Genomic DNA, 72,089 nt, shown 5'->3' with positions numbered 1-72,089 from the left:
TGACTCCCATAATGACTTCTGAAAATTAGCAGCAGACCAAGAAAATGGCCTTGAGGTCTCTGAGGCACTTGAGACCCTGGAGGATGGGAGAGGGCAGTGGGAGTGGTGACAAAGATGGCCGCCTCTGCTGACCTTGATGCCACCACAGGAAAAAAAAAAAAACACGCTATCTTATGTAGAAAAGGTCTGTCTTTTTAGGGGACAGGATTGTTGTCTTCAAGGCAGCTATTGTGGGAATGCAATTAGACAAAAGACAGAATGGAGACCAATAGCTAGAAACGGAAGAGATCTAGGTTTTATATGAGAATACAATTCCTGATGATAAGAACGATTTAAGAAATGGGCCACTTTGGTCCATAATGGACCCTCCTTGTAAGAAATCTTCAGGGTGGCCTCAGATACTTCTCAGCTGTGTGACCCTGGGCAAGTCACTTGACCCCCATTGCCTAGCCCTTACCCCTCTTCTGCCGTGGAGCCAATACACAGTATTGACTCCAAGACGGAAGGTAAGGGTTTAAAAAAAGAAAAGAAATCTTCAGGGAAAGGCTTAACGATGCCTTGTCAGGGATATGGTGGAGGGGTAGGTGGACACTGGATCTCTCAGTTTTGCAATTTGGATTGAATGCCCAGCTCCCCCTGTCTCATGTTGGGGCTCAGCAAAGTCTGTCTAGGGGTTGAGAGTTGTTTGATGTGGTCAATAGCATTGAGTTCAATGGTTCTGCCATTAACTTGCTTTGTGACCTTTAGTGAATTCGTTCACTTCTCCCAGACTTAGTTTCCTCTAACGGGTCTCTTTAAAAAGAACTCTAGCTCTAAGACTCTGAGATAAGCAGCCAGAGAAGTCAAAGAAATACTTGAGAGGAAGAGCGACAACAAGCAAGACATTCGTAGGATCTAGAGCTGGAAGGGACTTCAGGGATCGTCAAGCCAACCTCATCATCTCATCAAGGGAGGATTGAGAAAGACCTCAGACTGAGCAGGTGACTTGACTTCAAAGCCACAGCACTGCATTGATGCCATCTTTATTCATCTGTATTAAGTGACTATGGTGTGCCTGGTGCCCTGCTCAATGGGGGATACAATTCCTCAAGTTCTAGACAGACGGTGCCTGCCCTCAAGACGCTTGCGATCTCATTGGTATTGCCTCTCCCTGGTAGACTCCTCAGGGAGAGAAGAGTGGAGGTAGCCCCCCCCCCCCATGGCTTTAAGGGGAAACGGAGGCTTGGGGGCACCAGAAGAGGCAAACAGGGGTCCCCTCCCAGCCCTGCCCCCATCAGCAAACAGAAATGCTGACCATCCTTGTTCTTCTCTTTCTCCGGCTCTCCCTCTCCAGCAGGAATGCACACGTGCTCTGGCCATAAATATATTATTTCGTGTTCCTGCCAGCCCAGACTAATAGGGCCTAATGCTTCCTGAGGAGCGGCCCAAAGCTGCATTAGCAGGAGATGTCTGATTGATTTGGAACAAAGAGCCCGACCACCAAACTGCTCTCTCTGGCTTCTCTTCCTGTCACTCTGCCTGAAGGGTTATCTCTGAAATGCAATTAAGGTGCTTACCAGTACATTTTCAGGAAGATGCAGAATTGATGAGGGGGAGCTGGGCCCAGTGGGAGCCTCTGGACTGGTCAAGCTCCAGGCCAGGGGAGCCAGGATCTGCCTTGGCAGCAGGAGTAAGGGTCCCTTGGTTAAGACCTCGGTCTGCCCTCGTGGGAGATGCCATCTCCCATGTCGGAGTGTTTGGTTTCCAAGGCCAAGTTCTCTTCTGATGGCACATCTGGAAAAGCAGTGACTTGGGCCCATCTCCATTGTCAGCAAGGATGCCTCTTTGTTCTGAACCTCCTGGGCAGGAGGAAAGCAAGGAAGGAAGGGGCTGAGGCTAGAAAAGGCCCCATGGATCTATGAGCTCGACACCCTCCTTTCTGTTAAAACCAAGCCCCACTCCCCAGAGGGCCAGGGAGGAGCCCCTAAATCCTGACAGCCTCTCCCCCAAAGATGGCTGAATTAATCTCCATCAAACTTTCATTTTTCCACTGGGGTGCCTCCCTTTGTTTTCCTGGCTCCTTAGGCTAGGGTGGCCATCTAGTCAGCCAGCATTAAGGAAGATTTTGGTTGAGAATCTTTTCTTTTAAAGTGGACACCATCAGAGAAAATGAGCCTTTAATGTGGGAATTCCAGAGGACAACTGGAATGATGGAGGCCCACCAAACCTAGGGAGAAAAGAGCCTTCAATTTAGAGTCCTGGTTCAAATCCCAGCTTGACTGGTGACAATCCACGTGACCTTGGGTAAGTCACAACTTCTGTCCTTGTGTGTAAAACAGACAACTGGGATGTCTAGGATCCATTCCAGATTTAAAAACTAAGATCCTAGGAAACAAAGCTATTTAGCCACTTAAGAATCTCATCTTGAGGGGGCAGCTCAGTGGATTAAGAGCCAGATCTAGAGATGGGACATCCCAGGTTCAAATCTGGCCTCAGACACTTCCTAGCTGTATGACCCTGGGCAAGCCATTTAACCCCTGTTGCCTAGCCCTTGCCAGTCTTCTGCCTTGGAACTAATACATAGTATTAATTCTAGGGGGAAAGTAAGGGTTTAAAAAAGAATCTCATCTTGCTTCATGGTTTCTCATCAGGCACCCTCAAGTTTCCCTCGGGGTTCAGAAAAAAATCAGAATGAAATGTCCTCTTCCCTTTGAGCTTGCCTTACCAAACAGAATCATGCTTTCAGGGAATTTCAGGATATAAATTTGGAAATAACTGAACCCAATGAGCTTCAATATTCTTTTTTTCTTTGTTTAAGAGGGAGTTCTTGTTTGTTGATGCTTTGCCAAATTCATAACAAAACATTAAAAATTTTAAGATGAAACCTTTAATAGATTTTTGTTCTGGCAACATACTCACCAATCAAAGTCATTGTTAAGGACCTACTATGTGCCTATTTGAGAGGTGGTTGGATGTAGTAGAGAATTGATCTAGAGGTCAGGAAACTCTCTGTCATGATTCATGTTCTGCAGCTTACACATACTAGCTATATGTCCCTGGTCAAGTCACTTCCACTCTGAATGTTCCAAGCAAATTTCCCAAGAAGGTGCCAATCTGCATAGGCGATGGAGGATCCTCACTAGGAACACCCTACAATATTGAGAAAATCATATGTTCAGTTAAAAAACCACAAGCAATCAAACCTTACTCTGTGTTAATCCTGGGGATACAAAGATACAAAAAGTACATCACAAAATAAATTCCCCATATTGACCTACATTGACTGAAAGGAGGACTATATCCTTCAACTCTGACTGTAGATTACTAGTATTAGCCATCATCATTGACCAGATTTTTGTTGCCTGGCCTTGCTGATTTTATTGACATTGTTATAATCACCATAATCTTTGCTTCCTCCATGAAGCATCATTTTATACAAGGAGGCAGCATGGTCCAGTAGGTAGATTACTAACTCTGGAGTCGAGGGACCTGAATTCAAATCCCACCTCTGATATGTACTCTCTGGGCCTCAGTTTCTTCATCTATTAAATGAAGGAGTTAGATTTGAGGCTTCTGAGGTTGTTTCTAGATCTGTGAGTCTATGATCTTTACATATTCCTTCAAATTAATCATGTTCATTGTTCCTTATGGTACAGCAACATTCCATTATAGTGTTCCAAAAGCTTATGGCCAGCTTCCAGCTATTAAATAATGCTTCTGTGAACATGTGTGTATATACAGGTCTTTTCTTGTTGTCAATAACTGCCTTGGGCGTAGGTTCAGTAATGGGATCTCTGGGTCAAAGAACAATTTCTCTAGTAACTCTTCTTGCATAATTCCAAATTCCTTCCCAGAAGTGTTGAAACAATTTTTGGTGCTACTAGCATAGCAGTGAATTAGATTGCCTGTCTTCTCACAACTTTTCCAACCCTGTGAACTCAAATGTGTCCCATTTCCCTTTTCCTCTCAACCATCACCCATTCATTTACCACTCTGACCTTGCTACTCGGTCTTCAGAAAAAAGAATTTCCCAGGAGAACCATGTAATAAGAACCCTGCATCAATGGAAGGGGTTGTAGACATCACTCCCTTGGGTCCCCATTTTGCAGGTGAGGAAACTGAGACCCACAGAGGTTAAATGACTTAATCAAAGTCACACAGAATTAATGGCAGAACTAGGACTAGAACTCACAGTGTCTCTAAAACATATCACACTTATGGACTCCTCCTAAAAACAGGATTTTTTCTCTTGTTCCTTTCTTTCTTCCCCCTGTGTTTCCTTCCTACTCCTCTCCTTTCTATCTATCTTTCTTTTTCTTATTTCTTTCTTTTCCTTCCTTCCTTCCTTCTTTCCTTCCTTCCTTCCTTCCTTCCTTCCTTCCTTCCTTCCTTCCTTCCTTCCTTCCTTCCTTCCTTCCTTCCTTCCTTCCTTCCTTCCTTCCTTCCTTCCTTCCTTCCCTCCCTCCTCCAACTGAGTTGAGCAGCGGGTGCTATGACTCTGGGTCCCAGCCAAGTAACAGTTCAATCTGGAGTCTAATGAATTTTCTGGGCTAATTAATTAACTTCTCACTGCCTCAGTTTCCTCAAATGTTAAAAATGGGGAGAATAATAAACCTTCCTCACAGGGATGTTGTGAGGATCAAGTGAGATGTTTATAACGGGTTAGCACAGTGCCAGGCAGGTAAAAGATTCTTAATAACCCCCCTCCCCTTCTCTAGCTTTGACATAGCCCAGATCTGTTCTTTCCCAGAGTTGACACAAGGGGGTGGCTACCCATGTTGGAAGTTTTAAATACAATTTCTTGTAGCCCAAAGCAATAGAAGGCGGGGTCCCAAACCAATCAGCCTTTAATGTGACAAAGCATTCCAGTTCTCAGAAGCAAATGTTACAGAGTGTTCTAACCACAGGCCAGCATTACAGAGTTGCCAATGGGATCTTGGAAATGAAGTCAGGTTCTTGCAGTTCCATCAGGGCACAAAACACATGGGGAATCTGGAGAGGGGCCATATCTGTTACCATCTGCCTTGGGGGCCTCCATCTTCTCTCTGCCAGATGTAAGAGAGGGCACTAGGAAGAAGCCAACCCAGGATTGTCAAGGGAGGTGCCCTTGAATGAGGGCAGCCTGGAGCCACGAAGCAGAGACAGGACAGCTTGTGGAAGTGTGTGCCACTAGCCAGGGAAACCTGGAACAGTGGAGTCTTTCAGACTGTGGCTATCCTGAGATAGAGGGGAGCCTCGTTTTTCCCAGGCTGTTCCAGGTGCCACAGAGCCACAGTGAGCAGTTTGATGTCAGGCAACAGCATGAAATATTCCATGAAATCACCTGGCCTCTTGCTGTAGAAATAACAGGGAGGAAGTAAGACAAATTCAGTTGAATAGAAGGGTCATGTCTCAAATCCTTGCACTCTTTTGCTGGTGCCTCCCCCCCCCCCATTTTTGGTAGTGTCAGAGAACTGGAAATAAAGTAGGTGCCCAGCAATGAGGGAACGGTGAACCCAATTATGGTACATAAATACAACAAGTCATTACTATGCCCTAAGAAGTGACAAATAAAAAGAATTCAGAAGACCAGGGGAAGACGAGGAACTGAAACAGAATGAAAGAAGCAAGCTAGAAACAGAATATATACACAGACTACAACCATGAAAATGGAAGAAACAGCAACAACCACAAAAACAAAACTGGACACCGTGTGATGATCAAGTTTGGCCTCCAAGAAGAGAGGAGCAAATGCACTTTCTTTGTAGAGGCAGAAGACACTGGATGGGGAACATCACACATACTGTTAGGTTTGGTTGATGTTTATGAATAAATCTGTAAAATGGGAAGGACAATAGCAGCTATCTCAAATGGCTAGTATAAGGATCAAATGAGATTTTAGAATACACACACTCATATAAAGTACTCTGCAAATCTTAAAGTTCTATTTAGATTCTAGTTATCATTATTATTACTGTTTGCTGAATTGATTTTTCCCTCTTATTTATTCTCTTATAAGGGATGAGTCTTTGAGTGGAGGAAAAGAAAGGGATAAATTTGGAAATGAAGGTGTTATAAAAAATCAATAGTTAATATGTTTATAATGATTGCTTTGTGTCAAGCACTGAGCTAAGTGCTTCACAATTATTATCTCATTTGATTAACCAACAAACCAATCAAAATCAATCCATAAACATTTCTGAAGAGCCTACCTACTATGTGCCAGTCTCTGTTGTGAGTGCTGAAGATACAGAGAAGCAAAAGATAGTCCTTTCCCTCTAGGAACTTACAGGAGAGAGAGAGAGAGACAGAGAGACAGAGAGACAGAGAGAGACAGAGACAGAGAGAGAGAGAGAGAACAAAATTCATATAAACAAGCTATTTACAAGATAAATAGGAAATAATGAACAAAGGGGAGGAACTAGACATTAAGAGAGGTTGAGAAAGGTTTCCTATAAAAGATGGAATTTGAATGGAGACATAGGAAAAGATATTGATGAAACACTTTTTGAGTTTCAGAGTCCTGAGTTAAAGCCCTGGTTTCCCCACCCTGGTTATAGCTCTGAACAGAGCCCAGGCTCTTAAAGGTGTGACACGTTGAATGTGTTTTTATTGGAGGACCAGCCTTGACAAGCTTGGAGGGACCATCACCAGATGATTAGCTGTTTGGATGATGATAACCACAGCAACTCACAATGACCATTCTCAGAGGGGGCATCAATGCTTTTGGTTTTCTTGGCAAAGATACTGGAGTGGTTTACCATTTCCTTCTCCAGTGGATTAAGGCAAACAGAGCTTAAGTGAGTTGTCCAGGGTCACACAGCTAGTAAGTGTCTGAGACTGGATTTGAACTCAAGTCTTCTTGATTCCATGCCCAGAGCTCTTTCCAATTAGCCACCTACCTGGTTGCCTCACCTCCTATCATCAGCTGAAAATCAGAAAGATATCTAAGAGTAGCACCTGAATAGTGCTGGGGAAAATTATGACAGGCAACTGGGACTTAACTGAGTCACAGAGTTGAAATCTAGAGGGTTCTGAAGATGGTCAGACTACTGCAGGTAGATACCCCAAAGTTTAGCAGCCCATAAGCAAGAATAGTTAGTCAAGATCTTTTGAGATACGTATGTGGCAACGTGTGAGATAGAAAGGTTCATGTAGGTTGCTTAAATGTATAGATGTGGTTCACAGTGGCATGAACAGATACCTCTGGAATCCAGCCCACCCATCTCTAAAGAGACTGTGGTTTCTGCCTTGAGGGGAATAAGAGAAAGGCTTGGGCTGAATACTCATTTCTTCCCTTGTCTAAGTCCAATGGGGGCATTGGGCCAGATTGCTATCTATATGGCTGCTTCCAGGGTTTCTGGTCTAGGGGTACAAGTCTGATTCAGAAGGAAGGCAACTTTTATGGTCATTTAAAAAAATCCTCCCCTTCTATCTTAGTATCAATTCTTTTTTTTTAACCCTTATTTTCCATCTTAAAAGCAATACTATGTATTGGTTCTAAGGCAGTAGAGGAGCAAGGCTAGACAATGGGGGTTAAGTGACTTGCCCAGGATCACACAGCTAGGAAGTGTCTGAGGCCATATTTGAACCCAAGATGTTCTGGTGCTCTATCTACTAAGCTACCCAGCTGCCCCTTTTATGGTCATTCTCATTCTTAAAGTTTATAGTCTCCATCTGAGCTCCTCTCACTAAATACTCATTGGTCACAAATAGCAAATAAGTCCATTTATTCAAGCAAAGAGCAAACAGAAATCTGAGGAATTTATATACAGATCAGAATATACCAAAGAATAGATGAGTGAATGAGCGCTTTAGCTTGGAGCAAAATAAGTTTCCCAATTCAAACCAGCTAGGTGATGCAGCAGATGGAGTCTGGAATCAGGAAGACTTCAGTACAAACCCAGCCTCGGTTATTAGCTGTGTGCATCTTGGCAAATCAGTCAACCTCTTATCAGCCTCAGTTTTCTCAATTGAAAAATGGGCATGACAGAGGAGAGACTCTAAAAGAAACCCTAATGCAAATATTAACAACATAGCACTGGGTTCGAATCAAGAACACATGTAATACCCAGTGGAATCACGCGTCGGCTACGGGGGGTGGGGGGAGGAAAAGAAAATGATCTTTGTCTTTAATGAATAGTACTTGGAAATGATCAAATAAAGTATTATAAAATTAAAAAAAAAGAAAAATGGGGATAATTATAGTCCTACCCCACCTGTTCTTGTGAGGACCAAATGGGGTAATATTTGTAAAATTCTTGACACAGTTCCTGGTATATAGTCCATGCTTAATATATGCTCATTCCCTTCCCCTCAAACCAAGTTTGGTCATAGTCTCATTTAAGGGGAGATTTTCCAAAGTCTCTAGGAAGGCAAACTGGAAATCAAGGACATCCAGTCTGATCTCCTCATTTTACCAATGGGGAAACTGAGGCCGAGGGATTAAACAAAGTGCCTACGGTCACAAAGCTAGGAAGAACCAGAGGCTAGGTTTGAATTCTAGTCACTGTGCCTCTGATCTATATAATAGGAATATTGAAAACTTGTCCTCCCTTCCTTGTGAGGTTGTTACAATGACTAGGAGTCAAAGGACCTGGATTCAAGCCTTGATCTGTTCTAACTAGCTATGTGATGCTGAGCAAATCTCTCCAGGCCTCAGTCTCTTCATCTGTAAAAGGAAAGGGTTGGACTCTATGGCCTCTGAGGACCCTTCCATTTTGGACTTCACTAGCCTATAATCTCTAAGGCCACTTCTGGTGCCTACAGTCTTCTAATTCCATTCAATCACTTGGTTCAATCATCAGTTGGCTATCCAGGGTCATTAGTGCTATTTTCCCAGGCCTCTTCATCTTCTTGGCTACTGGGCTGACTATGGCAGAGGGATTTCTGCAGGGGGAGGAAACACACTTTTATTTAAACTTTACAATTCTGCCGTCAGAAAAAGTATTTTCTTTGAGCTGTCAGTGTGCTCTGCAGGTAGTCCGCAGAGAAAGGATTCGAAGCCAAGTTCTTTCTATATTCAGGACGTTTGCTCAACCCTGCAGTTGGGTTTCCAGCCACATGATGGATGGGCCCAGATTTGTGGTTGTAACTGTAGCTCTATTTTCAAAGATTATTAGCAAGCATTAAAAAATCTTTATTAATAATTCACACATAGTAGGGATGGAAAAAGGGTATTGCAGCTTACAAGAGCCATTCTTCATGCCAGAATCCCTGTTCTATTTGTCGATTAGGTCAGTAAAAAAGAAAAAATCCTGATTCATCATGGACAGACAGAAAGACAGGGCTGAGAGAAATGATTGCCAGTTAGGTTGAGTGTGACCGGGTCTATAGAGGCACAGAGGGATCCCTGTAAGAATGAGCTCCAGAATTAGGGAATGGTTTGTGCCAATGTTTGCAAATAAGATGGAAGTGCTCAAAACAGAGCTACGGGGATCAGGATGAGTGCCACTTGGATAATTCAAGGTGAGATGCCTTCATTGGCTCACTGCAGCTGGATAAGAGAGACTGCCAGGATAGACACGGCACTGGGCACCTTTGGCAAAGTTTGGAAACAGCTCAGTGCTGGGTTTGCTGGGACATGTAACGTTTGACCAGATTCCAATCTGGGCTGTGCGACTCACTACTGTGTGACCGTGGGCAAGTGGGACCCCTTCACTGGATCCGAGTTTTCTCCTCTATAAAATGAGGGGATTGGATATGGTGACCTCCGAGGTCTCTTCCAGGTCTAAGTCTATGACTTCATCCATTAGACTTGTAAAGCAACTATCTCTCAATCCTGAGAGAAGGATTTCTGGCATTAAAAATATGAACATTGACTGAAAATAGAGGAATATAAAGAAATCTGGAAAGATCTTTGGGAGAGATGAAATGCTACAATGGAAAGAATATTAGTCAGAAGCCCTGGGTTCAAATCCTGCCCCATATACTTGTTAGCTGTGGCCCATTGAGTGATGATGATAACAAAAGTTTATATAGCACTTCAAGGTTTGCAACATGTTTCACATGTTATCTCATTTGAATCTCTCTGAATCTAAGTTACCCTACCTGTAAAATAGGGGGTTGGACTGGATGACCTCAAGGTTCCTCTTCATGATCTATGATTGTGTGATCTATGATCTGCCATTTCCTGCACAATGTAATGCCGAACAAGTCACTACCCCTCTGGGCCTTGATTTTCTCATACATAGGATCATAGATTTAGAGACAGAAGGTACCTCACGGGGCGTCTAGTCCAACCTCTTAATTTTACCCCCTTTACTGGGTCTCCAAGAAGAAGTAACATGTTGAAAGCTTCACAGTGTCAATGACAGCCAGAATCTGAATCCAGGTCTTTTTACTCAAATTTTAATTTCCATGGGAAATTCAGTATATGAAGGGACCTCTTCTAAAAATCTATGGATTTAGGGGGAAGAGCCACACACTTTGTTCATCTAATAATAAATGACATTTTAAGAGAGAGCTGTTTTGCTGGACAGACTCTTACTTCTTTGTTTTCTTTCTCTTGTTTATCTCTTCCTTCCATCCTTCCTTCATTCCTTCCTTCATTTGTTCATTCCTTCCTTCCTTTTTTCCTTCTTTCCTTCCTTTCTTTCCCTCTATCTCTGTCTCTCCATCCTTCTCTTGCCCTCTACTACACTGGTTTCTCTTTTCCAGAGAATTTCTACTGTGACAGAGGCTAGCACTAGAGAAAAAGTGCCAGGCTGAAGAGTATGTGAAATTGATCACCTCAATGGGGGAGGGACCCCAGGAGTGGAATTTGGAGGAGAAGACTCTGGCTGGGAGAGCAGTGGGTCTCTAGGTCTTGAGAAACCAAAGATAGAACTTGGGGAAAAGACTTTCTCCTGAGGGTTACCCATTTTTCCTGCTGGTAACTGGAAATCTTTCCCCACAACACTTCCCAATTGAAGGGACTTCTGAAGAGAAACCTGAGCAGACTTTACCTCAGATCGTGTTGCCTAGAGGTGAGTCAACCTGACTTTCTCTCAGGGGTCTCAGGCTGCCAAGGCCTGATTCCCCCCAAACTCGAGGAGGGAGGGGAAAAGGTTTAGATAGAGACAGGGACCCCCTTTTCCCACATTCCTTTTCCCATTCTTCCCTGCCCATTATTTCCTTTTGTATTACTCGATTGAGTTGACATTAAAAGTTATCTGTTCCCCAAGCTGAGTGTGAGTGAACAGATCAAGGGGAAACCCTTTGGTCTTGAGTAGTGGAGGGGGGACAAGAGGGATGAGAGCAAATTGGGGAGAGCAGCTTTAGCTAAGGAAGGAAGGCAGAAGGGGAAAAATCTTCAAACCCCCTCTCCTCTCTCTGAATCAACTTGTTACATCTTCTGTCTCCCCTGAACCCTGCTTTGAGAAAGGGGTTCTCCTCTCTTTCCCCTTCTCCATACCAAAAGTCCAAACTTCCCTCAGGGTATAAACTTCCCTATTTTATCTATTTTTATACAGTACCTTATAATTGGCACCCCTGAAGTATGGCATCAAGAACTGAACTGAATACTCCAGAAGTGGTTTCATCAGGTACAGAGCAGAAAAACTGGAGAGAATCAAAGAGGAGCTGACAGCCTGAAGAAGAGCAAATATTCCAGTTTTCAAACAAGGAAGAGGATAAGGACTATGAAAGCTCTAGACCTGCAAGTTTGCATTCCTGGAATTCTTTCATTCCTGCCAAAATCTAGCACATGTTATAAATGGTTTCCTATATGTATATATGTATGTACTTATGTGTGTGTACATATACAAATATGTTTGATAACATTCTTTGATGAAGATGGACTGATCCCTTATAGCAGAAGCTAAGAATGATAGGTGCTGAGCACCCCAGATGTTCTATTGGGCTCCTCATAATATGAAGGAATCAAGAGGAAGGTTCCCATACATGGAGGAGTGCATCCTCTAAGGAGGATTTATAGGAGGTCAGAGACCAGAGTCACAATGGGATGGGGCAGGTCTGGGTAGGCTACAATCAATGTCACTGGAGGGAATGTCCACACTGAGAAGATCACAGGCCCATTAGAATATTGGAGCATTAAGAGAACATCTAGGAAGAGAGTAATGACCATTAAGAGGTAGCTAGGTTTTATCAAAAGGAAATCAAGCCATACTCACTGCACTTACTTTTATACTTATTTTCTATCTTAGAATCAACACTAAGTATCAGTTTTAAAGGCAGGAGAAGAGTAAGAACAAAACAATTACAATTAGATGACTTACCTTAGGTCAGAAAAACAGGATATGTCTGAGGCCAGATTTGAACCCAGGACCTCCCATCTCCATATCTGGTTCTCAATCCACGGAGCCACCTAGCCACTTCTGCATTTACTTTTCATGTGAGTCTCTGGACAGGGTAATGGGGTGGATTCTAGGTGCCTTGACTTCAACAAAACATTTGAAAATGTCTCCTGTTATTCTTGTAGACAAGATGGATAGATATGGGCCACACAAGAGTATAGGAGGGAGACTTGAAACTAGTTGATTGCTATAAAGTGCTCATGAATGGGCTTGTATCATCTTGGAGCGACTTCTAGCAGAAGATCAAAGAGATCTATCATTGGTCCTGTGATGCTATATATATAAAATCAACAAAATGGATGGAGGCAGAGGTTCTGTCATTAACAAATTTGAAGATCAATTAATTTGGGAGTAAATCATTACAGTTTGGTGGCACAATGGTTAAGGCCTGAAGTCAGGAAGATCTGAATTCAAATCCAAACTCAGATACCTATTAGTTGTATGAACATGTGACCATGGTCAAGTCACTTACCCTCTGATTGCCTCAGTTTCTTCAACTGTAAAATGAAGATAATAATAATGGCATAATCTCCTAGAGTTGTAGTGTAGACTAAATAGATATTTGTAATGTGCTTAACCAGCCTGCCTGGCACATAGTAGGTATTACATTGACATCATCATCATCACTGAGTGACAGAATAAGGCTCCCATAAGGTCTTGACAAACCAGATCAATGGTCCAAACTTAACAAGATAAAATTTTAAAAGGATAAATAGAAAGACTTAATTTTCAAGTTAAAAAATCATCAAATCCATGAGTGGAAAATAAATAAATTACTGCTTTAAAAAAAAAGATTGGTGGGTTTTAGTGGCCTACAAGCTCAACATATATCAGCAGTGTGATGTGATAGCCAAATAGCCAATGACTCCTTGAGTTACATTAAATGAGGTACAGTGTCCTGGATGAGGGAGGTAATTACCCCACCATCCCTTACCTAGGTAATATCATAAGCAAATTAAGGGGGTAATGAATATTTTACCTGACATATTTATGGATAAGAGAAGACTTTATGACAAAACAAGAGGTAGAGAATATTAGAGGATACAAAATGGATAGTTGATTAAATCATTTTTAAAAGGCTGCACAAACCAAACCAACATGGACAAGATTATAAGGGAAACAGAAAACTGACTGGTGTTTACAGTAAGTTTCTCTGATAAAAGCCTCATTTCTCAAATATATAAAGAATGAAGTCAAATGTATAACAATACAAGTCATTCCCCAAATGATAAATGGTCAAAGTATAAGAACAGGAGGCTTTCAGAAGAAATCAGAGCTATCTATAGTTATATAAAGAATGCCCTAAGTTGCTATTGATTAAAGAAGTGTAAATTAAAATAACCCTGAAGTGCCACCTCACACCTATCAGAAATTACAAATGTTGGAAGGGAAAAGGGAAAAATAGGTATACTAATGAACTACTGGTAGAGTAGTGAACTGGCCAAAGGTCTATAAAACTGTGCATTCCCTTTGACCCAGCAATACCACTACTGGCTCTGTATTCCAAAGAGATCAAAAGAAAAGGAAAAGGACTTATAGGTTCAAAAATATTTGTAGCACCTCTTTTTGTAGTGGCAAAAAATTAGAAGTAGAGGAGGTGTCTATCAATTGGGGAATTGTTGAATAAGTTTCAGTATATATGATTGTGACAGAACAGTATTATTCTACAAGAAATAATGAGCAGAATGCTTTCAGAAGGACCTGAGAAGGAACTCCCAATTGGAGAAAGAAGCCCAGAAATCAAATGAAATGATAAATAAATTGGAGAACACAATTAAACAGCTGGAAGCCATGAAAAGCAGGATAGACCAAGCCAAAAAGGAAAACCAAAAGACTATAGTGGAAAACTAGCCTTTAAAGACCAGAATTGGGCAGTTAGAAGCCAATGATCTTGCAAAACAGCAAGAATTAATAAAGCAAAGTCAAAATACTGACAAAATAGAAGGAAACATGAAATCTCTCACTGAGAAGATGTCTGATCATGAAAACCGGTCCAGAAGAGACAATTTGAGAATCATTGGTCTACCCCAAAACCCCGAAATAAACAGAAATCTTGACATCATACTACAAGAAATTATCCAGAAAACTTCCTTGATATTCTTGGAAAATAGGGCAAAATATACATTGAAAGAGTTCATAGAACACCCTCTACACTAAATCCTCAAAAAGATAACCCCCAGGAACATAATTGCCAAATTCAAGAGCTTCTAGCTAAGGAGAAAATTTTACAAGAAGCCAGAAAGAGACTATTGAGATATCAAGGAGCACCAGTCAGGATTACACAAGATCTGGCAGCTTCCACACTAAAGAACCACAAAGCTTGGAATATGATATTCAGAGGGACCTGGGAAGACTTACATGAATGGATGCAAAGTGAAATCATTAGAACCAGAAGAACATTACACACAGTAGCAACAATATTATACAATAATCAATTGTGAATTACTTAGCTGTCCTTGGCAAGGCAATGATCTGAAGGACTTATGATGAAAAATGCTATCCACCTCCAGAGGAAAAAAACCTGATGGAGTCTGAATGCAGATTGAAGCATCCTTTTAAAAATTTACTATTTACTATCTTGTTTTTAGGTCGGTTTTCATTTGCAACAAGAGTAATATAGAAATGCTTTGTATGCCTGCACATGTATAATCAAGTTGCTTGCTTTCTCAAAAATAGAGACAGAGAAAAGGAGAGAACTCAGAACTCAGAACTCAAAATTTAATAAAACAATGCTAAAATGTTTGTTTACTTGTAATTGAAAAAAAATAATATAAAAATTAAATGCAAAAAAGTATGAAAAGTGCTAAGGAATATAATCCTAAGGGAAAAAATACTGGAGAAGATGATACCTTAAAAAAACACAACAGAATTGACCAAATTCACTGAAGAGAAGAACTTAAAAAGCTTAACAAATAAAATAGGAGGGAAAGTATAGAATCTAACTAAAGAAGAGAATTCCTTAAAAATTAGAATTAGGCAAGTAAAAGCTAGTGACACTATGAGGCATCAAGAAACAATCAAAGTCAAAAGATGAAAAAGAGGAGAAAATGTGGAATATCTCATCAGAAAAACAATTGACCTGGAAAATAGATCAAGGAGAGGGTATTTAAGAATATTTAAGAAAACCATGATCAAAGAAAGAAACGAGACACAATATTTTAAGAAATTATGAAGGTAGAGGCAGCTAGGTGGCTCAGTGGATTGAGAACTAGGCATACAGAGAGGAGGTATATTAGAAATGGAAAAAAATCCATCCATCACTTTCTGCAAGAGATCCCCAAATGAAAACTCAGAGGAACATTATAGCCAAATTCCAGGGCTCCAAGGTCAAAACCAAAATGCTTTAGGCAGCTGGAAAGAAACAATCTAAATATTGTGGAGCCACAGTCAGGATCACCCAAGATTTAGTGACTTACACATTGAAGGAGTGGAGAGCTTGTAATATGATACTTTGAAAGGCAAAGGAGCTAGGATTGCACCCCAAAATAACACACTCAGCAAAACTGAGTATAACCCTTCAGAGCAAAAAAAGGGTATTTAATTAAATAAAGGTCTTTCAAATATTCTTGATGAAAAGATCCAAACTCAATAGAAAATTTGACAAACAAGACTCAAGAGAAGCACAAAATGGCAAACATGAAAGAGCAATGATAAGGGACTCGGTAAAGGTAAACTGTTCACTCCTATGTGGGAAGATGATACATGTAACTCCTAAAAACTTTAACATTATTTGGACAGCTAAAAGGAGTTTTCATAGACAGAGGGCAAGGGTATAAATCAATTATGTTGGAATGATCTAAAAAAATGAAGGGGTGAGAAAAAGATATACTGGGAGAAGGGGAAAGGGAAAGTTAGAATGGGAGAGAGATTTTTTTAAAGAGGTGCACCAAAAGGAGCTTTTACAATGGAGAATAAAATGGAGTGAGGCAATGTTTGAACCTCACTCTCATTGGAATTGGTTCAAATCAAGAAGAATTCATAGACATATTCAGCTGGGTATAGAAATATAATTTATCCAATAGGGAAATGGGATGGAAAGGGGATAAGAAAAAAGGAGATGATGAAAGGGGGGTTTGATTAAGGGAGGCAATGGTTACAAGAAAAACATAATTTTGAGGAGGGTCAGGACAAAAAGAGAAGGACTAGAAGAAAATAGGATGAAGGAAAATCAGACAGGTAGGTGGTACAGTAGACAGAGTGCCAGGATTTTCTGAGTTCAAGTCTGGCTTCAGACATTTACTAGTTATGTGGCTCTGGACAAGTCATTTAACCCTGTTTGCTTCAGTTTCTTCATCTACAAAATGAGCTGGAGAAGTAAATGGCAAATCACACCAGCATCTTTGCCAAGAAAACCCCAAATGGGATTACAAAGAATCAGAAAGATGAAAGTCGACAGAACAACAACAAAATCAAAACCATGAATGTGAATGGGATGAGCTCACCCATAAAACAGAAAGAGATAGAAGAATAGATTAGAAACCAGAATCTAACAATATGTTGTTTATAAGAGACACACTTGAAACAAAAGACACACTGAGAATTAAAATAAAGGACTGGAACAGAATCTAATATGCTTCAGCAGAAGTAAAAGGCAAGGGTAGTAGCAATCATGATCTCAGACAAAGCAAAAGTAAAAACTAAATGTTTATTTAAAAGAGATTTATCTAATTAAAAGTACCATAGAAAATTAAATGAAATGAAGACATTTTACAGCAAGGTTCTGTGATAAAGTTCTCATTTCTCAAATATATGCTGAGTGTAGAACTGAGTCAGATTAATAAAAATAAGAGCCATTTCTCAACTGATAAATGGTCAAAGGATAGGAACAAGCAGTAATCTGAAGAAATCAAAGCTACCTCTAGTCATATAAAAATGCTTTAAATCACTATTCATTAGAGAAATGCAAATTAAAAGAATTCTGGAACCACCTTGCTTTTATTAGAAATGAGAAATACTGAAGGGTATTGGGGGAAATAGGTAACTAATGAACTGCTGGGAGAGTAGTAAAGGGATCCAACCATTCTGGCGAACAATTTGGAACTATGTCCAAAGGGCTATAAAACTATGCATACCCTCTGACACAGCAACACCACTCTATCCAAAGAGATCAAAGAAAAAGGAAAAGGACCTATTTGTACACAACTATTTATAGCAACTCTTTTTGTTGTGGTGAAGAATTGGAAATCTAGGAGAAGATTATCAGTTGAGAGTTGGGTGAACAAATTGTGGATTGAGATGGAATGCTGTTGTGCTATAAGAAATAACTCGGGGCAGCTGGGTAGCTTAGTGGATTGGGAGCCAGCCCTAGAGATGGGAGGTCCTAGGTTCAAATGTGACCTCAGACACGTCCCAGCTGTGTGACCCTGGGCAAGTCACTTGACTCCCATTGTGTAGCCCTTACCACTCTTCTGCCTTGGAGCCAATACACAGTATTGACTCCAATACGGAAGGTAAGGATTTGATAAAAAAAAAGAAAGAAAGAAATAACTAGGTGGGGTGGTTTCAGAACTATGTGAATGGATGCAAAATGCAGTGAGAAGAACCAGGAGATCATTATATATGGTAACATCAATATTGTAATGACAATCACTCACCTGTGAAAGTCTTGGGTACTCTGATCAATCCAATGATCCAAGAAAATTCCAAAGGACTAATGATGAAAAATGTTGTAAATTTCCAGAGAGAGGACTGATAATCTCTGAGTGCAGATTGAAGAATAATTTTCTCCCTTTTTATGTCTTGTTTTTTTTTCTAAAATGGTTAATATGGAAATATGTTTTGCATGCTCCATATGTATAATTAATACCAAATCACCTGCCTTTTCTGGAAGTGGGGAGGGAGTACAAGAGAATTTGGAACTCAAATTTTAAAAAGAAAAGAATGTTAAACAGAAATAACAAAATTTTTTAAAAGAAAAAAGTGAAGGGCTTTAATTTAGAAGAGGGTAAAGAGATTTCCTTAGGCCCTTAAATGGCAGAGCTAGTAGAGGGAGAAAATTTAGCCTGGTTAAGCACAATCTTCCTGGCAATAATAGCTGTCCAAAGGTGGAAAGGGAGCCATTGGAGTTCCCTTCACTGCAAGGCTTCAAGCAAAGGGTGGATGACCACCATCCAGGGATGTGTGAGTTGGACTCGAAGCTTCTGAGGTTCTTTCCATATCTAAAACCTGGGATCCTGGAATCTCTGTACCCAAGATATGCATGACACATGCAATGAAGTGAGCCACGTGCAGGCATTCAGACCCTGACCTCCTGAGTCCCTCCTTACAAAACATGAAATGGACTTGGCCAACTGGGTTGATCAGGAAAACTCCCTGAGAGTCACAGGAGGCTCCTTTTGTGACCAATTAGCTCTGCATGCCACAAATAACCATGTTACAACACAACTTTGCAAATTCGTGGCAAATCTTGGGTGTGGAAGCATAAGGCAATGACTGTATAATCACAGGGTCAGGAGCTGACACATTCTGCCCCTTCCCCCAGCCCCATGAAAGAGGAGACCCTAGAAATTAGATTGTAATTTAGCTTCCAAATATGTGGCGAGTTCAAGTATAATGACTAAGTAATTGGCTGAACCGTGCAATTACACTGTCACATTATACCTCTTCCTTAGCTCTTCCCCCTCCCCAATTCATCCTATTGTTGGGGGGGGGGGGAAGGAGCCAGGAAAGAGATGGGAAATTGCCTCAAAGGGATTCATCTTGTAGGTCTATGTTTTGCATGGATAGGGATGATCATGGTAAGGGCATGCATGCATCAACTGGTGGTGTCTTGGGGTATGGTAGAAAGAGGACTGGATTTGGAGCCAGAAACCTGGGTTCTGTGACTTTTTACTGCAAGTTACTGACCTCTCTGGGCCTTGGTGTTCTTTGTAAAATGAAGGAACTGGACTTAATGGTTTCCCAGGTCTCTTTCTCCTTTTTTTTTTTAAACCCTTGCCTTCTATCTTAGCCTCAGTTCTAGGACAGAAGAGAGGAAAGGGCTAAGCAATTGGGGTTAAGTGACTTGCCCAGGGTCACACAGTTAGAAAGTATCTAAGATCAGATTTGAAACCAGGACCTTCTGACTCCATCATGGAGTTCTATCCACTATGCTACACAGCTTCCAACTCTTCCTACTTTGAACCTATAATCCTAATAAGAATTAATGTTTGTATGTTGGTTTAAGGTTGCAAAACAACTCATGAACATGATTTCAAATGATCTTTACAACATCCTTGTGAAGTAGGGTTTTCTTTTTAAAATCCCTATTTCATTCTTATAGACCCTGAGGCTAGGAGAGTTTGGATGACCCAATCTAGGGATACCCACCTAGTCTTAGATCTTCCTGAGCAGTACTCTATCCATGAGGCCACCTGCCATCTCTAGGACTAGTCTAAGAGGATAGAACTTAAAACTGGATAAGAATGAGAATCTATGGGGGCAGCTGGGTAGCTCAATAGATGGAGAGCCAGGCCTACAGATGGGAGGTCCTGGGTTCGAATATGACCTCAGATACTTCCCAGATATGTGACCCTGGGCAAGTCACTTAACCCCCATTGCCTACCCTTTACCACTATTCTGCCTTAGAACCAATACATAGAATTAATTCTAAGGTGGAAGATAAGGGTTTTTACAAAAAAAAAGAATGAAAATCTGATATATGGGTTCTTAACTTTGTGGTAGGAATGTCACAGTCCCCTTTCATAATCTGGTTATACCTGTAGACCCCCCCCTTCCAAATCATATTTTTAAATACTTGAAGGAAATGTTCAGTTTTAGTTGGAGGTTAGTAACCAACCACCATGAATGGGTGCAGGCAGGCTTAGTACTTTTTTTCTAAATAAATTTTTTTTAGTAACTGTAATTTTTGAATCACCCTAAATTCCTCCTGGATTTCCTCTCTTCTTCCTCCCAGAGAACTATCTTCTTTTTAAAACAAAAATAATATTTTAAAATCCTTCACCCAAAGGAAGAAAGAATAAATTAAAATGATTGATAAATTTAATAAATAATAAAATAGATCAATGCAAAAATCTGAAACTATGCATAATGCACCATATTCATAGACCTCTCTTCTCTGCAAAAGGATTTGTTGGGCATCTTTTCATAATTCTTCTTTTGGGTGATGCTTGTGTTTTGTAATTCTGCAATATTCACTTTTTCTGGCTGTTTTTTCCCATTTGCATTATTATAGTTACTATGAATATTGTTTTCTTGGCTCTGTTGACATCAGTATGCGTGAGTTCTTGTACATCTTTCCATGATTCTCTGTACTGATCATGTTCGCCATTTCCTACAGCACAGTCATCTTCCACTACATTCATGTACCCATGCCTCAGAATTCTAGGAACAGCGGTCATGCCTCAGTGGCCCTTTTCCAATCCAGCCCCCACAGCTACCATTTAGGGAAGCAGCTCTTGGGAAGACAATCTGGCAACTGTCTCTATGCAAACTTTAGCCCCGGCCTCCTCAGCAACCACCAAAGTCCCTGGCACTATCAGATGGCTCAATGGCAAAAACCAAAATGGCCTCATCAATGGAATCGACATTCAGGAAATGCATTAATTCACATTGACTCCACCTCCCAAGGACTGCAGGGGCTTTCATCAGCCCTGTAGCTGAAACCATCTTTATGCCAAATAGTCAACTAGACTGTATTAAGCACCTACTATGTGGCAGGTACTGTGCTAAGTACTGTGTTATCTCTCTCTTCAGAATAGTTGCTCATCGAAGGCAGGAACTGTTTTAATTTTCTGTGTGTATCCCTAGAGCTTTTGAAATTGCTTTACACATAATAAAAATTAAATATCCCTCTTGTTAAGTGTCTTCCCTTTGATCTTACTTTCTATTTGCCATATATATATATGTATATCTCATATGTGCAATTATTTTGATGTCTGCCTATTAGAATATAAGCTCCATGAGGGGAAAGAATATGTTTATACTTTCCTTTGTATCTCCAATAATTAGCAGTTCCCCCTCAGCACATAGTAGGAGCTTAATAAATCTTGTTTACTATGTAAGTAGGTTGTTTTGAATATATTAGTTTATTGTCTTTCCCATTAGATTGCAAGCTCCTTGAGGCCAGACATTATCTTTCACCTCTTTTTTTATCCCCAGTTCTAAGCACAGTTCCTGGACATAGTAGGTACTTAAAAATATTTATAGATTGATTGTTGTTTTGTCATGCTTTTTGACTTTTTTCCCTTCCTTTCTTCACTTACTATTCATTCTTTCATTCACTGACTCATAGGATTTATAGTTGAAAATATTTAGATTATTTAATCTAACCCCTCTTTTTACAGATGAGGAATCTGTTACCCAAAGAGGGAAAGAATTAGAGGATCATGGACTCAGAGCTGGAAGAGGCCTTAGGGGCTCCATATTTTCATTTCACAGAAGAGGAAACTGAGGCTCAGAGAAGGAGAATGGCTTGCCCAATTGTTGCACTATTTAGTGGCCAAAACAGACCTGCCCCCAGACTTCCTGACACTCAGTCTGGTGCTCCTTTCCCTATCTCATAAATGGAAATAAACCCATCAGGGTCTAGTGGTTGGGCTAAATTTTGTTGAGGAGTCACCTTGGTGGAAGATGCTATGGGGATTCTCTTCTCTGCATATTTCATTTTGTCCTAGTGGGAAGGGGGTGGAGTCTACATCATATCACCAAAAAGGCACAGCTGTAAAAGTGGAAAAAAAAACCCCATCAATTCAAGTGATTTAAGAAAAAAAAAGAAATAGACACACAGACAGCAAAATCCTTAGACACTACTCTGTGCAAAGTGGAACCACGGAACCTGCCACTCTGATTTCAGTGGGCAAATTAAATAATGTAATCTGACAGGAGGGAAAGAACCAAGGCCCTCCATCTAATTACTGCCTGAAGAATATTAAATTATTGAGGCCTTCTCTCTCCTGTGTGCAAATGGACATTTAAGTGGCCCCACCACCCTTCCTGTTCCCAGAGACTGCGGATACGTCTTTCTGGTAGGGCAGGATGCCCCACCACAGCCTCCGGGACCTGCTGAGCTGGCATACTGATCTCTGACATTTAGGGAGCACCTGAGGCTCAATGTGTGAGTTAATTTCATAAAGACCCTGAAAGGCAGGTATAATGGGGATTGTCACCCACATTTTAGAGATGAGGAAGCAGGTCCAGAGAATGACTTGCCCAGAGTCATAGAGTTGGTAAGGATTTGAGATAAAATTTTAACTCAGACCTTCCTAATTCCAGGATTCTCTCTACTATTGTATCAGGTTGCCCCTTCCTAGAAGGGAAGCTAGAGATCTTCTTTCCCAATTCTCTCACTTTGTGAATGTGAGGGACCAACAAGGGGAATCACTTCCAATGCTTGGGGCTTTGATGCATGCCTACATCATCTAAGATGGAGGCAACCCCATGGGAAAAGCCAGGGACCTTCTGGAGAAAACTTTCTACATTGCCTGACTGGTGGGAGCAACCTCTCTCCATGGGCTTCAAAGAGGAAACTGGCAGCACTTTAAAATCTGCCTTGATGGAGGCACAGGGATTTGCTCCGATTGTGTCCAGAGCGAGCCCCAGGCACTAAACTGGAAGGGGGACAGACTGTGGGTCTGAGAAATGGGCTTGGGATTTCCGGCTGTTTGGATTGTCTTTTTTCCATTTTAGGTGCAAGTAACAGAGTCCCTGCATGTGGGAGCGAGATCCTTGTGGACCTCAGAGCCTTCCTTGAAGAATTCCAGGCTGCCAGCCCAGCAGGAAAGCCCTTAGAATCCAGGTGCTGGGACTGGAGGCAAGGGGCACTTTGGATTTGGGACTTGGACTATATAGAGATATATAAGAACCCCATTAAACTGTGACCCTAATCTCTCCTTCCCAGAGACTGAAGGGGTTTAAGAAGCGATTATACTCCCCTAGGGGATGTTTATACATTTGCTCTTGCTCTACTTTCAATGTAAATATCCCCTTTGTAAGGGCTAAGTAATCAGCTGAAGCTAGGGTGTTTGGATCCCTAAAATTGGGGGAACATCTTTGGGGGGCTGAAGCCAAAGGCAGAGACTAGATATCCCTCTTTAACCAGAGAACCCTGGGGGAGGGATGAAATGGAACACGATGTAATAGACTTGGTCCTTGTGGAAACTGGGGCCAGGGAGAGTAGCCTCTTGTAATACAGTGACTAGGACAGTAATGTGGTAGGACTCCAAGAGGAGAGGAGAGGGTCTTTGGGATCATTTGTCCACATTGGCCTTATACCCTACTCCTCCTTCACTTAGCTATGTATTTCTGAGCTCTCCATGGTCCTCAGCCTTTGATCCAGATTCCCCCACTATCAGGCTTTCTTTGACATTCATCAGAAGTCATTGGTTTTTCTCTTTCAAAGGGTTTCCATCATGGTGTCCCAGAACACTCTAGTGCTGCTGATTGGTCATTGACACTTACAGCTATTGACTATCCACCCCACACCCCCCATTCTCGAAGTCCTTATGTCTGCCGGGTTTCCTGGGTCTCATGGAAGCTTGCTTAACTCTGTCTCTCATAGCTCCTCCTGGGTCTCTGTCATCAACCTTATAGTTTTAAATAAACCTTATAGTTATAAATTTACCATGGTAAAGTTATGGCATGAAGCCTTCTTTCTCCTCCCTCCAGTAGGTCTCGAGGCTCAGGAGAAGCATCCTCTCCATTATCTCCCAGATTGCATCTCAAAACCTCCTGCTTCACCTGAGCCACTGAATCTCAGAGGCACATCCAGAGCTCCTCTGCCAACCCTGATCACACACATTCCCTCACACAGTGATTCTCTCTGGTTGTGCCCAGAGGTGAGCCCCGTGCACTAAAGCTGGAAAGGGGAAAGACACTGAGGACATTCCCTACATGGATGCCTCTCCAAGTGGGTTCCTTAAGGGTTATCCACTCCTCCCATTGATGGTTTGTTAAGTTGGGGCAGAGGCAGAGTGTACCCCAAGTTGATGAGGGAAATGTTTTATTTCTACTTTACTTACTATGCTATTTCATTAATTAGTTTTGATTTTTAAAAGATGGAGATCACAAAGCAGCCCCTCTCCCCCCACTCCTGCCAGAATCTCCCTCAAGCATGTTCTTACTCAAGAATGATCTGTCCCTGTTACTGATATGCCGACGCTTTTATTTTCCATATTGTTTATTTTTAAATGTTCATTTCTTCTTTTCTCTTGCTTCAAAGATGTCCCTAAATATTCTCGAATGGGCACTAAAACCCTAAGCTCATTAAGGCATGGAGTGATCTGATGGTCGTGAAGGCTTTGCCAATGGAAGATAAGCTCTTGTGGGTCCTGCCATGCTGGAAAGGGTTCCAGTACAGGTCCAGTCAGTCAGACAAAAACATTTACTAAGTGCTTACTGTATGCCGGGTAGTGTGCTAAGTACTGACAATAAGAGGAAAGTTAGAAATACTTCTTGCCTTCAAGGAGTTTACATTCTAATAGGGGAAAGACTACATGAAAATAATTGGACACATACAAGATATGTGTGTGTATACATATATATAGAAATAGGTATATAAACACATCTGTGTATATCTTATGTAAATAGATTATATATCACATGTAAATTACATATGTTTATATATACCCTTAAGATATATGTATATTATGTATATATATATATATGTATACACAAAGTTTATGGAAAATAATTGCGGAGGAAGGTACCATGGGAGGAGGCAGAATCCAGAAAGGCCTCCGGCACAAGGTGGGTTTAGGGCTATATGAAGGAAGCTAAGGAAGCCAGGAGGCAGAGTGAGGAGTGAGAGCATTCCAGGCATGGAAGGAGGCAGCACATAGCCAAGTTGGCCCAAGGAAATTGAAGAGGGTCTATTACCTATGCCAATGGGAGGAATAATTTCACTGATGAAATCAAGGACACTTTACTTGTTGAAGAATTGGAAGCCAGATCCAATGAAACCATGTTGTGAGACTTTCCTGTGGTTTCTCAGTATTTCCTGCCTTCTTCCTTTTCTTTTCTAGAAAGAAGAAAGCATGACATCGCATTTTGAAAACAATTTTTTTAAATGAAACAGATCAAGAGTTGATGATAAGTGAGACTCGTTGAGGAGAAACATGGTGCCCTTGACCAAGCCCAGATTGGCTCTTGGAAGAGCTGGCTTTTAACCCTTCTTAGACCATTGTGTGTGAAACATTTTACTTTGCTGTCCCTCAATTTCCTTGTGTGTACAATGGAGGAGTTGACCTAGATGTCTCTAACAATCTAGAAGTTCAAGAATGTGGGCTCTGGACAGCTCTACCTTGGGGAATGTAGCATGACTTGTCCCTCTCCTCTGCCCAGTATTCCCAGCCAAAGAGATACTGCAGAGGCCATTTGAAAATAGCATTTTTTATTAGGAGTGGCTTTGCTGGGCCTCTGGCTGGGAGCAGCTGGCTCTCTGGTTCTCTGGCTACTGCAGGGCTCCCCATAAAACCCAGGCAGGGACTTCAATGAACTGGGGGGTACTTAAAAACATTCCGTTTGTATACTGGGCATTATGTCTCCTAACAACTGACCACAGCAAAACAGCTGTGACTAAATCTGTGGTTCTAATATAGGAATGTCAGCGTTGGAAGGGATCTTACCTATCATCTCTCTCCTAGATGAAGAACAGAGACCCAGAGAGGGAAAGAGATTTGTCAAAGCCATACAGCAAGTTAAGAACCAAAGGATTAGAACTTAATCTCCTGGCTGGGTTTTATTTTGTTTTTCTTCACATTTCTATTACAAGGCCCAGTGCCTGGCACATAATAGGTGCTAAATAAATGCTCATTGATTACTTTTTTCACTATAACACAGAGCTACTCCAGCTGTACAATAAATGGGTCATGAGAAGATGAGACACAGCAAAGGCTTTTTTTTTTTACCCTCTGAGGAACCGAGTCCGGGAAACCTTTAATATCAGGTTAAGGAGAAATGAGGTCTCAGCTGTCTGCATCCCCCTGGAAAAAACCATCAGGCTGGCAAAGCATTCAGGCAGCTATTTTCCTGGGATGAGACAGAGCTGGAACAAACTCAAAGTCAAATCTGTGATTCAGGAAAATTTACTTTAAAAAAAGCATGTAGTTCTCAGCCAGTCTTCAGGACAGGAACAGATGGCTATACATTGCCTCTTCCTGACTGGTCTAGCCTCACTTCTTGCCCTCACCAAGACAGAGAAGTCACTCTTCACTGAGTCATTTGGTGAGGGTGACAAATGTTGGGAGACAGCCAGATCTTGCCCTAGCCCAAACCTAGCATCCAAGCAATGGGTTTTGCTGTGGAAGAATATATGTTGTAAAGGCACATATCTGGGCTCTTTGGGGAGCATCATGGCTTTTTCATGTGTGACTTATGTTCATTTCTATGGTAAACTAGAGCAAATGGATCTTGGGAATGTCTGATCCTAAGTAGGATAATTGTCTGGAACAAAGGGCTTCCCTCTTGACACAGACAAGGACCCAGGTTACTTGGTGATGAGACTTTGAAGACTCCATTGTTTTCTCCCACTCAAAGTGGCAAACCCTACCAGGCTGACCTCAAGCTTGACGGCTAAACCTTTTGACTAACATGATGTCAGAATGAAGCAACAGAGAATTTGGAGATTATGGGAAGCTACCTACAATCAAAATCCGATGAGAAGAAACTAAGCAAAGCTATGCAAAGTCAACCGGTAATTCCCAGACCTGAAATGGGCAGAACCCAATATACAAAGTGATCTCACAGAGTGCCTCCTTTTCTCTTTGTAATTTTTCCTAATCCCTGAAGAATATCCACAACTGTGCCTTGGTTATCTTTTCTTCAGCTCCCCAATTTGCAGACAGAGAAAGTCTGCAATAACACAAAACTGGGTGGAAACCCTAATACAATGAATGATAGGTCTCCAAAGACCTCAACAGTTGAGAAAATTGAGTTAAATCTAAGAAGAAATTCAGTAGGAAGAAATGTAAAGCCTTTCATTTAGGTTGGAAAAGTCGGCTTTACAAATACAGTTTGACAGTTTGTTTAAAGAAGATTTAGGTGGCTTTTTTTTTAAGTGAACTACATGATTATTGTGGGCCTACAGCGTGGCATGGCAGACAAAGAAATAAATACAACTTTGGATTTTGTTAAGTAAGAATTAGCACCCATAACTAGGGATGGGATCCTCCAAATGATGAAGGAATCCTACCCTGTTCAGACTGCGTCTGGGGTGATGTGTTCAGTTCTGGGTACCACATTTTAGGAAGGCATTGGTAAATTGGAAGATATAGGGGACAGCTATCAGGATAGGAAAAGACCTTATTGTTGTTTTTGTTGTTGTTCAGTCATTTCAGTCATGTCTGACTCTTTGTGATTCTATTTGGGATTTTCATGGCAAAGACACAGGCATTCCTTATGCAACTCATTTTACAAATGAGGAAACTGAGTCAAATAGGATTAAGTGACTATCCCAAGGTCATAAAGCTATGAAGTGTCTGAGGTCAAATTGAACTCAGGTCTTCCTGACTCCAGGCCTTGTGCTTTATCTACTGTGTTCCACCTAGCTGCCCCAGAAGGTCTTGAGAGCGTGCCGACTAAGAATTAGTAAAGGGAACCGAGATGTATAGCCTGAGAAGAAAAATCTAGGATAAATGTGGCAGCTATTTTCAAGTATTTGAAGGAGTGCCATTATAGAAGAATTCAACTTGTGTTTGTTGGCCTCAGTGGACTGAACTACAAGCAAAGGAGGGAAGCTGAAAGGACTCCATCTTGCTCTTTCTAACAAAGAGAGATATCACTGGCTGTCCTAGAAATCTCCAAGCAAAGACTGAATGGCCTTGCCGTAGGGAATGCAGAGTGGCAGGGAGTCCTTTGAAGTACGGTTGGACTAGATGGTTTCTAAGGTTCTTTCCAATGCTGAGATTTTGTGATTCTGTGATGTAAATCAAATGAGACAAACAGGGAGGTGCATACTCACCCAAGGTGTTGGCTCCTGTCATGGAGAATGTCCAGCAGAGTCCAAATTAAAGAGGAATTGCCTATGAATGGTGAGATGCTCCCAAAACACATGTTTGCATACTCCCTGGATCATTGTGGAGCTGCTTAAATGAGATCCATAGTTTCTCAAAAGAGTCTGACTTTAATAATCCATAAGTGGATGAAAAATGTCTATCATGCAGTCATAGATATGAAACAAGCATTTATTAAGCACCTACTGTATGTGAGGCATCTATTAGCACTGAAAACACCAAAAAATACCAATACTATGTATTGGTTCCAAGACAGAAAAGTTTTAAGGGCTAGGCAATGGGGATTAAGTGACTTGCCCAGGGTCACACGGCTAGGAAATGTCTGAGGTTAGATTTGAACCCAAGACCGCCCAACTCTGGGCTTAGCTGACCCATAGTACATCTTTTCAACAACATTCTTCTGGTCAGGTTGCAGGAAAACAAATCATGACAGCTGACAGTCTCCAAAGAACCAAAACAAAGAATCCGCCCCAGGGTCAAAGAATCATTGATTTAGGACTAGAAGGGATCTTAGAGGCCACTGACTCCAAATGTCATCTCTTACTGATAAGGAAGCTCAATATATTGGTGGAATATCTTGTCCAGGGTCACATAACAATAAAAGGTATGAGGCAGGATTCAAATCCTGGTCTTCTGACTCCAAGTTAGGCAGGGTAATAGAAAGCTATATGTTGTATATGCTCAGAGGGCACCACATTACTTATTGGGAATAACCAAAGAGAAGAGGTGTAAAGGACACTATCAGGAGAAGTAGCACAGAGAGGAATAACTATAGACAGTCAAGGTGCTCCATTGGTATCCAGACATCACAAGGATGTAAGGAAGCTTTCCAGATGTGGAAGGAACCTCCAGGGATGAATTTATGGGAAGTCATAGACCAGAGCTGAACTCATTGAACAGGTGTAGATGGGCTGCTATCTGTAGCTTGAGAGAGAGAGTACTAACATCAGTGAGATAATGGCTACAGAAAGATGCAGATCCGTGAAAAGAGAGTGAAAAACATTCAACATGGCCTTCTAAGAAGACCATTGGAGCTATATTTAGAGGGCCTTGATTCAAACCTCAAATCTGCTACTACTTTTTACTACTATTATTGTTCAAGCCATTTAAGCTTGCTGAACCTCAGTTTCTTCATTTGTAAAACAAATGACTTGGAATATAGGATGTCTAAGGCTCTTTGCAACTTTTAATGCCATATCACAATAAGAGAGCCAGACATTGGCTCATCCATCCCCCTGCCTTTAGGAAGGATGCCACCCGAGCCGACCCAGACAGATGAGAGACTTTAGTATTTCTAAGATCTTCCACAAAATATAGCCCACAACCTATTTCTGAAAGACCAGATTGTTTAATTTCTTCATCTCTTGGGCCACACTGGTGTATTTCTCAATCTGTCTGTCTGTCTGTCTGTCTGTCTCTCTCTCTCTCCCTCCCTCTCCCCCCCTCTCCCTCTCACCCCCTCTCTCCCTCTCTCTATCTCCCTCTGTCTCTGTCTCTCTGTCTCTGTCTGTCTGCCTGTCTGTCTCTCTCTCCCTCCCTCTCCTTTCCTCCCTCTCTGTCTCTCTCTCTCTTTCTCTCTCTCTTCCTCTCTCCCTCTTCTTCTCTCTCTCCCTGTCCACATCTCTCCCTCTCTCTGTCTCCCTCTGTCTCTGTCTCTGTGTCTCTGTCTCTGTCTCTCCTTTCCTCCCTCTCTCTCTCTGTCTGTCTCTCCCTCTCCCTCTCTTTCTGTCTCCATCTCTGTCTCTCTCCCTCTCTCTGTCTCTCTCTTTCTCTCTCTCTCTTCCTCTCTCTCTCCCTCTTCTTCTCTCTCTCTTTCTCTGTCTCCTTCTGTCTCTGTCTCTGTGTCTCTGTCTGTCTGTCTGTCTCCTTTCCTCCCTCTCTCTCTGTCTGTCTCTCCCTCTCCCTCTCTCTTTCTGTCTCTCTCTGTCTCTCTCTTTCTCTCTCTCTCTTCCTCTCTCTCTCCCTCTTCTTCTCTCTCTCTTTCTCTGTCTCCTTCTGTCTCTGTCTCTGTGTCTCTGTCTGTCTGTCTGTCTGTCTCTCTCCTTTCCTCCCTCTCTCTCTGTCTGTCTCTCCCTCTCCCTCTCTCTTTCTGTCTCTCTCTGTCTCTCTCTGTCTCTCTCTCCCTCTCTCTCTCTCTGTCTCTGTCTCTGTCTCTCTCCCTCTCCCTCTCTCTGTTTGTCTCTCTCCATCTCTCTTTCCCCTTTCTATAAGCAGGAGGAGGCATATGGTAGAGTGTAAACAAGAAAGCAGGGAGACCTGATCTTGAATAGTGGCCTTTCCTACTTCCTCCTTGTGTAGACTCACACAAGCGATGTCCCTTCTTTTGGCTTCAGTTTTCTCATTGTAAAATGCAGGGTTTAGATTCAGTAACTCATCAGGTCCCTTCTAGCTTAAAATCGGTTATCCTGTGAGCCAGTTGTTGAAGGAGGGAGGGCAGCGATCTCTAGCTGTCAATTCTGAAAACTCACGCCAGAGGGCAGAAGTCACAGAATCCTGGAGGCAGATGCCCGCTAAGCTTGGATGCATGTGTCTGTAAACAATAGGCGCCAAACCAGCAGATTGCACCTGTTGAATGCAGCTTGGGGTGAGTCTGTCTCTCGTTGCCCAAAAGAAGATGTTGGCAGAAAGCTGGGTGTAAACGCCAGTGGTGTTCCTCATGTTGTAGGAGCCTTTCTTTAGTAAAAGACTCTCTAACGCGAGCAATCACCTCTAACCCCAATCGTTCCATGGGCTGAGCTTGTTCTCGCTCGCTGGATTTTTCTTAAAATGGAATGAAAAGTGTCGGCAATTAGAGAGGACAGCAGGCTGGGCCAGGCTCTGCCTGCCATTAGGATAAGGCAGTGGCAATTCCAAAGGGTTATAAATCACTGGGTAAATAGAAAGGGCTCCAGTGTGTCATTACCGAATATTAACAGGACAAGCCTAGTGCCATGCTGTGAGGTTGAGCCGGGAGCCTCGCTCCTGCCTTACCGAGTAACCACATCCAAGAAGCCAGGAGACTAATGATATTCCTAAGAACAGCAGCCCTAATCATCATTAACATAATCAGACTTAATTAGCACCAGGTTGGTCCAGGTTAGGGAGCGGCAGTCTCTGCAGTTGGAGAAGATACCCTCAGACTGCCTAAATGGAACAAGGGGCGCTGAGCTCCCGGGGGTGGGCAGCCCTGCCTCAGCCTGGCTGGGGTTGGTCAGAAAGGATGACCAAGTGCTCTCTGGAAGCTGCTGTTCTGACATAGTGGAGGAGCCTGGGCAAGGGCAGCGTTGCCTTTGGGGTGACTTTGGGCACATGAGTGCCTATGGGCCTCAGTTTCCTCATCTGTTAAATGAAGGGGCTGGACTATGGGACAGACCATTAGTGTCTCTTCAGGCTCTAAATTGAGGATACTGGAAGGAGGGTTTGGGCTGTGCTTCTATCCCGAATGGGAGATTGGAGCCTTCACCTTGGACAGGGATCCTGTTGTGTCTGAATGAGAGCATCACCACGCCCCATCTCTAAGGCGCACAGCCTAGCCGTCATCCGGGACCTTCCTGCCTCCCCAGCTCGGACCCCTCATTTCCAGGCTGTTGCCAAGGTCGATTGATTTTACTCTTGCAACATTTCCCAAATGTGCCCCCTTCTCTCCTCTGACACTGGCATCCCTCTAGTGCAGCCCCTTATTACCTCATGCCTGGACTATTGCAATAACCTCCTGGTGGGTTTGCCTGCCTGATGGGGTCTCTCCTGATTCCAGGACATTTTCTTTTTCTTTCTTTCTTTCTTTCTTTCTTTCTTTCTTTCTTTCTTTCTTTCTTTCTTTCTTTCTTTCTTTCTTTCTTTCTTTCTTTCTTTCTTTCTTTCTTTCTTTCTTTCTTTCTTTCTTTCTTTCTTTCTTTCTTTCTTTCTTTCTTTCTTTCTTTCTTTTCCTTCTTTTCCTTCTTTTCCTTCTTTTCCTTCTTTTCCTTCTTTTCCTTCTTTTCCTTCTTTTCCTTCTTTTCCTTCTTTTCCTTCTTTTCCTTCTTTTCCTTCTTTTCCTTCTTTTCTTTCTTTTCTTACCTTCCCCCTTAGAATCAATACTATGTATTGGTCCCAAGGTCTAATCAATGGGGGTGAAGTGACCTACCCAGGGTCACACAGCTAGGAAGTATCTGAGGCCAGATCTGAGCCTAGGGTCTCCCGTCTCAATCCACTGGGCTACCCAGCTGCCCCTTTCAGGCCATATTCCATTCAGTCACCAAAGGGAATTTCCTAAAGAGCAGGTCACCTCCCCTATGCAATAACCTTTAGAGGCTCCCTATTGCCTTGGAGAACAAATGCAATTTGTTCTGTTTGTCATTCAAAGCCCTTCATAACCTAGCCCCCTCCTACCTTTCCAGCCTTTTTATACCTTATTCCTTGAAACCTACTCTTCAATCCTGTGACATTGACCCAAACTAGACACCCCATCTCTCAGCTCAGCATTTTTTTCTGACTTTTCTGAGTGCCTGGAACTCAGTTCTTTCCTCCTCCACTATTTTAATCATTACACTCTTGTCCTCTCTGACTTCCTATAAAATAAATCAAATAAAATCCCCCCTTCTACAGGAAGCTTTTCCTAGTCCCTCTGTTAACTGTTTCTTACTGATCCTGTAGATAGTGTGTTTGTTTGCATGTTGTCTTTCCATGAGGCATCTCCCTACTGGATTGGGAGCTCTTTGAGAGGAGGGTCTGTTTTTAGCCTCCTTTGTCTCCTCAGCATTTAGCACAGTCCCTGGCACACAGTAGGCATTAAATAAATGTATACTGAGTGAGTGATGAATGAAAAGGCATTTAGTATTAAGTACCTACTATGAGTCAGGCAGTGAAAGTGCTTTTCAATTATTATCTCATTTAGTCTTCACAACCACCTTGGGAGAGAGGTGCTTTTATGATCCTATTTTACCATTGTTGAGACTGAGGCAAAGAGAATTGAAGTGACTTGCCCAGAGTCATACAGGCAATCAGTATCAGAAGTGAGATTTGAACCTAGGATCTTTGACTCCAGAGGCAGGGCTTTTTCTGCTGGGTACAAATTAGCTTTGCCTAGCTGGTAGGAATACTTTCCTAACTGCTGGTGGTCCCTAAGTGAGAAATAAGGCTTCTTTTACTTTACCAATGATGCAATAATATGAAAGAAAACTCAGTGATCCTTAGCATTTTTCTCCCGTGTTCCAGAAGGAGAAAACTGAGGCTTAGAGATATTCCAGTCCTGACTCTAAAGATTACTGCTTATGTGACCTTGGGTAAGTCCCTTCACATCATCAGGCTGCCATTTGGCCATCTGAAGGCTCCTGAAATGGAGGAAGAGTTGGACCAGGGAATAGGGAAAGGGAAATGCCCTTCCCGAGGACTGTCTGAGAGAGGAGCACATTGTAGCAGGTAAGGAGAGAGAAGACCAGGCAGAGCCCAGTGGCTGGGCTGGCTGCAGCTGCAGGGAGGGCATCAGATTTCATCCCTTGATGTGATTTAACGCAGCTAAGCAGCTAAAGCCCAGAAATCCAGGGTCCGTAATGGAGCCACGGATGATGGCAGCTGGCCCATTGCTGAGTAGCCCCTCCTGAGTTCTGCTCTGATCACATTTTCTTGGCCAATCAATGCAATTAGGAGGAGTAGGATCAGGTCCAAGCTGCAGCCAAATGGCTGGAAGGGAATTGAAGCATCCATATTCCTGCCTGGGTCTCAACCCCTTCCCTTCACCCTTCACAGAAGCCATGACTGTCCTTCTCCATGCCAGGCTCAGGGCTCAGGAGCCCAGATGCCCAGAGTTCCTCCTGGACTGTACAGAACTGGCTAAGCAGAGCTTCGCTCTCTGATAGCACGCCCCTTAGGTGGAGACAGTGAGAACAACTCATTGGCAATCCAGTAAGCACTTATTTAGTGCCTACGGTGTGCCCGGCACTGTGGACCTAAAGGCAACAGCAAACAGCACAGTGGGTATGGGATCAGACAGCACTTGACTTCAGAGGCTCTGGGATGGTGCAGGGGGACAGCAGGTGGAGAAGGGGAGGCTCTGAGCCCAGTGAAGAATGGGGACAGGAGCCCCATTATGTCTTATCATCTGCTTCTTTCCAAGCCGGATCCTGAAATCAGCATCACGACTCCCTTTAGTTCATATTTTGCATTTGATGGCCCAAACTGTGCCGCTCATAATAAAGCCACTTAGGGGAGGAAGGCGCTAAGATCAGATCTGAGACAGGAAGGATCTTAGAGGTCACTCAAATAGTTCTTCCCCATCGTTTTGCAAATAGAGAAACTAAAATAGCTCATTGAAGAACTGAACAGGAGAATATTAGCTTAGAGCAAACACGAAGGCCAGGAGAGCTCTGCATGATGAAATGGGCTCCAGGATCTGGAAGGGAGCTCCATAAAGCCCATTCCCAGGAAACTGCTGGTGAGGAACGTCATCAAGGGAGAGAAACTCAGTCTGGAAGCTACTCCAAAGTGGGCAACAGCAAGGATGAACCAGACAGTGGAGGGAAAGAGGGCAGCGAGGACTGCCTGGTGTCCCAGATGCTAAAGTGGGAGCATGGAGCAAAGAAGCCCTTTTCCCAAACCAGGGCAGCCCTGGCCAGGAAAGCAGCCGGGCAGATCCCACTTGCCAAAGTCCAGTGCCGGGCTGATGGCAGATCTCACGGCAGTTCATTGAGTCATTCAACCTGCCTTTCCTTTTGGTATCTCCATCTGAGTAATGGTGGGGGCCAGAGCTGAGGGGCAGCAGGAAATGGGAATAGGTTACTTTGGAGAAACTGGGGAGCACTTTGGTTTATACAAGACTGCTCCCAGCTTTTCAACTCTGCCATTCTCCTGGTGCAGGACGTGAGTCATGGGACAACGTGAGCTTAGACTAGAGCCTATTTGCAATGATGGCACGTCCAAGAAACACCCTCAAGGACTCTGATCAGAAAAGGGGGTGGGTGGGTCCTTGACTAAAACTAGAGAACAGATGGACAGAAAGGGGAAGTACTAAGAGCTAGAGACCAGAAGAGGGCATCAGGGAGTCAAATTCCGGGTCCTTGTGATGGGAAGGAAATAGGGACATTGTAGATGGCCTTGGATGGGTCGACAGGGACACCGTTGGGAACAGGTTCAGGCTTTTTAGAAGTCAGATGGCGTCCTGAGCCCCAGTCCCCCTCTTCTTTCAGATTGTAATGCTCCTGTGCAGGTCTCCAGGAGACAGTGGCTAATGGAAAGAGGGTTAGATTTGGAGACACAATGCCTGGGCTCTGATGCTCTTTTGCCACTGTGACCCGGCTCAGCTCGGTTCATCTCTAGGGCTTTGTTTCCTTATCAGTCAATGGAGTGGGGTGGGACGCTGGCGCCCAAGGTTCCCTTCCACTCTCAATCAATGATTCTATGAGTTTCTATCTGATTAATGAAACTATCTTCTCCTGATCCATTATGGGCCATGGGCCACCTGCCAGGGGCCAAGGTCACCAGCACTGCCCAACCCGGGTAGGCAGTAACGTCCTGCTGTAGGCAGACGGCTCAATGCCATGAGCCGGAAGTCCTGTTACCAGTTGTGTGTCTCCCCCATCCAATGTTATTGTCCCAGTTTTATCATCCTGTCTGCGGGCTGCTGCAAATATTGCCCCCATCAGCTCCACTCCTAGGCTGTTGGTTTTGTTAAGTGCCCTGTGGCCGGATCTCTTTCCGGGAGCTATAAATATCTTTCCACCCAGGAAGCTTCAGCTTTGCCTTTGTGTCTTCTCACTCACTGGCTGGTGCCGGCTGATCTGGAATCAGCAGCCCATTTCCAAAAGCAAATGGAAAAAACCAAAGCACCAAAGTGCAGAAAGTGATTCTGTTTGCTGCTTGCTATAGTAACCTGATCTGGATGCAAGATTTTCCTGGACTTGGTGCATGGGGGGGAAGGGAGACAGTGGGGATGCAGAGTTCAATAGGGAAAGGACTGTACTGGGTACCAGAGCATCCTGGCTCTGCCATGTCATCTCTGAAGGGCCTCTGTTTAAAAAAAAAAAAGCAGTCATTAGAACAAGCATTTATTCGGAATTCACTATGTGCCAAGCACTGTGCTAGGTTCTCAGAATCATAGGCTTGAGTTGAATGGGGCTTGAGAGTCTACCTAGCCCAGATTCCCTCATTTCAAAGAGAAAGGAATTAAGGCGTGAGAGTGATGTACCCAAGATCCCAATGTGGTGGCAGAGGTGGGATTCAAGGCAGCTCATTATCCTGTACCTTGCTAACTCTCTACTGTAAGGATGAGCATCATGCTCCTTCCTCCTGTCCCTTACATCTGTGATCCTAAGAAAGATCCCCCTAGAGTCCAGACTCTAGCACACGTGTGCAGTTGGCCCAATAGCCTTAGAGTTGTATTTTCAAAGAAGGTATCGATCTGAGATAGGGAAGTCTGTTGTCAGTCCTTCTTCAAGTTCTTGCTCCTGTAAAGAGTATCATTTCTAAATCCTGAAAAGAATAAAAGAATATCGGAGTTAGGGGGGCTCTTTTGAGATCATATAGGTCAATTCACCCATTTTGCAGGTGAGGAAAGTAAATCTCAGAAGGGTCTTGACAAAGGTCCAAGCCAATGCTCTTTCCAACACACTAGTTACCTTTTCTATTCTCTCTAATTTTTCCAATCTGCTCACTGTTGTGGAATAAGAAACAATCTTCAGAGAGAGGAGATGGGAGCTTCCCCAAGCCATAGGCAGAGGGAGATATTGGCCCCTGCCATATTGTTTGAGACTCTTTATCAGAGGAAGGGAATGTGTGTGTGTGTGTGTGTGTGTGTTCCCTTTCCCAGGTACACTGCATCTTGGGGCAGCATCTGGTGACTTTCCTTGCTGGTAAAGCCTGAGGTGGAAGAAAAGTTAGTGTTTAAGGGGTATTTGTGATGATCAGATCCCTTGGAGACAGCCTTGGCCATCCCGTTGGTCAGTCTGAAGCTGCTCCGGTCATGCTCAGAGCATGAGGGAGGTCTCACCTCAAGAATATCCTTCTCCATTGATGCCTAAAATCTCACAGTAGCTTCCAGCAGTCAGGCCAGCCCTATCCCATTGCCTACAGCTGCTCCAGGGCTGGTGTGTGACAAGTAGTGGGTTTTTTCCTAAGAAAATATTAATTTCATGCATCACAGCTCCTAGGCAGGAATGCTAGCAGTCTTGAATCAAGATTCGCCTTTCCTAAGGAAAAGGAAGGAATGCAGAGTGATGCAGGGGAAGCAGTCTTAGAGCCTGTGTTGCATTCTTTGCTGGAGGATACTTAGACCACTCCTCTCCACCTCCACCTGCTGCCCCCAGCATCTGACAGCCCCATGCATCAATGGAATTTCTTGGCTTAAGAGCCCCCAGAGCTAAAAGGATCTAGTATTTACTCAGCAGGACACTACCAGCATAGATTTAACTCTCAATGATCCACATTTGAATTCTCTTCTTTATGGACCAGCCACAGCAAAGGTAAAAACTCAGCCTAACCGACTCTTGCTTTTGTGAGTTCTTCTGGCCAGGGTTGGAGACTCAGGAACTCACTTCCTCACCCTAACCAGAACAGGGAAAGTTAATCTTCTGAAGGTAATACACAAAATCTTTCTACGCGTTTCATTATTGAAGAAGATTACTTGTTGGCTCTCTCATTTTTTAGCAATCGTTTTCACAGCTCCTCTCTCGTTGCACCAAGAATTGATAGACTTTCTAGGATTTGAAGGTCCCTGTGCCTTCACATGATGACCAGGGTGGTCATCATAAGGCAATTGCACTGTCATCTAGAAAGTGACCATCTCAGCCTAGAGTTTGAGATAGAGAAGGAAGGGAGCTCTGGGCATAGTTTAGCATAGATCCTCGATTGGAAAAGTGAATAGCAAAGTGTTCAAAGGGAAGATAAGTAGAGCTTCCTGGCCAGAGATTCTTTAAGGGAAGTCAGATCATATGCATGGGAGGATGTCAATAACAAATTTCTGGTGACATAGATGCCATTAGTCATTGAAAGAAAGGATGGAGGATCTAAAAAGATGGATGTGGTTGCAAAAGAATCTCACTGACAAACTCAGGCAGGAGATAGAAACAAGGGCAAAAGAGATGTGAACTCACAAAAAAAGAGCCTTAGGTAGACTAAACCTCACATGGGTTGAAGCTCAGAAAAATAAATGAAGATAATAAAAGAGGAATTTTAAAAACTATTTGGAGAAACAGGAAGAAAGAGGAGAAAGAAGATTCCTCAGTTCATTTGTTTCCAATTGGGTGACCTGGTAGCATTAGGAACCAAGAATAAGAATGTATTATAGTATATCACATTTTTTAAAACCTCCTTTTTCACGAAAGCAGCGAGCCTATTTTGGGGGAATTGCAGAATACACACACAAACACCGAGATAATAAGGTTGATGAATTTTTCAGAAATGAAAGCTATTGTTATACGAGCTATATTGTGAGATCATAAAATTTTAGAGGTTCAGGAGGTCTTAGAAATCAAGTCCATTAAAAAGTTTTTTGTACAAATAAAACTAATGCAACCAAAATTAGAAGGGAAGTAACAAATTGGGAAACAATCTTCATAACAAAAACCTCTGACAAAGGTCTAATTACTCAAATTTATAAAGAGCTAAATTAATTGTACAAAAAATCAAATGTAATGGACTTCACCATTAGTGGCATTAGTGATCCTGAACAACCCGTAGGGATCTATGAGAAAGAACACTATCCACATTCAGAGGAAAAGCTGTGGGAATAGAAACACAGAAAAAAAACAACTGCTTGATTACATCGGTTGAGGGGATATGATTGGGGATATAGACTCTAAATGAATATCCTAGTGCAAACATCAACAACATGGAAATAGGTTCTGATCAAGGACAAATGTAATACCCAGTGGAATTGCACATTGGCTATGGGAGGGGTGGGGGTAGGGAAGGGAGGGAAAGAAGGGAAAGAATATGATTCTTGCAACCAAGGAATAATGTTCTAAATTAACAAAAAAAAATAATAAAATTTTTAAAAAAGACTTTAGGCACATTAAAAAAAAAGAAATCAAGTCCAAGTCATTTTAAAAACGAAGGAATTGAACCCAGAGTAGTTGCGTGACCCAAAGATACTCAGTTTTATTTTTTAAATATCTTTCTTTTTAAAATTTAGAATATTTTTCCATGGTTACATGATTAATCCCCACCCCCTCTTCCCTCCCCCCTCCAGAATCCAACAAGCAGTTCCACTGGGTTATACATGTATCAATATTCAAAACCTATTTCCATTTTAATCATAACTGCAGTAGCACAATCATTTAACATCGAAACCCCAATCATATCCCCATCACATTATGTGATCAATCATATATTTTTATTTTTATTTTCTTTTTTTTAGATTTTTGGAAATTTGTATTTAATTAATTAGTTTAGAATATTTTCCCATGGTTACAAGATTCATGTTCTTTCCCTCTCCTTCTCCCACCCTCCTCCCATAGCTGACAGCAATTCCACTGGATTTTACATGTGTCATTAGTCAAGACCTATTTTCATATCATTGATATTTGCACTAGAGTGATTGCTTAGAGTCTGTATCTCCCCCCATTGACATGTTATGATCACATATTTTTCTAATGTATTTCCATTCCCACAGTTCTTTCTCTAATCAGGAGGAATTTAGAACACTTTTTCATGTGCTTATTGATAGTTTTGATTTCATCCCGTGAAAACTGCTTATTCATGTCCCTTGACCATTTGTCAATTGGGGAATGGCTTGAGTTTTTGTAAAATTGACTTAGTTCCTTATATATTTGGGAAATTAAACCTCTGTCAGAGAGTTTTGTTATAAAAATGTTCCCCCAGTTTGTTGCTTTCCTTCTAATTTTGGTTGCACTGGTTTTGTTTGTACAAAACCCATTTTAATTTGATATAATCAAAGTCGTTCATTTTGCAATATTCTCTATCTCTTGCTTGGTCTTAAATTCCTTCCTTTCCTATAGATTTGACAGGTATACTATTCTATGTTCACCTAATTTATTTATGATTTCACTGTTTATATTTAAATCATATACCCATTTTGAATTTATCTTGGTACGGGGTGTAAGATGTTGCTCTAAACCTAATTTTTCCCATATTGTTTTCCAACTTTCCCAGAGGTTTTTGTCAAATGGTGAATTTTTGTCCCCAAAGCTGGGGTCTTTGGGTTTATCGAACACTAGCTTACTGAGGTCATTTATCCCTAGTCTATTCCATTGATCTACCCTTCTGTCTCTTAGCCAGTACCATATTGTTTTGATGACCACTGCTTTATAGTACAGTTTGAGATCTGGTATTGCTAGGCCACCTTCCTTCATATTTTTTTCATTATTTCTCTTGATATTATTGATCTTTTGTTCTTCCAGATGAACTTTGTTACAATTTTTTCTAATTCTATAAACATTTTTTTGGTAGTTTGATAGGTATGGCACCGAATAAGTAGATTAATTTGGGTAGAGTTGTCATTTTGGCACTCAGTTTTAAGTGGCAGAATTAAAGTTCAATCCCAGGTCTTCTGACTCCAGTTTAGATGCTTATTGTACTACCCATACCATCTCACAGCAGTGGACTCATCAAAGCAGCCTGGTACCATGGAGAGCGCACAGGGCTTGGCGTCAGAGGGACTACTTTGGAATCCTCCTTCTGCTACTGATTGATTGGCAAGTCACACACCTGAAAATCAGAGAAATCAAATGCTTTGCCCAAGGGCACCCAGGGATTCAGAGCTAGGATCAAAGCAAAGTCTTCTGACTGCAAATTCCATGCTATCCCCATGGCACTCTATATTCTCTCTGTGTTTTTCCTTTTCTTTTTACCTCTTGAGAGTCACAGAACATGGAGTCTTCAGAACAGCATTCCACACTGAACATGAAGAAAAGAATCAGGGAGCCAAGTGATCACACTGACCAAACTTTGATCAAGATAGAGGAGCTTAAAGTCTGAGAGGTTTGCTAGCCCTTTATCTCTAGGGAAGGCAGGAATGTAGCCCCATGATTGAAGGGCAATTGGTTTAAGCTTCTTTCTTAGATTTTGTTCTGGCTCAAATTGACCTATTTGCCACACACACCAAAAACTGAGGCTGAATGCTGGGGATCTGTGATGCAGACAGCCCTTGGTGAATTGTTGAAAAGCAGCTTCTGAAATGATTCAGAAGTGGTGTAGGTTGACAGTCAGAAATTAAGTGGGAGGTACAAGGACCCCCTGGCCTTCAGGCAGGTAGAGATTTGGGACAGAGATTTGAACACAAGAAATGTTCAAGGATACTTAATCATCACAGACATACTTACCTAGATACATTACAAAAATCCTTTGTCCCTAGAGGCAAGACTCTCCTTCTGGAGAGAAAAACACTGTTCAGCACCAACACTCAAAGAACAAATGGATTTCCCTCCCTTTAGGGAGAGGAGAGGACTTGAAAATTTTCCCAATGGCTGATATTGTGTATGTGATTGACCTGCCTCCTTGAAAGAACTTAAGTTTCTGGGTGGTAAACCTAAAGCAAGATAGCAGAGCCCATTCATAGGGGGAAGGATAACACCTTAGTGGAGAACTCCAGCTGAACAAAGAGGCAGGGAAAAAAAGGTCTGCATCCACATGCCCTGGAAAGGGATGCCTGACAGTGGTCACAAGACTAGGGGGAACACTGTACATTGTATGAGACCAATAAGGAGCTGCCCCCTTGGGACCAGCTTAATGATATCATCAGAAGACATTGGCAACCTCAAGTATTAAAGGCATGAGTCATTCCTTCACAGTGCCTCTTGGCACTGTATTACCTGATACACATATATTTGTCTCCAAAAACATTCCCTAGAGGTGTCCAGTCTTCCCACTAGTAGTAAATATATTTGAGGGAGAATGTGCTCAAACATTATGAGGGAAGGAGGGAAATGTTTGATTATTAGTTTTCTTATTATGCTAGTTTAGGAAATGTGCTTGTTTGTACTATTTATGTCTTTTGTCTGACCAATAAAGGAGCTACAATGCTAGGGGTTCTTCGTGAGCTATTTGACCAAATATAGATCCACAGAGTACATTGAATCTGAAGTAGTTTTTCTAGGAGCCCCAAATACAAAGAGTAGCCTTGGTGCCACAAATACATTGTACAGTTATCTTCAAAGGGGAGCACTGACTATCAAAAAACAATATTATTGGGGGCAGTTAGATGGCTCCGTGGACTTGAGAGCCAGGCCTAGAGATGGAAGGTCCTGGCTTTAAACGTGGCCTCAGACACTTCCTAGATGTATGACCCTGGACAAGTCACTTAACTTTTTGGCTCTTACCATTATTCTGCCTTGAAACTAATTCACAATATTGATTCTAAGATGGAAGGTAAGGGTTTAAAAAAACAATCCTATTATCTTAGAGGTGGTTTTTATAATATATATAATAAACATATAGTAATAATATAATGTAATAATGTTGCTTAGTCACTTTTTATGTTGTATCTAGCCCTTTGTGACCCTATTTGGGGTTTTCTTGGCAAAGATACTGGAATGGTTTGCCACTTCCTTCTCTAGCCCATTTTACAGATGAGGAAACTAAGGTAAACAGGATTAAGAGAGTTGCCAAGTCACATAGCTAGTAAGCATCTAAGGTAGGATTTGAACTTAGGAAGAGAAGTCTTCTTTACTCCAGATCTGGCACTCTATCCACTCTACCACATAACTGCCACTATATAATAATGTGATATATGATGATATGATAAGTAGCTAACATTTATATAGTGCTTTAAAGTCTGCAAAGCACTTTATAATTATGTTCTCATTTGATCCTCACAACAACCCTGGAAGGTAGTTGACATTGTTATCCCCATTTTACAATTGAGGAAACTGAGGCAGAGAGCACTTATATATGACTGTCCAGGGTCACAAAGCTAGTAAATGTCTGAGGCCAGATTTGAACTCAGGTTCTCTGACTCTAGTTCCAGTTCTCTATCTACTATGTAGCTGCCTCCAGGCCTAGATCAGGAGAGGACCTTAAAAATTCTTGGGTCCAATCTTCTCATTTTATAGATGGGAAAACAGAGAAGCTTTCCTCTTTCAGAGTGAACCTCCGAAGACCCACAAATATAAATCAGCATTCAAACCTAAATTCCATCCTTCCAAATCCAAGGTTCCTTCTGCTTCCTAGAGAATATGGCATCAGCCATCACCTCATCAGTTAATGGGGCAATGGATGATCTAAATCATTGGAAGACATAAATCACTTTATATCTCTGGGCCTCATTTTACTCTTCTGTAAAATAAGGACCAGCTGATCTCCAAGGTCTCCTCTCATATCTATGATCCCTTCTAGTGTTATGGAAGTTCTCTGACCAGAAGTGGGGTTGTGTCTTTTGTTGAGACAGAAAGCCACTGGTTTATCTCTGGTCTCTTCTGAAGAAGTTAAGCTATGTTCCTGGCCGTGGAGGGGAGCATTCTTAGCCTTCTCTTCTCCAAGTTAAATGAGCTCATTTGCTTCCAACTCTTCTCTTTGGCTTAGCTTTAGCTCACTCATCACCTCTGCCCTTTTGCTCTGGAAGCTCTCCAAGTTCCTCCCTTCCCCTTTAGGTCTGTAGCCCAGAACTGGATCTCATGCCCTGATAAGATTCTCACTGAGTCTAATGATAGGATGACCTCATACCCCAGACATAGAGCACTCCTATTTAAACACTCAACATATAATAGACTGTCATTAAAACATACACAGCCCTGGGTCTACCTCCCAGCCAGCTGGTCCTCCACCATAGCATCACAATTGGTTGTGTGGGGGAGGAGGAGAGGAAGCACTGGGACTTGCCACTAGGTAGTGTTGGGTAGTCTTTCTCCACCTGGGTCTCAACTACAAAGGGCCATATGGTCATAGATTTAGATCTGGGAAGGACTTCAGAAGACATTTAATAATAATAAAAACAACTAATATTTATATAGCTGTTACTATGTGCTTAAATCCATTGTTATTATTATTTTTATTATTTCATTTGTGCTTCTCAACAACCCTGGGAGGTAGATGTTATTTTTATCCCCATTTTAGAGAAGGAAATGGAAGCAGAAAAAGGTGAAGTGTCTTGCCAAGAGTTATCCAGTGTCTAAGGTAGGATTTGAACTCAGATCTTCCTGAATAACTCCAGGTCCCGCATTCTACCCACTTGGCCCCCTAACGCCAATTTTATAGATGGAAAAACTAAAGTTCTTCTCTGTAAAATGGGGAGGCTAGACAAGATCTCAAAACTAAGTCTTGGGTTTGGTTGGGGGAAAGTGTTTTTTGGCTTTTGCAAATTTGTGCACAATTAATTATTCCCCATGTTATATTTCTGATATTCAGGAAAAACTAAATGGAAATATTATAGCACTGACTTTTAAGTCAGAAGCTCTGAGTTTTAATCTCTCCTCTGCCACTTTCTGTGTGGCCATGTCACCTATCTGCACCCCAGTTTCTTCATCTGTAAAATGAAAGAGTTGGACTAGATGGTCTCTGAAATTCCTTCTAGTCCCTTTAGATCTATTGTTCTTTGCTGCCTACAGCATATAGTGGTAGCTATTATCTTACTGAATGACCTTGGGCAAGTAAGTCACTTCTCCCATCAGGAAAATGAAAGAGTGTGAGTAAATTGCCTCCACAGTCCCTTGCAGCCCTCAATCTATGATCTGATGGATTTGGCATGACAGCAGAAACACCACCACTGGTCGCTTCATTCAATTATTCCTGAAATCTAGACTAGGAATTTGCAACTTTTTTAGAGTCCTGGACTTTTCTGGCCATCTGGTGAGGTCAATGAATTCTTTAGAATCATGTTTTTAAATAACTGGAGGAAATTGCCAAATTTCAGTTGGAGGTTAGTGAAAATCAAGATGTAATTCTTTTCCCCATCCAAGTTCATGGACCCCTTGCAATCTATCTAGGGGACCTCTGGGGGTCTTCAGGCCTCAGACTAAGAACTTCTGTCACAGAAGGATGAGTTCAGTGGATGAGTCAATCAAGGTTCATCATTTGGTTGTGTGGAAGGCCACTTCTAGACCCCAGGTCAAACCTAGCTGTACATTGGCAATGTAAAAGGAAGGGAAGATGGTGAGAAGGAGCTAGCGGGCATTAAGCAAAGGTGGGGTAAAGGCCAGGTGAAAATGATGAAGTGCAAACTCTCCCCTTCCCTCCCAAGCTGTGCTTAGCATCAACTCTGGTTGTGGAGTCTCACAAAGCAACATTCCCTTCTGGATCAATAACTGCTATCATTTCACAAAATTGCACTAATGTACACAGAGCCCAAGCTATAAATCAACTTTGGGCACAGCCAGGGGGAGGAAGCCCTGATTTAAGGGGAACTGAATGGGCATGTAGTTCCCCAAACCATCATTATCAGTCACACATACAGCATGTGTCCTCCACCAAGACTCCCGAGGAAATAGAACGTAGTATCTCTTAGCTTAGAAGATCAATATGACCAAACCCATTAAATATTCTGGCATCTCAACACCCTGTCAGCAGAAATCCTGATACTAAATGGAAGCATTTTGGTACAATCCAGAGAACAGTGACTTTGGAGTCAGGGACTCTGAATTTCTCTGTCCTCTGTCACAAACTACCTATGGGGCCATGTTGCCTACCTCCGTCCTCAATTTCCTCATCTGTAAAATGAGAGTTGGACTACATGGTTCAACTCCAAAGTAACTGTGACACGCTGGTCCCTCTTGGCTAATATCAGTCAGCCTAATGCCTTGAACCAATCTCTCTTAGATAGAGTAGGAGACATCTCCAATGGGAATTCTAACCACAAAGGTCTCAGATATAAGGTGGGTGATTATTAGTTGGCAAGGCTGAATTCTTAATCACAGGGACAAAGTGAGCCAAGCTCTGGAATCCCACCTAGCCAGTATTTGCCTTTCAAGGTTTTTCTCCCCTTTGGGCTGGTTTTTTATTTTATCCTTTTCCATTGCCTGTAGTTAGAGCTCTGGGCAACCTTCTTGTAGCTACACCTATTGAAGTGTTACAAACTACACACATTCAGATTCACTCTTTCTAGATCCCAGGGAAGGTTGTTACCTCTCCACAATGTTCTCTTCTTCTGTTGAGATGGTTAGAGACCCACAATGGTGCTATTCAGATAGTATGTCTGAGAAGGTTTCATCCCATTGCTTGGTCTTGAGTCTGTCTCACAGTAGGTACATAATAAATGCTTCTTGACTGACTGACTGACCCCAGATTAAAATCACAGAATTTTATCATGAGCTTCAGGGGCCGTCTAGTCCAACCACAACCAAAAGAATCTCTAAAATGCAAACCTGACAAGCAAGTGATCAATGAACCTTTGCCTGAATACCTTTAGTGAGGAGCAGCTCACTACCTCTTCAAACCACCTGTAATTATTAGGGAGTTTTTTCCCTTTATATAAAGGGTACATTTCTTCCCTGTGGCTTCTATCCATCACTTCTAGTTCTGCCCTCTAGGACCCAACAGGACAAGTCTACACCTTCTTTCTAAGGACAGACTTTCAAGGACTTGAAGACAATTGCTGTGTCCTTTACTCTGGAACTGCTCTGTGGGAGGGCACTAGGGCCCAGAGTGCCTTTCTGTCTAATTTTTGAACTCTCCAAGAATCCTAAATCAAGGTTAATCCTGAGGGCAAATGAAGTCCTCCAAACAGCAACACTTTCCGTCCACCACCTACTGGTCCTGTCACTCTCTAATCACATACCTTTCTATTATCACAGACTACTGCTACTATTCACTCTCTTGGTTCACAACCAAGCCACTTATTTCTGTATCCTCAATCACTCTCAACACTCTCCATCACAAGCACTCTGGGACTGGGTCCCTAGCCCAGCCTATTCTATTACTAGCATCAAGAATAGTGTCTGAGTCATTCCTTTAGAGCAGCTTTTGATTCAGGCACACAGCTATCCTGACTTCAGAGGCTAGGAGGAAAGGGACTGGATTTGTGATTTAGGAACTCCTAACTGAGGGAGGCACCTTCTCTGCAATTTGTAGTCTCAGAAAGTTGCTTAGAGCACTAATTGGTTAACTTTCCCAGAGGTAGGACTTGAAAACAGGTCTTCCTAGCTGGTGTCCACTTCTGCCTTTGGGATCTATCACAAACTGCCCATGACAATCAAGACTTTATTGCAATAGTGTTTTTTCATTGGTTTGCCTTGCGGGGAAATAAAAACATCGAAGGAGAAGAATTTTCTATTTTGTGGCCAATTCAGTGGGCCTCAAGTTCTGTCATTATGACTTCCCAAAGGGATAAAACCATGGCATTTAGGGTGAGAGACTATTTTCCCCAAACCATCACTAGCCAACCCCAATGTCCAATGGAATTTCCTTCCTTAACCTCATTTACTCCAGTCCAGTATACACCCACAAAATTCCAGCATGAACTAAACTTTACAGTAGTGTGAGAGGATTTCAGAAAACAAACTATGTCGTTGTTGTTGTTTTAATAATGGCTGCCATTTATAGAGTGTATTAAAGGTTACTACCCATCACTTGCTCATTTTACAGTTGAAGTCATGGAGACCAGTAGCATGAGGAGATATCCTCACCATCACCTAGCAAGGAGCAGAGCTGAGACAGAGGCCAAGGTCCTCTGATTCTAATGCCAACTGTATCACAGTCAATTATATCACAGTGCCTCCATATGCTGGAAGGGAGTAATGCAGGCATGAATACCATCTTATAGCCAAAGGACCTAAATCTCAGAAGCGTAAGTCCCATGTTTAGTCTTGAAGCCCATAAGTGCCAGAGGTAGAATTGAAAACCATGTCTTTGTTGACTTCAAGTCTCATCCTGGAGTTTGCTCAGCCCTTCTTCCCTGTGGTCTGTTTACCCTGGAATATTCTTCCCTAAGGTCTCCCCCACTTTTTTCCATTGGTCAGATCCTCTTGGAGACTCCATTTTGTGAAGTGCAGAGGAAATACAGATGGAAGCCAGCCTGCCTTCATTCTCCTCCTGGTCTTTCCTGAATTCAAAATCATGCACCCTTGCTCTGTTTGTTTTTAACCTTCATCCCCAACTCTCCATTTTCAATATCTCTTTATGTATTGCCTTTCCCAATTAGAATGTTTCTTGAGAATAAGAAATTTCTTCTTGCTTTTCTCCCTCTCTCCTTTCCTTCCTTCCTTCCTCCCTCCCTCTCTTCCTAGACATTAGAGATGGAAAGACAAAGATGAAACCAATTTCTGCCTGCTAAGAGTTTATGTTCAAGGAGAAGGAAAATCAAGAGCAGGGACAAGTAATTTGGAGGAGCTTTAGTAATTGGCATGTTCCAAGGAGGGGGACAGGGATCAGGAAATTCCCTTGAGCTGAGCCTTTATTGGTGCTAGGGAGTCTAAGATACCTCTAATTACCATACAGTCCCCATCCAGATTTTCTTTTTTTGTTGATGTTGATAACAATGATATTGATGGTGATGATGATGATGATGATGAATGAATTTGGAGTTGGAGGTTTTCCTTCCATTTGAACCTTTCTGACCTTTCCTACTGTAATGATTAAAATTTTCTTGGAGACTGTCTCTAACCTCTTTCAGCCTTCCATTGTAATGGTCTTCTCCCCACCTACCCATGTGCTTCTTTATGAAATATAAAATTACCCCATTGTATTTCTTTTCCCATTTTTCTTAGTATTAGCCTCTTTTTTACCCCTAGTTTACATATCTATGTATAGTATAGTATAGTATAGTATATAGTGGTAGTCTCTCGGTGACCGAGAATGACTATTGTCTTTGTGCAGTTTCATCTACGGTGTACCCTCCTGTGGCTTTGGAGTCCAAAGGCTGAGGCACACAGTTTGTGGCACATGGGGCATGGGACTCCAGTTGTTATGGGAGGTGCGGTTGTGGCCTGGTGTCAGCGTTCACGCGCAGCGGCAAGACGTCGACGTCGTTCATCTTCAAAGGTGGTGGCGGCCTGGTGAATGTGGGCTCGCCAGCTGCTTCTGTCAGAGGCAGCGAGTTCTAGTTGCTTTGGTGTCATGCCAGCCCACTTCAAGTTGGACTTTAGCTGATCCTTGTATCTTTTCTTTGGTTGGCCTTGTTTTCTGAGTCCAGCTGACAGTTCACCGTAGAATACCTGTCTTGGTATTCGCTATGGGTCCATGCGGATGACGTGTCCAGACCATCGTAGCTAGGTTTTGAGGACCAGGACTTCGATGCTGGTGGAGTTGGCTCTGTCGAGGACTTCCTGGTTGGTGATTCGGTCCTGCCATTGGATCCTCATGATTGATTGGAGGGAGCGTTGGTGGAATTGCTCCAGCTGTTTCATGTGCTTCCTGTACAGTGTCCATGTCTCACACCGTACAGGAGCGAGCTGAGGACCCTGCGTTGTACACTTTGAGCTTCGTCGCAGTGCTTACACCGCTGTGTTGGAGGACTTTGCAGCGCAGCCGCCCAAGTGCCTGGCTGGCCTTTTGGATCCTGGCATTAATCTCATGGTCTAGGGACCCGTCGTTGGCGATGGTGCTGCCCAGGTACTTGAAAGTGTTGATGTTAGAAAGCTGTGTGCCATTGATTGTAATGCACGGCTGGTTCGTTGGCCTCCCTGGTGCAGGTTGGAACAGCACCTCTGTTTTGCTGAGGCTGATCGTCAGGCCAAACAGTTTTGTTGTGGTGGATAACCTGTCCACAATGGTTTGGAGATGATTTTCTTGGTGGGCCATGAGAGCACAGTCATCTGCAAAGAGAGCTTCCAGGATGAGTCTCTCTGTTGTCTTTGTTTTTGCAGTCAGGCGGCGAAGGTCAAATAGTGAGCCATCCAGTCGGTATTTGATGTAGACGCCCAGGTCTAGATCCATCACAGCATGTCGTAATACTTGGGTGAAGTATAGGTTGAATAGTACCAGAGCGAGGACACAGCCTTGTTTCACACCATTGGAGATGTTGAAGTGATCGGAAGTCTCTCCACCAGATAGGACTTCCCCTGTCATGTTGACATGAAAGATCTGGATCAGTTTGACGAATTTTGCTGGGCAACTGAGCTTGCTGAGGATCACCCACCATGCGTCCCTGTTCATTGTGTCGAACGCCTTTGTCAGGTCTATGAAGAATATGTAGAGACTCAGGTTCTGCTCAAGGCATTTTTCCTGCATTTGCCTCACCGTGAAGACCATGTTGATGGTCCTGCGATCTGGTCGGAAGCCACATTGTGATTCAGTCAGGTTCTGCTCTGAAACAGATGACAGGAGTCTGTTGAGTATAACACGGGCGAGGATCTTTCCGGCAGTGTAGAGTAGTGAGATGCCTCTGTAGTTGTCACAGGCTGCTCGTGAGCCTTTGTTCTTGTATAGGGCTACGATGGAGGCATCTCTGAGTTCTGGGGGCATGTCTTCCTCTTCCCATATGCTGGTCAGTACTATGTGGAATGCCTGGAGCTCCTTTCCATTTAAGGCCTTGTATACCTCGGTTGGGATCCCATCTTTACCAGGTGCCTTGCCTGCACTCATTTGTTTAATGGCTTTTTGGACTTCCTCTATTGAAGGAGGGACATCAAGTTGTTCAATTGAGCGGTTTTGGGGGATCTGGTCAAGGGCACTTTGGTTGACTGAAGAGGGTCGGTTAAGAAGCTGACTGAAGTGTTCTTTCCACCTGTGGCTGATGCCTTTTTTATCTTTTATGAGAGTGTCACCGTCAAAGGATAGCAAGGGAGTGGTGGTGGGTTTTAATGGCCCATAGACAGTCTTGAGGGCACTGAAAAATTGTTTGTAGTTTTTCATATCAGCAAACCGCTGGGTTTCTTCTGCCTTTTTTTCCCACCATCGGTCTTGCATCTTCCTGATCTCATGCTGTGCTGTGGATTGGAGAGACTTGAATCTGTCCTTTTTAGGAGCAGAGTTTGGATTATTTTGCCACTCCATAAAGGCTTTGTTCTTGCTCAATAGGTCTTCAATAGCACTGTTGTTCTCTTTGAACCAGTCCTGGTGGTTGCGTTGTTTTGGGCCTAGGATTGCCTTTGATGTTTCCTTCACTGCGTCTCTGAAGTGGTTCCATTTCTCAGTTGAGCTTCCAGTGAGTGGTCCCTTGGCAGACAGCTTGTTGTCCAGGCAGGATTGGAATGTTTGCAAATCAGATGGATCTCTAAGACGACTCATGTTGTAAAATGCGCGAACTGTCTGGGCGCGTTTGGATGGCGAGGTGCAATGCACATTTGAAGAGTCGCTCTAACCAATCAGTGGTCCTTCCAGCATTCAGCTCCTCTCATGGCTCTGGTGATCTATACATCCTGGGTGTCTCACTGGCGTACAATGATGTAGTCAATGAGATGCCACTGTTTTGATCATGGATGCATCCATGTTGTTTTATATTTGTTTGCCATTCTGAACACAGTGTTCGTGATAGTGAGTTCGAACTCTGAGCATTTGCTGAATAGCAGTAGCCTGTTGTTGTTCATTTTGCCCACACAGTGTTTGCAGAGCACTCCTTTCCATCTTTCATGGTCCTGGCCAACGCGGGTGTTGAAGTCTCCCAGTAGTGTCAGCTTGTCATTTGTGGGCACTAAGTTTAGGAAGGCACTCAGGTCAGAGTAGAACTGCTCCATGGTCTCCTCTGTGCTGGTCAGTGTTGGGGCATATGCGCTGATGATTGTGGCATACCGATCTTTGCTGAGAGGCAAACGGATCTTCATGAGCCTCTTGCTGATGCCCACAGGCAAGTCTGGCAGCTGTTTGAGCAAACTGGTCTTGATGGCCAGGCCAGCACCGTGGATTCTGTCTTCATTTGTGGCTCTACCTTTCCAGAAGAATGTGTATCCAGCGGTGGGTTCGCTGAGTGATCCCTCTTCTGGTAAGCGTGTTTCGCTTAGAGCTGCGATGTCGATGTTATATCGCGCCAGTTCTTTACCGATTAGAGCTGTTCTTCTCTCAGGTCTTGGGGTATTCTCTCTGTCAAGTAATGTCCTGAGGTTCCATGCTCCTAGTAGGAGTTTCTTTGTATTTTTATATACATATACATATATATTTTTGACATTTCCTCCTATACAGTTTGCCACTTTTCCCTCTAAGTATACTTCTTCTAGCTACTCTGATGATAATGACAATTTTTTTGAATTAATTTATTTAGTCAATTTAGAACATTATTCCTTGGTTACAAGAATCATATTATTTTCCTCCCTCCCCTCCCCAACTCTTCCTGCAGCCAACCTGCAATTTCATTGGGTATTACTTGTGTCCTTGATCAGAACCTATTTCCGTGTTGTTGGTGTTTGCAGATAATGACAATTTTTAAGCATTACCAATATCATTTTTTCTCATAGAAATACAAATCGTTTGAACTTATTGGGTCCTTTAAAAAAAGATTTTTGCTTGTTGTTTTTTTTTCCTTAATTACCTTTTTTTGTGATTCTCTTGAGTTCTGTGTTTGGGAATCAAATTTTCTGTTTAAGTCAGGTCTTTTCTTTATGAATGCTTGGAGGTCTTCTATTTTATTAAACGCCTCCCCTCTCTTCCTTTCTGCCTGCCACCTCCTTGCCAGTTGCCTGGTCAGAGTCCTGGGTTTCCCCCTTCCTTTGCCCTGGGATCTGAGTCAGCAGAATTCTTACTATGGTGGGGGAGGGGTGTTGGAGATTGAGCTTCCCAGCCCTCTGAAGGCTTCTTCTGCCCTATTGGTAGACTAGATTAAACCGGGGAAGAAGTGATCTGCTGAGCTGGATGTGCCCCAAAGCCAAAACCTGGAGAAGCAGAGGAGACCCAAGATGGAGAGTAGCTCTGAGCCTCTCCTCCAGCTGCCTCCCTGCCGGCTGTGCTTAGAGCCCTGAGTCTGGCACAACTGTGGCAGCAAGTCATCCCCTCCAGGCTGGGGCCCTGACCCTGAGATTCCAGTGACTGCAGGAGATTCAGCACAGTAGGTGGGGGAAGGGTCCTGGGACCTTCCTTCTTTTTTCTCCTTAAACCTGAGAATTCAGCCTTCTCTGTGTACCTTTTAAGTTGAATTGTGCAGGAGGGTCTCCTGGCTCTGTCCTGGTGTTAGATTTGGTTTTCTGTCCCCTCGAAGCACTTTGTTTTTGATTGGTGTGGAAGGGTTTTCCCAGAGGTCCTTGCTGCTTCTAAGTGACCATTTTGACTCCGCCCCCCAGATTTTCTTTTATTTTTTTTAAAGATCTTATTTTCCAATTACATGTAATAATTTTCCACATTTTCTGAAGTCACAAGATCCAATTGTCCCTTTCCCTCTCTTCTCTCCCCCTCATGGAGATGGTAAGCAATTTGATCTAGGTTACACATGTATTATACAATACATTTCCATATTTGGTCATTCTTATAAGAAAATACTCAGAGAAAAATGAAAACAAACAAAAATGAAAAATCATATTCTTTGATCTGCTTCTGACTCCAACAATTCTTTCTCTGAAGGTGGAGAGCATTCTTGTCATAGTCCTTCAGAATTGTCCTGAATCGTTGTATTGCTGAGAATGACTCTTTCAAAGCTGATCATCCACAGTATTGCCGTTACTGTGCACAGCACTCTTCTGGTTCTGCTTATTTCACTCTGCATCAGTTCATGAAGGTCTCTCGAGCTCCTTCTGAAACCATCCCGTTCATTTCTTACAGCACAATAGTATTCCCTCACCATCACATACCACAATTTGGGCAGCTATTCCCCAACGGATGGACATCTCCATAATTTCTAATTCTTTGCTAAGAGAAAAAAGAGCAGCTATAAATATTCTTGTACAAGTAAGTCCCTTTTTTTAACTCTTTGGGATATAGACCCACTAGTGATATTACTGTAGCAAAGGGTATGCACAGCCCAATAGAGTCAGTCCAGAATGGTTGGATCAGTTCACAATTTCACCCACATCCAAATGTTCAACGCAATTCCTCAAGTTACTAACTTGCTTTTTAGTTATTTTGGACCACACAAGTACATTTGAATGCAGAGAATTCTGTGCTTCCCACACCAATGGGCACTGAGAAGGGCTGAGATAGGAAAGGCCTGACAGAAACATGGCCCAGGGAATTCTCTCCCCCACCAACATAGAGTAGGTCTTAGGGAGAGATAAGTTGCCCCAAACTAAGATAATGATTATAGATCTACAAGGGTCCTTGGAGCCCACCTGCTCTATCCCCTTCATTTTATAGATGAGAAAACTGAGGTCTAGAGAGTGTGTTGCCCAAAGTCACTCAAATAGTATTGGTAGGGGGATTTGAACCCAGATCCTCTGTCTCCTGAATCAGAACTCATTCTATTGTCTCCTAATTTAGTAGTTCCTTAACATGTGACTAAAAAAAAACCCCAACACCAATAACGATTAAAATAGCACTTTAAGGTTGTCAAAATGCCTTACATATTCGTTGGACTTCTCTAGCACTTTTCTCCTGAATGACTTAAAATGCCCAAGTGTCTGTTGTCTCACCCTCACCACATCTCTGTGAGCTAGAGAGGGTGTGTATTATCCTCTTCTTAGAGGAAACCCAAGGGAGGGTAAGGACTTACCTAGGATCACACAATACTATTCAAGGACAGGCTGAAAAAAGCCAGGGATGTTCAGCCTGCAGCAGAGACTTAAAAAGAGCATTTCAAGGACTGTCATGATAGAAAAGGGATTCTCTTGTTCTGGTTGGCTTCAGAGGGCAGAACTAGCAGCAACGAATGCCAAGAGAGTTCACTGTGATAGAAGGAAAAACTCCCTAATGAGAACCATCCCCAAGTGGACTGAGCTGCCTCGAGAGGGAGGGGGCTTTCCCTCATTGGACGTCCTTAATCAAAAGTGACATAATCATGTCATAGAGAATATTATTTGGGCACCAGTTGGATGGGATGAGACCTCCAAGATCTTTCTTTAGGATGAAATTCTGGGATGGGGGCAGATATGTATGTAGTTCAGTGGATTGAGAGCCAAGCCTGGAGATAGGAGGTTCTGAGTTCAAATGCTGGTCTTAGATACTTCCTAGTTGTGTGACTCTGGGTCAGTCACTTAACCCCCATTGCCTAGTCCTTTATGCTCTTCTGCCTTGGAACCCATACTTAGATTCTAAGACAGAAGGTAAGATTTTTTTTAAGGACTAATTACATGCCAGCTCTTGTCATTGTGGTTACAATATTCACTCTGTATTATGCAGGCTCTCTAACACATACTAGGTCCTTGATAAATCCCAACTGGTTCTCAGCAGTGGTCTCTTACCCTCAAGTCTATGGCTGTTTTTATTAGATTATGGTAAATTTTTAGAGAGCTGTGTTTTGTTGTCAGAAGATGTGGGCTAGTCTACCATTTCTGCTCCCCTGCTACCTGTGTGAACCCATGCAAAGAAAGCCCAGGAGCACGGGCTTAGATGTGGAGGGCTCCTCCTTAGGGGTCATAGAATCCAACCCTCTCATTTCCCGGATGAGGAAACTGAGGCCCATAGAAGTTAAAGCAACTTGCCCAAGATCACATCTATAGTGAGGGATAGAGACAGGATCTGAATCCAGGACCTGTGACTTTGAATTCAGCTATCTTCCCTGATATACCACACTGTCATTTTCTGACTCATAAAAAGAAGCATTGTACTGTTAAGGGTAAATTTTGGGGTTGAGACTGAATATATTATTTAGTGGTCATCAGGAATTTAAATTCTAAATCCCAATAAAATACTCAAGTCAGAATGGAATTTTATGGTTTTTTATTTACAATAGAAGGAAGAAATTAAGAAGAAGGAGAAAAAGGGAAAGGGGTAGAGATCTATTCGGGCCTGGCCTGATCCAGGGGGAGTTCAGAGGCCTCTCAGCCAAGGGACCTTCCCAGAAGATTAAATCTAGCTTGGCTTACAGCTAGGAGGCCTCCTCCAAGATGAGGGGCCTCCTTGGAGGCTGGAACCTTTCAAAGGGTCAAGGGAAAGGGAAGTCAGCCTTAACACTCACCACGTGGTCACCTAAGGGAAGCAGTCTCAGGACTCACACTTCAGAGCTCCTCCAAGTCAAGTTTTACCACCCAAGTCCCCAAAAGCCGCAAAAGCCCCTCTCACAGGAAGTGACACAAAATATAAAGGCAGTTTTTTAGATCATTTCCTGTGTCTCACATGTACCAATGGTGGTTTAAACTTGGCTTAGGACAGCCCAAGGGGTCAGTCAGTCATCTCCAATTTGTCACTTGCTAGCACACGAAGGTCACAGATCATCTTCCCCAACACTTAATCCTTAAGTGGGGGTGTATACATTCCTGGTTGCTAAAATTCTAAAGGCTAATCAGGGTGGAGCAAATCTAAAATTCACAGGACCAAATGACCACTAAGGTCCATTCCATCTCTAATGCCTATGATTCTAAGCCAAGTGACTGCACTACTCTAGGCCAGTGAACTTGACTTTGATTCCTGAGAAGATTCTAGAATTGATCATCACAGAGATAGTTGGCCAATATCTAGAAAGGGAAGCGATGATCATATATGACCATTATTACTTTATCAAGAACAATTCATGCTAAACTAACCTCAATTGCTTTTGGGTGGAATTACTAGTAAATGATGGGGGTGCAGTAAATATAATTTACCTAAATTTGAGCAAGTTTTTGATAAAGTATCTCAATTATTCTTTTTAAAAAAACCTTACCTTCTGTCTTAGACTCAATACTGTGTATTGGTTCCAAGGCAGAAGAATAGTAAGGGCTAAGCAATGGAGGTTAAGTGATTTTCACAGGGTACACAGCTTGGAAGTGTCTGAGACCAAATTTGAACCCAGGACCTCCCATCTCTAGGCCTGGCTCTCAATCCACTGAACCACCCAGCTGCCATTTATCTCAATTATCCTTGTGGGAGAGATGATGAGATACAGATTGGATCATAATACAATAAAATGATTCCAGAACTGGATGGCTGGCCTAACCCAGAGAGTACTTGTTAATGATTCAATGTCAACATGGTGGGAGGTGTTTCGTGGAAGGCTACAGGGATCTATGCTTAACCCCATGCAGTTGAAAGGCATAGAAAGAATAGTGACCAAATAGACTCCGACAGCACAAAAAATGAGAGGGAGAATTCACACACAGGATGGGAGATTCATAATCTAGACATGTGGGATAGCCTTGTGCCCAAGTATAGAAATATGACATCAAGTGTTATGTCAAAAGAATGGTTCTCTGCAGCTCCATCTCCATATAGACAGGTGTAGTCCCAAGAAAATCCCTAAATATGTGTTTTCCTGCAAGAAATGGGATCAATGTTTTCTTTTGTTTTCCATTAACAAGACTCTTGGGGGGGGGAGAATCTGAAACACACTTCCAAGAGCTCCTGAGGTTGGAGCCCCCCAAAATATATTGGAGGTTTAAAAGATTCCGCTGGTCTCTGGGCTTGGTCTCAACATACCTTCAAAGATATGCAATTAGTGGCTCCATTTTGTTCTAAAGAGAGATATTTAAGAGGGATCATCAGCATCTAGGTTATATGGGAAATTCCCAGCTCCATTATGAGCATACCAATTTAGCATAAAAAGAACATTTCTGGAGGGTGTTAGCTTGTGAAATGCTTTGCACATATTATCTCACTGACCCTGTTCAAATCAAATAATTTATGTAAAGAGATTTATAAACCTTAAAGCACTATATAAGTTCTAGCTATTATAACCCCATTTTACAGATAATAGCATTTACAGAGCTCTTTAAGGTTGGAAAGTATTTTATACAGGGTATCTCCTTTGATCCTTGCCATAACAATACTATTATTATCTTCATTTTATAGATGAGGAAACTGAGGCAAAGAGATAAGGTCATTTGTTAAGGGTCCCACAGATAGTAAGCGATGCAGGCACTATATCACCAAGACTCAGAGAGATCAAATGAGTTGTCAATAAGTGTTTGAAGGGAGACTTGAACTCAAGTCTTTGTGACTCAGGGGCCAGTAATCTATTCACTAAGTTCTCTGAGGAGAGTCTGAAGGAAATAAGGATATTCAGTCTGGGAAAGAAATGATTTAGAGGGAACAGGATGAGTTTGAAGACCCGTGGGAAGAGGGATTCCATGAAGAAGATGGATTGGTTTAATCTGCTTGATCTCAGAGGCAATCAGTACAGAGTTCAATTGGAGATAAGGAAAAACTTGCAAAAAGGAGAACTGTCCCAAAGCGGGATGTGTTGCCTCAGCATGCAGTGGGTACCACATCACTAGGGGTTTTCAAGCAAGGGTCAAACGACCATGCTTTAGGAGCCACAATGCACACCACCTTGAAACTACCAAGCACATGGACTATCCAGGGTATCATTAACTCAATAACATTCACATATATCCATAATTATTCCCATATGCTAAAAGCAGAATTCTTTTTTAAATTCCATGTCGATCATTTTTGCTAGTAATCTTATAAAACCAAAACCCACAAACCCAAATAAACAATTAAAAAATCGCATACTTTCCTCTGCATTCCGGCTCCAACAGATCTTTCTGTGGAGGTGGAGGGCAGTCTTTGCCGTAAGTCCCTCAGAACCGTCCTGGATCATTGTATTGCCAATAACAGCTAAGTCTATCACTGTTGATCATTCTGTTGCTGTTACTGTGTACAACTTTTTCCTGGTTCTGCTTATTTTACTCTGCATCAGTCCATAAAGGTCTTTCCAGCAAGAATGAAATTCTTAATAAGAATTCTAATGACGTAAAGAATCCAATTATTCCTAAAGAGGATATCTCAAGATTATCCCTCCTAGTGCCATTTGGGCACCTCTAGACAAGGACTCTCCTAGGAGAGGGGGGACAGAGGCAGATGAGAGGAAAGTGTTGCAAAGCTGGGACTGGGCAGCAAGCAAGGCTGGGATGAAGGGAGGGAGGACTAGAGGTCTCCCGGACTACCAGAGGGGAAGGGAAGGGAAGAACACCAGTCCCAGCAAAGGGCTGAACATTAGACCCACATCCAAAAATGGAGAGAGAAGGGTGGGGAGAGGGACAGAGAAACAGAGCGAAGGCAGCCACAAGAACACCTGGGCACATCTGGTCTCCAGTGCAGGCTCAAAGTCACCTTGGAGGGAGGGACCCCTTTTGCCTGACATAAAGGGCCAGACCAAATGAAACACCAGGGCAGAAAATGGAAGCATTTCCCTTTCTTTTAACTCAATTGTTCATTTGAATCTACAGATAAATTATTTCCTCTTCCCATCAGACATGGTACAATTATCCAACACAAAGAAACATCTGGAAGATTCCCGCCCTGGCCCTTTGCTCCAAAGGAGGCAGCAATCCATGAAGCAGTGGGGGGTTTGGAGGTGGGAGGGTAGGGCCACTATGAGTACATGGAGAGTATTTGACGATAGGGCTAGACTCCCTCCTGATCTCCAATCATTTTCTGGAGGGTGGGGAAAGGTGCCCTTAGTGGGAAGAAAAAACAGGACTGTGTCATTATTACCTTTCCAGCTGCCTTGTCTTTATGTGTATGTGTTGCTGTGGGTATCCATGTGTATATACACAAACCTGGGCATATGCATGCCTTCTCAGGTTTCTCAGAACCAAACTGGGGAACCAAATGTGACCCCAGTTAGTCCAAGGAGGGGGAAATGCCAAAGAAAGGTTGGCGATGTAGTAGGAGAGTATGTGCCAGGAAAGAAAGAAAGACCACTGATCTGGCACTTTGGGACACAGAGAGGGGTTCCCCTCAAACTGAGCTGGGAAAGGGGCCTGCTGGGAAGTGACACATGGTGCTGCCTCATTGATCTGAGCAAAATTCTGACTACATCATCATTTCCAGAATACCTGGCTTGGCAGGTGGGTGGGTGGAGAAGGAGATCCAAAGTTTAGAGAAGACTCTCTCCTAGCCCAAATGGAGAATATAGTCAAAAACCAAGCAATCAACAAGCTTTTGTTAAGTCCCTACTATGTGTTAAGTTTTGGAGATAGAGACAATGATGACAATAAATCACAACAGTTCCTGCCCTGTAAGAGCTTGTAATCATTCATGAGAGACAACAGGATGGACTAGCCAGACACAGTAAATGCCAAGTAATTTTTAAAGGGGAGGGGGGAAGACTTAGCAGCTGGGGGAATCAGAAAAGGCTTTGAATAGAAAGTAAATGAATGAATAAATAAATACGGAATGAATGAGTGAATGAAAAAGGTGGCACATGATCTAAGGATTGAAGGAAATAAATGTTTATATTCTCTCCCTCCCAACCCTGCCCACTCCATGAAAAAAAAAAAGAAATTCCTTGTAACAAATATGCATAATCAATCAAAACAAGTTTCCCTTCAATGGCTATAGGAGGTGGATGGTATGTTTTATCATCGTTCTCTGGAATCATGGATGGTCAATGAATGGTTCTCACAACTTTCAGAGTTATTTGGTTTTGTTGTATAAATTGCTGTCCTGGTTCTGCTCATTTCATTTATTTACTTAATTACTTAAGCCTAATTAATTAATTTAGAAGATTTTTCCACGGCTACATGAATCGTGTTCTTTCCCTCCCCTCCTCCCACCCTCCCCTCTGGTAGTCAATGAGCAATTCCACTCGTTTCCGTATTTATTAGTTTATAAGTCTTCAAAATTGTTTGTTTTTATGATTCTGATGTCACCGTATTATTTTCTGGTTCTACTCACTTCACTCCAAACCAATTCATATGTCTTTCCATGCCTTTTTTAAAAATTAACCCATTTCCTCATTTCTTATGGCATTATTGGACTCCATCACATTCATTTACCACAACTTATTTAGCCATTCGTTAATGGATGGATACCTCATTAATTTCCAGTGATTTGCCACCATTAAAAGAGTAGCTATAAATGTTTTTTTTTTTCTATGTACAATCTTTTCTTCTTTCTTTTATCTATTTTGGATCTAAGCTTAGCCTTGATATGCTTAGAAGTGTAGACACGACTTATTAACGTTTTGTATAGAAAATGGGAAAGGACCTGTTTGTACAAAAATATTTCTAGCAGCTCTTTTTATGGTAGCAAAGAATTGGAAATTGAAGGGATGTCCATCCATTGGGGAACACCTGAACAAATTGTGGCATATGATGGTGATGGAGTACTATTGTGCTGTAATAAGGAATGATGAACAGAATGGCTTCAGAAAGAGCTGGAAAGACCTACATGAACTGATAAGGAAAACACTGTACACAGTAATAGCAATATTGTGGAATGATCAAATGTGATAGACTTAGCTATTCTCAGCAATACAGTGACCCTGGACAATTCTGAAGGATTTATGACAACAAATGCTATCCACCTCCAGAGAAAGAAGTATTGGAGTAGGAGCAGAGGAAAGCATACGATTTTTCAGTTGTTTATTTGGGTGTTTGTTTGGGGGGTTTTGGTTTTATAAGATTATTCACGTATAAAAATGAACCATATGGAAATATTTTATGTGATAATACATGTATAACCTGGATTGAATTGCTTGCCAGCTCCAGGAGGGGGGAGGGAAGGAGATAGGGAGACCGTTTGGATCATATAACTTTGGGAAACTTCTGTGGAAATTTATTATTACATGTAATTGGTAAAAAATAAAATAAAATAACTTTTTGTGTATAATTCCACATAGTTTTCAGGAATAGTTGTTGACCTTCCACAGGCCAACCAACAGCATATTATGTATTTTTCCATAGCCCTTCCAACATATTTCTTTTTTTTTTACCATCTTTATTAATCTGATAGTTATGGAGTGAATCTCAGAATTGTTTTCATTTGGATTTCTCTAATTAGTAGTGATTTGGAGCATTTTTTCATATGGCTATAGATTGCCAAAGTTTTTTTCCCTTAAGAATTGTCTGTTCATATCCTTAGATCATTTATCAATTGGGATTTGGCTATTTTTCTTATAAATTTGAAATAGCTCCTAATAGATCTTGGAAATGAGACTTTTATAGGAAAAAACTGCTTCAGAAAATGTTTCCCCCAGTTTATAGTTTCCCTTTTAATCTTAGTTTTATTGGATTTGTTTGTGCAAAATCTTATACATTTTATGTAATCAAAATGATCCATTTTATCTTCTGTGATCCTCTTTACTCCTTTTTTGATCATCAGCTTTCTCCTCGCCTTAGATCTGATAGTTCATTTTTCCATGTTTCTCTCACTTGTTTATGACCTCTATCTAGTTTTATATCTAGGGAACATGCATTTGGAGCTTATCTTTGTATAAGGGCTGGTATGGGTCTAAATCTAATTTCTTCTATTCTGCTGTCCAACTTTTCCCAGCATTTTTGTCAAATATATAGCTAGCATTGGTTCTGCCGAGTTCACATCCAAATACAGCATCAGCATCCCTCTGTGCTAAGTCTTTGTCTAAGCTACCACTGGGCTGGGTCCAAAGGTCAATTCTTGGTTTTTGATTTTGGGGACATCAGTGTTGGGCTAGCTGTAAAACTGCCCACAAATTGGGTCAAGTCACGGACTCTCAGATTCCTCTCCCTCTGGATGGCTCTCGTTTCCGACCTTCCAAAACTCGTGAGGTCACAGCCTCCAACTTCTTTTGCCTAAAATGAAAGCCCCAAGCCCTGTGGGGTGACAGGTTGGCTTTCTAAGGGTAGAAGGTTCAGCACAAAGCTTTTAGTCCCCGAGCTTTATGGGAAGCAGTCAGAATATTTCTGCAGATATTCTGAAGTGGGGGATGCTCAGAGCCACTGAGTGTGCTCTAAGGCAGAGTAAGAGGGACCAAAGGAGGCAACACATTGGCCCTTTCCTGAAGCCATCTGTCTTTTCGAGGATATGGAGTATAAAGAATTCCGGACTTAGAGTCAAGAGATGAAGACCCATGACTCAAACCCAAATGGCCCTTGTTCGCTGAGGGAGTTTGGCCAAGTCACCTAACTCTCTCTTAGGTCCTCACCTGTGACAAAGGATAACGCTTTGTACTATTTACCTCCTAGGGACATGATGAGGAAAAGTACTTTGTAAATATTAAAGCATCCTATAAATGAGAGATCTTCCTCTTCTTCTTGCAAGCATCCCTGCTGGGATGTGTGTCACCAGTGCTGTGGACTGAGTTGCCCAGGGCGGGTCTCAAACACTGTACCATGGAGCAGAGACGCCATGCTATCAAAAACACGCGGGTGGTAGAGAATGAAAGGAACAACTAATTGCTCCCTGCTGGAGCTTACTAAAAATTACTTAGTCGATTTTAATTACTTGGCAAACATTATAAAAATGGCATTGCTTCTTGCCCGGCCCCTTTCTTCTGAGAAGCTCGGGTTTATAAACCATCCATTCCTGTCCAGTGTATCCCCTTCCGCCTTCCCATGGGGCTGGTGAAAGCAGTATTTCCTGGATGAGGAAATTGAGACTCCAAGAAATTGCTGCGTGATGAGAATGCATCGTTCTCGAGGGGGGCTGGGAGCCCGGGCCAGTGGAGGGGAGCAGCCCCAAAGCCCTTGGCTTCCCTGCTCCTGTCCCTGATCTGGCTTGGATGACCTTCACTGAGATGGCAAGCCATGAGTCTTGTTCTCTGGGGAGATCTCACTCCTTCTACCCTCGCTTTCTGGCTCAATACCAGAAATACCCAAACGGGCACCAGCTTTGTCTTGTCTTCCTAAGTGCTGTGTGGGAAAGAGTCTGGGCTCTGAAGTCCATGGAACTGGGTTTGAATTCTGCCTCTGAGTGACCTGAGCAGGTCTAGGTTGAACCACTTGATCCCTGTAGCCTAATGATCCTATAATCCCAGAGGAAGAAGCTACTTGGGGACTATGTCTTCTGCATGTCTGGGATTGGGATTATGAGGATGCTACAAGGGATTGCCAAATATGAAAGTGTCTCCAAGAAGAACTTTGTGCATCTTATGTAACTTGGTACAAGTGCTTGCCCTTGGGATTCTTGACCTATGTCAGGGGTCTGTAAATTTGTTGGTTTTTTTCATCTATATTTTGAAAACTATTTCAATATAATTGGTTTCTTTTGTAATCCCAACCATTTTATTTTATACACTGAAAAACATTATTCTGAGAAAGTCCCTAAATTTTCCCAGCTGCCCCAGAGATCCATGATACTTCTAAGTATTTACTGAGATGCTTTTCATTGGTCAGGGATTATAGGATTTAAAGCCAGACGGAGTTTTAGATATCAGGAGGTTCCTGGATGATGCAGGGAGAGGAGGGAAGGAGGAGCTGAAACACTTGTAAATAAACTGTATTAATTAGATTTTCCAAAAAGTATCACAAGAAAAAATGATATACATTTAGTCATACAATTAGTCAGTGGCAGAGCTGGGATTGGGTTCAGGTATCCTGACTCAGTGCTCAGTCCATGATAAGGTGCTATATCTTTGCTGCCTTCTCGCCTTCCTTTTGGCGAGCTTCTCCCCAATCCTAATACAATCTTTTCCTTAACCTCCATGTATCTAGTGATTCATAGCTTGTAGACACACCATTGCAGTGTTCCCAAGCTCAAAAACTAGAAACAAAACCTTTATCCCTCCCCTATTAACATTTCTTCAACAACCATTCTTATTTAGGGAGAAAACAAAGGAGGTAAGTACTCAGTAGGAACTATCAGTCATTCTCATCTTAGTGTGAATTGATTTAATGTATTAACTCCCTAAGGGTGGGAGGTTTTTATATTTATATTTATATATTTGATGAGCCCAAACTTCTCCCAGAAAAGCACCATCTTTGTAATACTGAGAAATATTATAAGGGCTCCAGTATCCTCCCTGGTCACCAAACTAGAAGCCCAAATCTTCTAAGTGATCAGACTAACATAGGGCTAGCAATGATGACCAAAAAGTCTCTTTTCTGGTTGGCAGGGAGTTTGGGTACCAAAAAGCCCACCCATTTCCCTTGGTGGCCCCTGGAATGAATCAGCACCAGTGCCCAAACCTTGACCTGCATACCACATCCGGACTCTAGGCTCCCTCCCCCCAGGATCTGGTCCTACTTGACCCAGATAAGAATTCTATTAAAAACCAGCCAGGTTTTTCTGGTTTGGGGGCCCCTCCTATCAGCAGGGATCCCAGAGGGACATGACCTGTTTCTTTCCTCCCTGGCTCCCCCTCAGGTCGGGAGTGCTTCCTCCCAGTAAAGCTGGCTCGCCTTACTTCATCTCTGCTACCTCCCAGCTTGTCCTGCCTTTGGTCTTCTGCTCTTATCCTCGAAACCAAGCCTGGGCCAAGGAAATGAAGAGCATAAGGACTGAGCCCTGTGGGTGAACATTTCCTCAGTTCTCTGATGCCAGGCTGGGACGAGGGGACCTCTCCTGATTCATGATCCCCTGGCAACAAAGTAGCATAGAGGGGGAGATTGCCCTCTCCTTTTCCTGTACCCAAATCTCACTCACACTACATTAAGAGTGAGACTCTCCCAATGGCTTAGAATCAGGAAACATGGCAATCCATGGAGAAATAAACACATGAATTGTTGCAAACATGAGAGGCACAAGGTGGGGATGAGTGGGCACCATGGATTTCCAATAAAGAATGATGGGAATAATGAAAAAGAATGGGAATAAAGAACCAGAGATTCCCATATGGAGGGGGCTTCAATGGCCAACTAGTCTAATCACCTCACTTTACAGAGGACAAAACTGAGGTCCCAAGGTCAAGGGACATGACTAGGAACTCCTAGCCAAAGAAGTATCAGAGAGAGTTTTTGAACTCAGACCTTCCCTATTCCAAGTTAGTATTCTCTCCACTATTCTGAGCGAGCTTCCTTTCCGAGCTACACATGATAGAGAAAAGAAAGGAGAACTGGTTCCATGGTGGAGGGAGGTCCAACTAGTATTATCTATGAGTATGCTCTCCATGTCACGGAAAAACAAGGAAGGAGCCCAGCACATTGGATGGACCCCCTATGGAAACCTTATGGGAAAGCCTGGGTGAATGTGGTACAGGATGGGCTGCAATCTGCACCATTGGAAGGGAAGATATTGAGATCCATTGGAGAGTAGTTACACGTTAGTGCATTTACACATGTAGATATGGATTATATTTTACATTTTTTATATTTAAAATATTTAATCCCTTACCTTCTCTCTTAGAATCAATACTAAGTATTCGTTCCAAGGCAGAAGAGTGGTAAGGGCTGGGTGATGAAGATTAAGTGACTTGCCCAGGGTCACACAGCTAAGAAGTATCTGAGGCCATATTTGAACCCAGGACCTCTTGGCACTGAGCCACCCAGTTGCCCCTATATTTACATTTTAAAAGGAGGTTCTTGTCCATTGAAATGAGTGATTCTGCAGTGGTGGGTTCTGGATGTGAGGTTCCTCTCTGGGAGAATGTATATTCCTTCTCAATAGGAGAAACCACTGCTGAGCAGCACCCTAGGCAGAGTTCATGGAAGGCCCCTTTATGCTTGACCACTTTGACTTGGTTCCACTTTTGCTGGTCATCCCATGAGTTCACACAAGCAATCAGCACTTGGACAAATGACCTGCATCTCCTTCATACAAATGGAGAAACTGAGTTCCAGAGACCCAAAGCACCGGCTTGCTGCCTCATAGCACAGCAGCGAATAAACCCTGAAATGGACCAAGGGGCCACCTTCTAGCCTTTGATCCTTTTGGGCCTCCTTCCTCCAGCCTGTCTTTAGGATTCCTTCTCAAGCTGAGGCTGCAGGGATCATGCTAACGAGTGCCTGGGCATTGGCCACCACGGAGGGATTAACAGAGAGCGGGACAGCTCCCGGGATGCTTCTTTTCCGGGGCTTAATGTGTCGAGACTCTTGCACTCGTGGCCTTTATTGATCACGTCTGTTTCTATATTGTTAGAAGGCCGGGGCCTCCCTGCTCCCACCCCACTGGGCTCCCTTGGGGTGCCGGGAGGCAGTGATGGATGGCTGTGCCTCATTTGGGATGAACAGCTCCCGTTCCAGGCCAGGTTCCATAGACTCTGATTGGACTACCTTCCCTCCTAGTCAGGCTTCAGTGCCCTGGAACCAGCTGGCTCAGGGAGGCCAGAGCGAGTGAATTAGACAGAGGGCACTGCCAGGGGTCACGCTGCTGACTCAGCTTGGGAGCCTTGGCGAGGGACGTGCCCAGCGGAGATCTGAATACTGAGTGAAGGGAGGAATGTGAGTGAGGGGCAGGGGGCCAAGCCTGGTGCCAAGGGGACATGCCAGCATGTGCCCACAGAAAACCAAAGGGTCTGCCCCTCTGAGTTGGGTGCCAGGGTCTTCCCACAGAAGGAAGGGAAATTGAAAGGCACACTGGCTTCGAATCCTGTCCCTGTTACTTTCTGTGAGCATGGCCTTAAGCAAGTCTCTAAAATATCTTGGGCCTCAGCTCCTCATCTGTAAAATGAAGAGATTGTATTCAGTGGCCTCTCAGTTCTCTTCCACTCCTAAATCTAGGATCTGATGATCCAAAATTCAATTCAATAAATGTGATCTATGTTTCAAGCACTACCACGCTGTTCAGTCATATCTGACTCTTTGGGACACCATTGGGGGTTTTCTTGGCAAAGATTCTAGAGTGGTTGGCCATTTCTTTCCCCAGTTCGTTTTACAGAGGAGGAAACTGAGGCCAACAGGGTGAATTAACTTTCCTAGGCTCACACAGCTAGTAAGTGTCTGAGGTCACATTTGAACTCAGGTCTTCTGAGCCATCTAGCTTATCACACTATTAGAGACAACACGCAGTACTATGAGTTAGCCCAAATGCTGGATCCTTGGGAGAGGGAAGGAGCATCATTTGGGGCAACTCTTGGTAAACTGCCTGCTTTCTTATACCACCATTTCCTGGTGTAGGGCCCCCACCCCCAACCCCTGGCTACCATTTTAGGACCCTTTTGACAGAGTCCCTGAACTTCATTAGGGGCTTCTCTCAAAACTGGAACACGCTCCTTATTTCTTTGTCTCAGCTCCAGCAGGGCTGACATAGCTAGGAAGGGCTGGCTCAGACTGGCAGGGTCCTGGGGGGGAGGGGGGTGACTAGTTACTGTGGGGTGAAGATGGAGTGAGCCTGGCTAAGCTGCCAGCCTGAGCCTTCTGCTGGATCTCCCCCTTGGCTTTGGACAGCTAATTTACTGTCTTTCTCAGCTTTATTTCCCCAACAGTATTATTATCCATGACAACAGGAATAATTAAGCACAAGACACATCTTATACACGCAGGAAGCTTATGGAGTAAGCAGCTCCTGCGATAACTCACACACACACAGCAAGGCAATGTGTGCTATATATATGCATGTATAAATATATATATATAACATACATATAGGTACAGAAATCAGATTACAGATGCATTCACATATGGGAAGATCTCTTTTCTACATTATGTCTGTGCATGCATATTCTTATGCCATTTTCCTCATCACTAAAGGGAGGAGGCAGAGCTAGATGGTCTCTCCAGGTCCTCCTTGCTCTGACATTCTCTGTGGTCCAGAATTAAAACGACTTCCCCCGGGTCTACAACAGAAAATGAAGCCCAACCACATCCAGGAACTGTCCTGCTGAAGACGAGAACAGTGTCACCAGGCAGGACACCCACAGCCAGGTTGACTTGACCAAAGGAAGTCATGGAGACTCTCCCTCCGCCTTCATCCATGAAATGGGGATAATAAGAGCATCTACCTCCCAGATTGTTGTGGGGATCAAATGAAATGATAATCGTAAAGCAATGAGCATAGCACCTGGTACATGGTAGGTGATTAATGAATATTTCTTCCTTTCTCCCTTCCTTTCCCCTCTACTCACATGTTTCTGCTATAGTTTATAGAGTCTTGGCTTCAATTTTCTCATCTTTGCAATCCATCCTTTCCAGAGTAGCCTCAAAAATCTTCCTATGGTACAAGTCTGACTATAATACTCACCTGTTTGAAAGGCTCCAGTAGCTTCCTATAGGAATATAGGATATATTATGTATAATATATCCTTATAGTATGTATAATATATCCTAAATTCCTATATATGTATATATATATATATAATATATCCTATATTCCTATACACACACACATACACATTAGGATAAAGTACAAATCCATACTTCCTAGACTTCCTAGCTGTGTGACCCTGGACAAGTCACTTAACTCCCATTGCCTAGCCCTTACCACTCTTCTGCTTTGGAACCAATACATAGTATTGATTCTAAGATGGAAGGTGAGGGGTTTTTTTTTGCAATTCTTTTTTTTTAATATATATTTTATTTGATCATTTCCAAGCATTATTCATTAAAGACATAGATCATTTTCTTTTCCTCCCTCCCACCCCCCATAGCCGACGCATAAATCCACTGGGCATTACATGTTTTCTTGATTTGAACCCATTGCTATGTTGATAATATTTGCATTAGAGTGTTCATTTAGAGTCTCTCCTCTGTCATGTCCCCTCAACCGCTGTAGTCAGGCAGTTGCTTTTCCTCGGTGTTTCCACTCCCATAGTTTATTCTTTGCTTATGAATAGTGATTTTTTCAGTGAGGGATTTAAAAAAAAATAAGTCCTATAGCCTGGTTTTTAGTCAATGTTACCATCTTGTTGCTTTCTATCTTTGCATCCATATTTCACATTCTTTTAGCCAAACAGCAGTACTTTCCTTCCACGCCTATATTGTCCTGACTGTGTGTATTCACATGGCCTGACCTCTCTACCTGGAAATCACTCCCCAATAGTTTCATAGAATCATAGACTAGAGGTTGAATTAGAGGACATCTATTCCAGTTCCCTCATTTTGCAGTTAGGACTAAGACCTCAAGAGTCTGAATACCTGGCCAAAGGCAGGTAGTGTCAGAGCCAGGATTTGAACCTAAATTCTCTTACTCCAAAACTCCCAGGTCAAGGAGAAAATATTGCAAACAGCCAAAAAGAATTCAAATATAATGGAGCCACAGTCAGGATGATGCAAGACTTAGCAGCTTCTACCTTAAAGTATTGGAGAGCTTGGAATATGGTATTCTAGAGGACAAACTAGCTAGGATTTCAATCAAGAATCACTAATCCGGCAAAACTGAGCATAATCCTCCTGGCAAAAAAGGGCAGTATTCAATTAAATAGAGGACTTTTAAATATTGCTGCTGAAAACTCCAGAGCTAAATGGGAAATTTGACTTTCAAATACAAGACTCAAGAGAAGCATGAAAAGAGAAATCAAAAGGTATTCAATAAGGTTAAATTGTGTATATTCTTACATAGGAAGGGTATTCTTATAACACCAAAGAACTTTGTCATTATTAGGGCAGTTAGAAAGAGTATACAAAGACAGAGAACAAGGATGTGAATTGAATACATAAGAATGTAAGTCATTCCCAAGTTGACAAATAGTTAAAGGATATGAACAGGCAGTTCTCAGTCATTAAAGATCTCTATGGTCATGCAAAAATGTTCTAAATCACTCTAAATAAATTATTATTTAGAGAAATTCCAATTAAACAACTCTGAGATACCATCTACACCTCTCATATTGGCTATTATGACAGAAAAGGAAAATGACAAAACTTGGAGGGGATATGGAAAAGCTGGGACACAAATGAATTGTTGGGGAAGTTGTAAACTGATTTAATCACTCGGGAGAGCAATTTGGACCTATGCCCAAAGGGGTCTAAAATAGTACATACCCTTTGACCTAGCAATACCATTACTAGGTTGGTAACCCAAAGAGATTAAAAAACAAAACAAAACCCTTACCTTCAGCCTTGGAGTCAATACTGTGTTTTGGATCCAAGGCAGAAGAGTGGTAAGGGCTAGGCAATGGCTAGGAACACAGCTAGGAAGTGGCTGAGGTCAGATTTGAACCTAGGACCTCCCATCTGTAGGTCTGGCTCTCAATCTACTGAGCTACCCAGCTGCCCCCTCCCCAAAGAAATTTTTTAAGCAGTTCTTTTTAGTGGGGAAAAGATTTGGAAAGTGAAGGGATAGCCAACAATTGTGGAATGGCTGAATAAGTTATAGTAAATGATTATAATGGAATACAATTGTTCTGTAAGAAATGACAAGCAGGAGGAGCTCAGAAAAATTGGGAAAGGCTTAAACAAACTGAAGCAGAGTGAAATAAGCAGAACCAGGAGAACAGTGTACACAGGGACAGGATTACTTTACAATGAATAACTGTGAATAATAGCTATTCTTAGAATACAGTGATCCAAAACTATCCCAAAGAACTCATGATAAAAAATGTCATTTACTTCCAGAGAAAAAGAGCTGAGTCTGAATCCAGATCAAAGCAAATTTTTTTTACTTTCTTTTTTTATTTGAGTTTCCTTCCACAAAAGGGTTAATATGGGAAAATGTTTTATGTTTTATGTTGTACATGTAAAATCTATATGCTATTTACCACCTCAAGAAGGGGAGGGGAGGGGAAGAGAATTCAAGACTCAATATTCTTTGAAAAAATTTGGGAACTGTTTTTATATGTAATTGGGAAAAATTAAATTAAAATTTTTTTAAAATGAAGAGAGAAGAGAATTTCTATGTTTTGTCCCAATATCTGCAAAACTGACTTCAGAGATGTGGTTTCCTAGTGAACAGTCAAAGAAACAGTTTAATAGAAGTTAAAAAACAAATATTGGCTTCCTGCAAGTCCATCAAAGGTTATCCTCTCGCTTCCTGAATGTTTTATAGAATTGAAGCTTTCATTGTCCTCCTAGGGTCTGGGCTCTGCTAATGAACACTTAGAAGCAATATAGCGATTGAGCCCACCCTCCACAATATAACTCCTCTACATTTTATTTCCCAATCATTAATCTCTTTGCTATGTCCATCCTTTCTGTATTGATTCCTATTTCATGCACCAGTCTTGGTCTTATCAATCATACTCCCTAGTGTTGGGGAGGATGGGGCAGCAAAAAAAAAAAAAAGAAACAAACAAACAACAAACCCCAGCATTTTGTCTCTAGACTCTCTTCCCCTCCCTCCCTTTTATTTTCAAACTTCTAACCTACAGTTCTTAGAAACCCATTTTATTCATGGTGAATTAGATTCATTCTTCCCAATCAAAAAATGGTCAAAGAATAGGAGTAAGTAATTTTTAAAGGATGAAATCCAAGCTATCAAGAGCCATATAATTTCTTTTCAAACCATTAATGAGTAGAGAAATGAAAATTAAAACAACTCTGAGGCTCTACTTCCTTCTCATCAGATTGGCAAAGATAACAACAAAGAAGAATGACAGTTGTTGGAGGGAATTTGAGAAAAAAGACAGCTGTGAATTGGACGAACCATGGTGGAAATCATGTTATTA

This window comes from Monodelphis domestica, chromosome 5 (assembly GCF_027887165.1).
Source record: "Monodelphis domestica isolate mMonDom1 chromosome 5, mMonDom1.pri, whole genome shotgun sequence".
Taxonomy (NCBI): Eukaryota; Metazoa; Chordata; class Mammalia; order Didelphimorphia; family Didelphidae; genus Monodelphis; species Monodelphis domestica.
This window is presented reverse-complemented; position numbering follows the sequence as displayed.